The sequence below is a fragment of the Pteronotus mesoamericanus genome, unplaced genomic scaffold (assembly GCF_021234165.1).
Source record: "Pteronotus mesoamericanus isolate MK-2021 breed Mesoamerican mustached bat unplaced genomic scaffold, CSHL_Meso_final contig_69, whole genome shotgun sequence".
NCBI lineage: Eukaryota > Metazoa > Chordata > Mammalia > Chiroptera > Mormoopidae > Pteronotus > Pteronotus mesoamericanus.
The window spans coordinates 3,570,503-3,631,450 of NW_026555237.1; the positions used below are offsets into that span (position 1 = coordinate 3,570,503).

The following is a 60,948-nucleotide window of genomic DNA, read 5'->3' on the forward strand; positions in this document are numbered from 1 at the left end:
CGTGTATCAGTTCAGAGACTATTAACTTTCTTAAAAATAATTATAGTTAATATAGCTAAGGCTAAGCATTTGTCCACTGGCTCTTGATTACACTGTCAAATTGTGGTGATGTAACACCAGCTAACATATACCAGTATTTAAATATAAACGTCAGTAAGAGCGAGGGAGACACAGATGAATAACTAGAAAACATCACCTGTAACTGTCAGCAATATAGACATGATTGCACTGCCCCTTTGCCCAAGACAAATGGCTCCAAATTTCTTTCTTGCCTAGCAAATTTCAAAAATTTGTACTTCTATAAATTTGTCACAGCACATGCTTTTAATTAGGCATTTTTAACTCTAAGTATTTTTAATGTTAACTTTAATTTAGTAGAGCTTGGCACACAATGCATTCAATAAACTTTTTATAGTTGGGCTTATTTTTAAAGTATAGTTAGCACAGCAAACAACTCTTGAACCTGGCTCTTCATAATGTATTGGCAATAACTATCTTTTTCTTTGTATTATTGCAAAAGAGAAAATCACAAATAGGCATACTAATTTTATCAAATTATCCACATATTTTACATTATTAACTGATCAGAACACATAACACACTACCTTATCTACACTCTCCGACTCTTTAAACAGCACAAAGCCAAAACCCCTTGATCGCCCTGTGATAGGATCTAACTTCAGAGTGCAGTCTACAACTTCACCAAATTTGGAGAAGTAGTCCTTCAGATCTTTCTTTGTAGTGTCCCAGCTAAGGCCTCCTATAAACATTTTCCTGTAAAGACAAAAAGCAATATTAAAATGCTAAAAATATATATCAAACTTTGCCTTAAGTATCCACATCAATAATACCTTTTTCAGACTGCCCCCAATTTATTGGGTAGTATATGTCACTCTTCCTACATAACCATTTATCAAGAACACCTTATTCCAGTTTTGAAAAGTTTTGCTTTATCACTGCTGCACCTGCATAATTACAATATAGTGAGCAAGCAGCAGGTTAAGTCTTTTGACTTGACAAAGATAAATGTATCCCCAAAGTTAAAAAAACCCTGCACATTAACTTTCTCAGATTACAAGTTAAATATTGGTAACAGCAAAATACAGAGTATTAGCTTCAAATTTCTCTTCCAAATCTTCATTATACTTAAAAAAAGCTATGCAGTCCCCACTGATAACAGTGGCAGCATGTCTATGCTGAAGCTCCTTTGTATTTAACAGTTCCTCATTAACAAAACTCTTAGCACATAAAATGGAAAATTCTGAGTCTCACAATTAAGTTGTAAACCAAGTTTTTTGATGTGCTAAGAGTCCTTAATAAAGACAAAATAATCATGTAAACAATTCAGTGACCAAAAAGATTTATTGAAGCACAATCCACTAATTAACCTAGATGATTTCTTTACAGTAGAACCTCAGTTAACCAGCAATAAAGTATGTAAACCTTTAAAATGCTAAAAGTGACTGTTGGTATATGGCAACCACTAAAACATTTTAAGACCAAATATATTAAAAAAAAAAAATTAAGGTGAAATCTTTTGAAAAGCAAAAGGCCATAAAGCTCAGATTTGGGAACTCTGTGATCCTTTTTAGATGTGCACCCTATGCCCCCTCCAAAAAAAGAGCTAACATATACCTTCTACCCTTTAAAGAGACAGGACTGGAGATTTATATTTTAAGGGTAAACTGTCAGAATTTGTTATGAGGGCTAAAAATTTCATCATGGGATTAAAATCATCCTTGCTCAATAATTTCTCTTTGTAACTGGAGTGGGTAGGGGTAGGGATGGAGATGTGGTACTAACTTCCAGCTCTGGAAAGAAATGAAAGCAGAAAACAACATCTTGTGGGCCTTTAGGATATTGCCTCTAAAGCCCATTCTTGCAGCAAGAAGCCAATTTTATCCCTAGAATAAGAACTTACTTCTGCTTCTCCCTAAAGATGCCCGATTAACTGAGGTGTTACTGATCTTACTATTTTACCCACAGACTTGTTTTTACTTCTATAGACCAAGTTAACTTTTAATGCAAGAGAAGTCTTTCTTTAGGCATACATTGTGTTTCCCACTTCAGGTTAGATTTCAACTTGTACACATATTCTAGAGTTGGGCCATTTATAGGCTTAACTTTCAGGATCTTCTCTGATATAATTTCCATGCTTTAAGTAACCTTAACGAACCCTTTTTTGTATTTTTACAATCAAATGAACATAAAAACACCCATGTTATATAGATATTAACATTTATTGCTCATTTCATGGGAAAAAAGTTGAGGTATTTTACATTACATTTTCTTTCATTCAAATAATACACCTCCAATCCTAGTCACTTAAGTTACCTTAACCATCTTATTTTTTAACCTAAGGATCCAGAGTACTTCCTTCATACATGAAAGTTCATTACCAACATTTACTCTTTCAGGATAAGGAGAACATAACTGTATTTTAGAAAATGAGAAAGAAAGTTGTCTAGTAAAGCAATAACCTCTTGCTCAGTTGTCCACAGCAAGTTCCAGAAGAGCAACAACTTCAGGTAAGTTGAAATTTAAATACTAAATTACCACTTCTGTAATTACTACAGAAATTTTTCATCAATAATTTAGATTTTAAGTCATTTCAGCCTGAAGAGAATATCTGAGGAACAGACCAGACACAGAATTTTCTTGCCTTCCAATTTTAAGCTTTTTAAAATAAGGCTTTTGTATTTGAAACAGAGCTAGTTTTAATTTTATTTAACCAAGGCAATGGTTATATTGGGTTAAGTGTCCTTAAATTAAGAAACAAAACAATTATAAAGAAATAAGTAACACTAAGAATGAGGCATGTTCTATTATTATTCACAAGCCCCAAATGTTTTTATACAGTATAGGAAGTCAGTTTCCTTAAATATTAGATATGCATACTGCTTCATTAACTAGCCCGATAAAGTGCTCTCCAAAGATGTTACCCTAGCAGATGTGGCTCAGTGGGGCTCGTTTGATTTCCAGTCAGGGCACATGCCTGGGTTGCAGGCCAGGTCCCCTGTAGGGGGCACACGAGAGGCAACTACACACTGATGATCTCTCCCTCTCCCTCTCTAAAATTAAATAAAATCTTAAAAAAAAAAAAGAAAAGCTGTTTAGTGTGCCTACCGTATAACTGAAAAGATCACTAAAGATGCTATCCTTCTTAATTAATCAAGTCCCATTTATTCAGAATAAACTATTCTGGCCAACTATAAATTATATGTATTCCCTCAGATTAATTACTATTTCTCAAAAAATTACAGCAAAATGTAGTAAACTTCAGCCATCTAGCACCTTTAAAGAATGAAAGCCAAACATTCCACCTTCTTAAGGCACTGCCAAGCCTTCCCTAATCTCTCCAATTGTTTTTTAACCTTCAATCATTTGAAATAAAATTTTTACTTCTACAACATATCACCCCTCTGCCTTAAATATAGTAATTATAATTTGACACAGTTATGGGTCAGTCATCTCTAATGTATTATACTACAGGATTATTACACACAGTGCATCTCTTGTCTTAGCTCTCTTAACAAGTTACTTTTCATTTTTGCCAGGTTAACCATTAGTGGCTTTTCTAAAATGCCTTCCCTCCCATTTTGCAGGGTAGGGATGTAGTACTCAAACTTTCCCAAGTTTGTGTAAGTACACAGTGTCTTAGTAAGGGCCTTAGTGGCCCTTCTGAGGCAAATGTATTACCATTTGGTAAGCCAAAACCCACTTCTTTTTCTGCTCTAATTAAGGAAAATTGCTGCACAACAGGTTGCCAGACAGGTAAATACGCTACAATGAACAGAAGCTATACCAAGTCCATTCCATCTGCACTAAATCCATCCCGTCTTTTTCAGTAGGAACACCAAAATATCACAGTATAGTACAATAAAGTCTTTTATCTTAATTCTGGATAAATGGGAACTTATTTTTGCCTCTCTAGAACATCAGCGCTCTGACATGCTCTCAAAATTATGAGATGGTAATATGATGACACCAATTTAAATTTTCTATGGTTTATATTATTGTATCTTGCTTAAAGCACAATACCTATTGTCCATCCAGATTACCTCTGCTGCCTTGAACACAAAGACTGACTTCCAAGTTGCTGTCACTCCTGCAGAGATGTGCAAACACTTTACAATGAAGTCCAGATAGAAAGTCAGAAAAATCCTAAGAAGCCAAGTTAAAACTACATCACAAGACTTGTTCAAGTAGCAACAAAAATGGGCTCCTAATGCTGCAATGAAGTTTAAGATTTGATCCTTAGTTGTAAGTATATCAGTAATTCCAATTAAAAAGTAGGACTTTGTCTACAGTATTTTATTAAGAAAGTTTTAAAATCACCTATAAGCTGTTTAGCACCCAAAAGGCAATATATTCAATTTAAAAACACCTACTCAAAAACAGAAATCTCCTTGCTTTTACTAACACTGATTTTACACCATGTTATAATACTAAACGACAAGCATAAAGTTACATAACTGAGTGCAAGTGACTTATCTAAATGCCATGCAGTATCATTTAGAAATTTGGGATGCTTTGTGAGAAAATAACTCCAACATACTTTGGAGAAAATAAATTTAGAGGCGGTAAACCAAAACTGCCTGGGTTTAACTCCTACCTCCACCACTTACTAACTGTGACCCCAAGGGGGAAAAAATTCCATGGTTGTTTCCACATCTGTAAAAGAAAAAAAAAAAAAAAACCCAAAAAACTAAAAGTCTACTTCATATATCTGCTAGTGAGGATTAAATGAACACACTAAAACAGTGCAGAATGTAGTCTAATGCATACTAAGTGCTCAATAAAAATAAATTATTACTTAGTAGAGCACAGTCTAATTTAATAAAGCAACTTTTTCATTTACTCACTGCAATTTAAAACTGCATGAGCAATATGAAGTTTCCAACATTAAGGGGCAAAGTCCAGGATGAATTTTATATAAATGGATCCTAAGATTATTTTCAGACAAAACCCAGAAAGCTTTAAGTATCTCACGTAAAAAATACAGTCTGAAAATTAGGTTATCTAAGATTCTAAATGTGGTTCCAAAACCACCTGACAACTCATCTGGTTAACGCCCATTAATGTTAGTAAGAAATAATTTCAAAACGTAAAAGGCAATGCATATGGAGCAGAGCTGGCCAGTAGGTAGTGTTCTGATTTAATACTCTGCCCCCCCCCGCCCCCAATCCAAGGAACTTCATTCTCTGTACTTTTGAGGTCACAAGGTTTAACAGTCCAAAGCCAACAGTGTTTTATTTCAAGATACTTCCCCTAACAAGTCTTACTGTGAAACACCTCATTCAAGGTAAAATAATAAGCATCATTAGACTTCCAATTTTAGAATAGGGACCCTGCCACCCCCCAAAAATTCTGTAACTTTCAAATATTTCTGAACAAATCATGATCTTTGTACATGGTCTTATAACAAGTTCTGACAGTTTAAAAAATACAACAGGATGAAAATGTGATTTACATTTCAACTATGTAACATGACTAACCAATCACTGTCACCTTTTAGAGTAATGTTACTCAAGCACACCACTAACCTTTATTAAAATAAATTTACTGGTATTTTATCACTGTAACTATTCCTCTGAAGTTCTAATGACAGTAAGTATAATTATATACCAACAAATACCTTTTCCTCAGAAATTATATATTTATTATTTTAAAGCCACCATATACCTATAATGGAAGGCAATGGGTTTACTTTTTGCAACTACATAGTATCCCCATGTTAGGGTAATCATTTTAAATTGTGTAAAAAATGCCTCTGAAAACTGCATGACAAACTTTTAACATGTCATAAAAAAATTAATTCCTCTGGCCTACTGTATTAAATCTCATTATTTTATACTTTAGAATGAACCCAAGTGACTAAAAAAGTTGAAAATGTAATAGCTAATAAATTAAATACAACAGGTTTTGAATAAACTTTTAAATGTTCAACCCCAAATCTCCCCTTTCTTTTTCATTCCAAGGCAGGAATGACATCTTGTATTTTTACGTTTAAAATAAACTCTCAGCTTTATAAGATGAATTCCCATCTACGTAGAGGTTAAGGAATAGGGTTTCCTTAACCTAGAGGTTAAGGTTCTGGTTAACTGAGATTACTACACACTCATAATTCTATAAAGATTTATATTGGAAATCAATTTAGATATCAACACTAAATTCAGAAAATGATTTTTAGCTTTACTGATTAAATTTCAGAATCTTACAGTGCTTAAACTTTTTATTATTATAAGGGAAAAATTATAAAAGATTCATCCATGACATCTGTTGGTTACTTTTTGAGTATATTTGCTGATAATTTTTCATCTCTCTCACAAAACTTAAAGGGAGGGATTTTCCTAGTTGTTTTGGCTTTGTGATAGTTTCAAGTCTAGGTAAGCACGAGTTTACACATGACCCAATACTTAAAACTATCACCTTGATTATTGGCCGAACGCTGCCAGTAGTAAGAATCTCCCCCCTCACCCTCCCACAATGGTCTTAAATGTCTATCTAAAATGTACAATATAATATTCCAGAAACTAAAACATGCTTACCTTTACTCCACAGAGTAAACCACTGGCAGTATCAACTATTAAGACACAGGACAAATACACACAAGCTATGAAAGCAAGCTACGTAGTCAATCTTCCTGTGGTGAGCGTTGTTTCCAACACACAGAGATCAGCAAACCAAGTAACAAACACGTTATGTTACCTGAGACCACACTGTTGGAAGTGAAGTAACAGAAACAGATCCCACGCTTCCAGCATCCAGTTCAGTGAGTGCCCTATCTACTAAAACGTTGAAGCAGAACTAAAGTGAAATAAAACTTTGAACTAAGTTATGTTTCACTCCATTTGTAAACCTGCACACATTTGAGGTGCACAGCTTTAAGTGGAATAGGAGAAAAGTTATTCCTTTTTAAATGCTTTTTCAAGCATGGCATGTATCACCTGAAGGCTAAAATTAACCATCCTACATGTTTGGACATAAATCACAATAGCAGACTCAATACTTTGTTGTATTAGGGCAGCCTTACAAATGAAAGAATACTCAGGGAATATTAAAACGACACAGTAAATACACACTTACATGGTTAGTCCCATTTCTTAAAATTAACAGGAGACAACCTATAGCAGAATTCACAAATTCCCAAACAGGTCAATCACACTTCAGTAACTAAATGAGGCTATTTTGCTTCCTGCCCAACCCAATGCAGACCAGTCAACTTACCTATCTTGTAAAATTGTCTGAAAGCTAATACAGTGTTACAGTTTTCTACTGATTATGAAACTTCAAAAATTGCCTCCAAGTAGCTTGCTACAATGGCATGTGTATTTTGCCAGGCACTAACTTTCAAATATCTAGCCTAAAAGAACTGCAGCCCTATAGAGAACATGAGTCCATATCAAAATGGGAAATTCCAGTGCAAATGCTTCTAAGTAAAAACTAAAGATGTTTAAGTTGGAAAGATTAAAATGAGGAGAACTCAGAAAGGCATTTTACTATGGAAATAATTATTCTAAAAGCCCATAGTAAACTGTGGAAACATCCACTAGGGTATTTAACAGGCATTTCCTCCTCATAACAGCTGTCTATTATTCTTATATTCAAATTTTCAAAAAAGTTTTAAGTCCACAACAAATTGATTTAAAAAATATTTTTAGGATGACACTGTCATCACTTCATTCTCAAGTTAGAATTGTAAAAAGAAATACCCACAGAAATGTGTTTAAGAAATTAAACTTAGATGAGTTTAAATCCAGTAAGCAGTCTTTCCCTTGCTATTGAGACTATTATGAAACTGCTGCCCAATATCCCTCAAACTGGGACACAGATTAGAAAAAAACAGGGTGGCAAGTGCACAGACACCAAAATAAGTTTAAATAGTCTTAAGATTTCTTTTTGTTCAAGAAGTAAAAAACAGTATTATTAACAGGTGAGGCTGGGTGATTGGGCACTATTTTAAAAAGTCAAATACTAGACTTTAAAAATGATAAGATTGCCCTGGCTGGCATGGCTCAGTTGGTTGAGCGTTGGCCCAAAACTGAAAGGTCACTGGTTTATTCCAGGTCAGGGCACAGGCCTGGGTTGCTGGTTGCAGGTTCAGTCCCCCACCGGGGCACGTGGGAGAGGATATCGATTGATGTGTCTCTCCCTTCTATAGCTCCCACCCTTCCCCCTCTCTAAACAAATAAAACATTAATAAAAATGAGATCATTTGTTAAATGTACTTGCTTAACTTAAAATTAACCTCAGTAAAATACTATTTTCAGCAGGTAATCATCAGTCAGAATCTAAAATATTCACTGAGCTATAAACATTTAATTGTCCATTTTTCTTGAGAGGTCACTCAAAAAATGTGTGAAGTTCTACATTAGGTAGGAGAGCAAGTATTTATAAGAGTAAAAGCAGTGACCTTCAAACCTAAGTTCACAGTCCTTTCAAATTACTGAAAAGAATTGCTTATATAACATTTGAAATATATAATGGAGGAGAAAAGTGCAGTTACAGTTTAATCTTAGTTTGCCACTGGTATCAGGAAAAATGAGAGATAACTTTCATTATTCTATATGTCAAACTCTGACCCCAGTTTCTTCTGCTTTTCCCTTTAGACTACTGCTGCCACGTCTGCTTTATCTCCAATATAAAACTGGACAGATTTCAGTGGATGAGAATACAGTAATAATAAAAGCTTGTGAAAACTTAAATGTTATCCAAACTGGGCTCTATCTACAAATTACTGGCCCTCTATACTCCAGTGGTGGTGTATAAAAAACTCCTGGAAACGTGAATATAATCCTAAAGAAAGAATAACATTTAGGGAAAAGGAAAAATGCAAAGAACGATTCTCAATCTACCAGCCTTCCAAAGAGAACTCATGCAGTTGTGAACAGGTCAACCAACCAAACAACCGTATTTAACATTCCAGCCAAATCACACACACAAAAAATCTGATAAAAGAGCTGTAGTGTAAAGCCACATCAGCCCACCTCTGACTAATACATATCCAATTCTTAAAATTATATTTATAAATATGGTTGGTGATAAAAGACATACATTTTTGCATAACACATATACACAAAGCTACTTTAAAACTTGTTTTACTTTTGCACCTGAAACCTGTTAACCAGTGTCATCCCAATAAACTCAATAAAAAAAAAGTAAAAGGAAATAAGGAAAATTAATTTTCATGTGTTTTATTAAACTCAATATATCCAAAATATTGTCATTTCAACACTTAATAAAAATTTATAAACAAAAAATAATAGAAAGTAAAAATTGTTTTACTTTTGACATCTCCAGAATATTTCAGTATAACATGCAAGACATTTTAAACACACAAGATTCAGGTAACCTTCACATTTAGCACTAAACTTAGAATTCCAAAAATATGTCTTAAAAACAAATAAAATTTGAAATTACAGTAGTATTGCCCAGATTTAAAAATATCATTACTAACTATATTAAGCTTTAATTGGCCAAACCACAATTACATGCATTACCACAGACCAAAAACCATGTAATGGCATCAGTTTTGCCCAAATATCACTCATGATGCCTAAAAAGGTTTTATATCCCAGGTACAAGATATCTTAGTGCAGTAATGTCTAGAATTTCCTGGGGAGTCATTGGGCAACTAACCAAAACACAGCCTCTGCAAGTTATGACTATCGAAACCTTTATAATACAGAAATAAAATTTAAAAGTTTTACCATTCTTCCCGCTGTGCCGTCGCTGCTTCAGAGTGTCGTGGGGAGGAGTTTGAATGGCTAGGGAATTAACAACCGGTACAGCAACCAATCAAAATTCTAGTTTTAGTTTTTGACATTGTTAGGGTTAAAAACTTTAATTCATTAACACTTCAGTTCAACAGTAGATAACTACAAAGGCAGCTGCTTCGTGATTTGAAAAATCAGAGCTAACAGAAAGCCTGCCCCAAACAGCAAGTTATACAGTTACTCATTTTGGTGCCTCTGCCCAAAGAACAGAATTCAGAAAACAAAAACCAAAATATTAAAGGCTTAAGTTCCCAAATACTTAACATATTCCTTTCTGAGATTAAGTTATATATTATTCAAGATTAAGAAAAGCTAGTGTCCTGTCCCACTTCCAACTCTCCCAAAGTCAGCACAATCAGCATAACAGCTGGACAAGTCTGTCTGGGCTGATAGTAAATCCTATACTTCAAAGGGCTTCTCTCTCCCCCCCTCCAAATCTTGTGCTTTTTCCCAACTGCGTTTACCTTTTCAACACCTTTCTCCTTGTTATAGTGAAATAAATTCACACACACACTACAAAAAGGATTGGACGCGTTAACCCAAGGTCAGTTAGTCAGTGAAGGGAGGAGGAAAACCCAAAGAACCCCGATTTAGTCCGTTCTGCTAAATCCTGTATTGTGCTCCCGCTCCCAAATGCTGCATTTTTATACGTAAGTGCAGCTTCAGGTAATGTGTACAACCAACTACAATTAGAGAAGAAAGTTACTACTTAAAAACTTGGGGTGGAGGGGAGTCATGCCATAGCATAATACAGGATTTGTTCATTTTTTGAAAGGCTGGTGGGCCCTCTTTAACAGTGGGTAAGAGAGGGAAGGAGAAATCAACAGACACCAAAAAAAACACAGTGGGCCCCAGGTGGCGAAAAAAGGGTTTTGTAGAAAAATGGAAATTGTATAGAAAAAACAAAGTAGGTAAGAGGACAATCTGTACGAACAATTAGGGAACCCAATACCTGAAAGTAAAAAAAGGGTGCGCGGTCAGTATAACTCGGCGGGGTGGGGGAAGGGCACCCAGCAAGCCAGAGGTAGAACAGCTCCAGTCAAGTGCAGGCCCCGCGAACAAGGAACTTTAAGCCCGGGGAGCAAAAACCAATGTACCAACAGGCGATTTGGGGAATTTCACCTAATCCAATTTCTTCCCTAGGCTGAAAAGTAGGAACTCTGTCAGCAAACCGTTGTTCGATAGTGTAAAGTGGAAAAACGATGAGGTCTAAAGTGAAAAAACGATGAGGTCAAGGCGAAACTTAATTCAAAATACTGAAAAAAATTCGGCCTGAAGCCAAAACGTAAGGAGCACTGGTGGAAGCCTACCCGTTCCCCAAAGCATGTGCGTATAAAATAATCGCAACGTCTCGGGATGCTGGAGACGCACAAAATAAACCTTAGTTGGGGTCCAGGAATAAAGGCTTTGTGTGTTTGCGTTTTTATGCCCGAGGACGTTAGAAAACGGGGAACCACGGAGACAGAAATAAGAAAAAGAAAGAAAAAAAAAAAGCACCCTACACAGGCGGGAAAAAATCCTGGCGGCTAAGTCGGTGGGAGGAGACCCATGGCAAGGGAGGGAAGGAGGGCGGGCCGGGGAGCAGCATGGTGATGGCTAAAGGTGGAAACGTGTGTGATGGGGGAGGGAACAATAAGCAGGCAGGGGTAGAAAGAAATGAAAGCCCCAGGGGTACCAATGTAGAAAAGGGGTAACAGTGCAAGAACGATGCATGAGGACCTGGAGGGCTGGCGGAGAGCGGGAACGAGGCCTAATGGCGGGGAATAGGGAGGGGGAGGGGTAACTTAGTAGGGCCTGGCTATCCCGGGCCGCCCCTTACTCACCCTTCATCCTCCTCGTTCTTACTGGCATCGATCTTCGCCCCTTCCGACTCGGCGCTGCCCCCTTCAGTGCCTCCGGCCGCGGTTCCGCCCCCGGTCCCGGCTCCACTTCCCGCCGCCGCCGATGCCCCCTGCGCCGCCGCCACCATGGCTCCCTCCTGCTCGCCTGCCGAGCCGCCTACCGCCGCCGTTGCAGCCGCCGCCGCCCCATCTCCGCCGAACTGCTCCTCCGACATAGTGCTACTGCCTCCGCTGTCGAAGAGACTACACCCGCCGCTGCCGCGAACCGAAACTAGCAGCAAAGTAATCCCCGCTGCTGCCGCGCGCCCGCTGTACCGCGCGAAGCACACAAGAAGACAGAGAAGGCGCGCGTGGCTGCAAAGGCTCCTGCGCCTGTCCCTGGCCTGCCCACCTCGCCTCCCACTCTCGCGCAGCGCGCACTCCCGCTCTCTTCGACTGTACTGAAAAAGAATAAGCAGCGGCGGCCGCTCTTGCCTCCTAACCTCGCTTTAATGGCGCCGCCGCGGACCACCTAAAATGGCCGACGGAAGAACGGCGCGTCCCGGTCACGTGACGCCCGAGCGCGCCCTTTGCACCTCCCCCGCCTCCTCTACCGCTATTTTTTCCCCCCCCTCCCTTCCTCCTCGATCCAGCCCTCTCGCTCCCTTTTATATTTTCCTCCCTCGTGCTGCGCCGCACAGCGTGGGGCCTTTAAAAAGGACCGGAAGTGGCGTTCTATGAGACGGCCGCGCGGGGACCATCGAGAACAAGGAGCACATTCGAAGGCCCGGCTAGAGGTGCCCCTTCCTCTGTCCCCGCCCTTCCGAGGTTCCTGGATCCGGCTCATCAACCCACCCCACCCACTCCCACTCTCTAGCGGCTGACGGGGGTGTGGTAGCACCTCCCAGAAGGCTACCGTTCCTGTGCGCCTGCGGCTTTGAGGTGGGGTAGAAGAGGCGCGCACCCGTTGCTCCTTTTGTCCTGGAAGTTCTCAGCCCGAGAAGGGCCTCCCTGAGATGTACTCCCTGTGCCTCCGGCTTCTTGCCGATTGACGTTCGGGGACCTCAGACTCACCGTTTGCGGAGAGAAGCTCCAAGGCGGGCTGCGCACGTGCACAGACCGCCGCAGCTCCTCCGCCCACCGTTATCGCCCGCGACCGGGTGACTTTGAGGTTTTCCCTTGCTGCTGCCGCCGCCCTTTCCACCCCGGGGCGGAGAGGCCCAGACCGCCGACAATTAGGACGTCTTTTTATCTTTTAAGATTTGTTTTCCAAGTGTGATTTTTTCCTTGCCTGCTTTTCTCCTGAAAGTTTTCATCTAAAACGAAGGTAACTTTTATATTTTAAGGAACAGAAATTGTTTTCCTTTGCTTGTTTTATTTGAAGATCCTAAACTCTATCTCTATTCTTTGAAAATACTAAGAGTTGAGAAGTGTGTTAGGTCAACCAAGGGTTCATTTATTTTAATGATTGTTAGTCCTAGTACTAAATAGAATATATAAATGCTGTGGATCATCTTTACAAGGTTTCTGAGTTTGTTGTGAGTGGGATTTGGGGATGTGTGTGTGTGGTTTTTTAAAACACCGCTAGGCGTTTCATGCAAGGTAACAGTAAAATTGTTTAATAGGCGTATTAGAAATCCCAAATGCCTTGGCTGAAAACTGGATTATTCCGGCTTTGGGATTTGCGGCTTCTTGCAGAAAACCCAGAAGAAAATACAGTTTTTAGGTACTTCATTAGTCAACAAATAATTATTTGCCTATTTAGCATGTGCCCAGACACTGGGGAAACAAAAGACTAATGCAAAATACAGCAAAAAAATTCTAAAGAGTTTAAGTATGTGTTTTCCACTATATAAATTAATTTGTCTTAATTGAACACTATCCAAAAATCTCAAAGGATGAGTAAAAATATTTAATTCTTATTATTAATCAAGTTTGCAAAATTTGCACTACATAACAATTAAAAGGCAAGAATACAGATCAGAATGCGAAAACATCCTAAAAATAGTCTCTCACCAGTACAGCACAGGGAATATAGTCAATAATATTGTAATAACTACATAATGGTGTCAGGTGGGTACTGGATTTTTTAGGGAGGATTACTCCGTAAGTTATGTAAATGTCTAACCGCTATTCCGTGCACCTGAAAGCAATATAAAATTGAATATCAACTGTAATTAAAAAATAAAAAGTAAACATATATATGGCCAGATGGATCAGTTGGTCAGCATTTTCCCCTACACCAAAAGATTGCAGGTTGGATTCCCAGTCAAGACACATACTGGTGCCTAGGTTGCAGGTTCGATTGGTGGTCAGGGTGCCTATGGGAGGCAACCAGTGAAGTTTTCTCTGTTACATTGACATGTCTTTGTCTTCCTGTTCCTCTATAAAATTAAATATAACATTAAATAAACATATAAAAATCCTCACCCGAGAATTAAAATGTATAAATAAAGTATATGTTTAAAAAAAAATGCCCTGGCTGGCATACTCAGTTGGAGCATCACCCATACACAAGGTTTCAGGTTCAATTCTGGTCGGGACACATGCTTAGGTTTCACGTTCTATCCCCAGCGGGACTGGACAGGTGCCGATGGATGTTTCTCTCTCACATTGATGTCTGTCTCTTTCTCTCAAATCAATTACAAAAAATACATCCTGGGGTGAGGATTTTTTTAAACAAGTATATGTGTATATAATATTACTGAATTCACACACGTGCAGTATCTTAGATCAAGTGTTAGAGACTTTAGGTATGTCTCCACCTGTTAAAATAGTAACTAAGGAGAAAGTGAGCATTGTGCTCAAACCAAATCCAATTTAGAGACAAGTGACATCACCCTAAGGGAGGTATCTTGAATCTTTTCTGTCTTCACAAGCATATTCTTTTGCTCTTAAGACAGCCTTAGACATGCTCACGAAAGTAATGGGCTTTCTCAAAGGACTTATATTAATTCATACGTAGCCCAGTCATTTCTGGACTTTTGGAATTTATATAAAAATCTAAAAATATGAATAATTTTAAAGCTAACACCTTTATGTTATCTATTTATGCCATATTACTGATATTTCTATATATTATCCAAATCTCTGCACACTATGCTCCTACATCCACACATTTCTTTTAGAACTCACTTCAGTCCTAGTTCTTTTCACATTTCCTTATCTGCCTAGTAAACTCCCATTGATATTTAAAAGCCCCAATCAAATGTACTCTTGTGAAGCTTTTCCAGGCTCCCTGAGGCAGAATTAATCATTCTTACAGCCCTTTATCCTTCCCTCTGTTATTCTAAATATGCAATTGCACTAGATTATGAGTTACTGAAGAGCAAAAGACAATGTGTGGTATGTGTTCTGGGATACTCAAAAATATACACATAATTGTTTGAGTTATAGAATGACAAAAAACTGGATATTTCCAAAATTCTATGTTTGGGGCCTTTGAGGCAAACTAGGTATGCTTCCAAGCAATTAAAAGATTCCTCTCCAAACCATTCCATTTCATCTCTGGCATAAAAACAGTTCCTCAAACCACTTGATGATATGTGAAATTCCTTAAGACGGAGAAAAACCAAATTTTTATTCCATGATTATAGGTAAGAATTTAATGTTTAAATGGCTGAAAATTATATATTGGCACTGTATTAGACTGGCTCAAACCACTGCAAGGACCCAATATCCCCTCTCAAAGTCCATGACATGTTTCAGATAACGCACCGCAGTACTGGATCTTCATTGAATTCAGCCTTTGTGGAGCAATAACTACAGAAAAAACTAAGGTACTAATAAGCCAAAGAATTCATTTGAGACTGAAACAAAACACTTTCACCCAGGACAAGATGTACACATCAAAATCAAGCAGTCACAGTTTTAACCTGCTAAATACAATCTACAAAGAGAGCAAGCATATCCTATTCTCAAATTTTTAAAGTGGCAACCTAGAATAAACAGTGTCCAATAGAAACAACAAGAAGGACCCATTTCCTATACAAGGTACACGTTCTCAAGCCTCTTCTGCAACTGTGCTAAATAGCCATTTGCTCACCTGCAGAACACCCTCAATAGGACATAAGCATTTTGTTGAAGAATTAGCTTGTGGTTTTAGGTGAAGTGACCAATCACCCAGTGAACAATCTAACGTCATACCTGGTTGTCAAGAAGCTCTCACTTCACTAGAGAAAAGAGAGGCCCCATCATGAACTGTTAGATTTTACTTCAGCAAATCCATTAGTCTTGAGTTCTGCTTAACCACAGAGATGTCAACCTTTAAATTCAGTTAAAACCTAGCTCAAAAAGCACTCAGATAATAAGGAAATGTAGTCATCTTACTTTTGATGCCCACAGGCATCTCAAACTTTAAATGTCCAAAACTGAACACCTTCCCAACAAGTCAGCTTCTTACCTTCCTCTGCAGTAAATGAAACCTCCACCCACCCATGTGCTCCGGGCAAAAGTCAGGGAATCCTTGATATCACTCCATGCATCCAATCAATCAACTACCTGCAAAATGTATCTTTATTCACCTAAATGCTTCTTAGAACATAAATAGGTTTTTTTTAATTAGATTTATTCACATTTAACCATGCAACACAGCACAGGTACATTTCTGATGATAGGAATATAAGCGTCTAAAACAAAGTCTTTGATGTCAGCTGGCATTCCAGTGGGAGAAGCAAACAACAGACAGAATAAATAGAAGTGTTATATAATTTTAAGTAGTAATAGGAAAAAAATAAGGTGCTAGAAACAGATTATGTACTATTTTACATAGCATAATCAGAGAATACTGCAAGAGATAACTTTTTCAGTAAAGCCCTGAAGGAAGTGACAGAAATCCGTACACATAGCTTAGTGAAGACTACAAGGTAAAGGCTAGAGGGTACTTGGCACTTTGAAAGAACAGTAGAGTCCAGTGTGGTTGAATACAGTGAATGGGAGAAAACAGATAAATCATATCTGAGAGGTATCCAAGAATGAGGTCAGCCAAGGCCTTGTAAGGTGTAGGTAGCACTTTGCTTTTATTATAAATGTGATGAGATACTATGTAAGGGTTTTGAGGAAGGGAAGGGCATGACTTGATAAACTTTTAAGTGTCCAGAATAATCCAGATCATTATAATTTGAATTCTAATAACCCAGATTGTTCTGGACGTTATATAGACAGCGGACTGGAGTGTATAAGGAAGGCCTCTGTTATGAGGCCTCTCATGGTTGATTTCTTCTGACGAAACAAATCTACAAGTAGTGTCTTATTTAAATGTAGTCATAAGACTTTTCCTAGAATCACACTTTCTACAAAGAAAAATGTACTCTTATAACAAGATCATTAAAAATAAAAATATTGCTGATATTTCCAATAAAGAATAAGACTTTTTATTAAATTCAGATTTCTTTTTTCTTTTTTCCCCCATCTTTGAAACTCTGGGATGAAATTTGTTTAACTGCTGCAGCTAGAGTTTGCCCAGAGCCTTTTCATAATCCTGCCTCGGGCATTGCAATAAGTACAATATTTGACTTGAACTGAGTTCTGGCATGTTGGATACTCCAGATTTCTTTCTTTTTCCAGGAACCAAGGCTGAAGCTAAATAGTATCACATTCTGTGTCATAATGTACTTATAAGTTTCTTTTAGCTGTAATTCTATAATTGTCTTAGTTCATAGTACAAAAAACTTGGAGTTCCCAGATTAAGGTTGAACCAACAAATACTGAAAACCTCAAAAAAAAAAAAGTTAAGAATGTGTCTCTTGTCCTGGGGCTATTTGGAGCCTTGTCTTTTGTTGCAGTGCCTCTGAGCTATTCGATATTCCTTATCCCATGCAGACTGCATGAGAATAGCCACTTCTTTACACAAGAACTGATTCTTAGTTGCTCAAGTCACACTTTTAGAAAGTGAAACACAATCAAATAGTCCCTCTGGCCATAATAGGAGGGGTTTATTCTGTTTGAACTGGTTTGCTGTTTGGGGTCCCCCAATATCAAGTTTCCACTCTCTTAGGGATAACACAGGAGAAGCCTACCAGCAGGGGATAGGGAACAGTAAGTCAACTAATCAAAATAAACTCATCACCCCAGGTTACATCTTTTGTTTTGGGAAGGGCACTGGGTCTAAGTCAGCCAATCACATTGAAGAACTTCTCTTCGACATTTGAGTGACTAAATATTCTCTTACAGGCTGGTCATTCACAAACTGAGAAGTGTGTAGAGGAGGGAACCACCCATAGTGGCTGTTTTGCAACAGGAAGATGCCTGTGAAGTTAGGAACCAAACAGCAATGAGGAGTTACCAAGACATGAAGGACAGGATACCAGGCCCTGGTCACAGTCTCTGAACTACCAGATCACTTTCTGCCCAGAGCTATCCCTACCTTTAGACTTAGTTGACTCAATAAATTCCCTTTATTAATTAAACCAGTTTGACTTTACAATTTATCTCTCACTAATTACACTGAATTGCTAGTTGTCAGCGTTGCGTTACAACCACCCACTTGTACCCTCTCTTCACAGAGGAGAAAGCAGGAATATTTCCCAGAATTCCCTTCCTTTACTGTTTTGAGGTAGAGTTTGCCAATGCGAGATACTCACAGTAGATTGAGAATGCAGAGAAAGAAAACTTTTATTCTCAGGAAGTTGTGGCAACATCACAGGCTTCTCTTCTCCCAGGAGACTGTGGCAGTTTCTAGCTTCTCAGATCTCACCACAAGCTCTCCCATTGCAATTGTGGCAGCCAAACACAATGGCTTCTCAGACTTCTGTGCAAACTCCTGCTTTGTGGCCAAGGTGACCATAAATGGTAGCTTCTCTGACATCTCCACAAGTTCTAGCTTCTTACATTTCTCTGTGAGTTCTGGCTTCTTCAATCTACTCCAATGCTTCAAACCAGTCATCAGTGAATGTTCTCTAATCCTTCTGTTTTGGCTCCCAGGCCATTACTCCTACAGCTTCTCCTACGTTCACCTAATCCTCAGTCCCTGCATTAAATCTCTATTCCAAAATACTTGGAGTGGCTTTGTTTTCCTTATTACACCTAGTTATTGTTAAATGTGGTTGTTTCCAGGAGGCACAGAACTTTAAGAATGGGAATTTAACAGGAATTGGCCCTGGCTGGTGTGGTTCAGTGGGCTGAGCATTGGCCTGTGGAGGGAAAGGTTGCCAGTTCAATTCCTGGTCAGAGCACATGCCTGGGTTATGGGATGTGGTATGCAACCAACTGATGTTTCTCTGCCTTCTTTCTCCCTCCCTTCCCTGTTCTCTAAAAAAATAAGTAAAGTTTTTTTTAAAAAAGTAAAAAAGAATGGGAATTGGCTCTCTGACCCCATTGCCAGAGATGATGGTATTAGTAGTACATGGCATATAGTGCCAAATGGTTAATTATCACTTTGGATTACCATGAAATTGCTGAAATATGATAACATAGTGGAAATAAAGGGTACAAAGACTGTGGAGAGGGGCCCTCAAAGATACCCACATCCTAATCCCCCAAACCTGTGAATATATTACCTTACATTCCAAAAAGGATTGTGCAGCTGTGATTAAAGCATTTAAAATGGGAAGATTATCCTGGATTACCTGGGTGAGCTCAATGTCACCACAAGTGCCCTTCTTTGAGGAAGGAAGGAGGTCAGAATCAGATTTGAAGGCAATAAACCACTGGTTTTGAGGATGTAGGAAGGGGTCCACATGCCAAGGAATGTATGTGGCCTCTAGAGACTGGAAAAAACAAAGAAATTCTCCCTTAAAACCTTCAGAAGACCACAGACCTGCTTACACCTTAAGTTAGCCCAGTGAGATCTCAGGAACTATAAGATAATAAATTTGTGTTGTTTTAAGCCTCTAAATTTGTAGTAATTTGTAATAGCAGCAATAGGGATCTGGTCCATCTACCATCTGGAGAGTAACCTGCCCTTGCCTGAAGAACTTGTAATGACATCCTGAAATAGTTTCTTTGCAGAGGATAGGGAAGATTCATGCCTGTCACTTCTCATTTCATTGTTTCTAGATTCATAACTACACTAAAATCCTGGAAGGCCCTGTAGTTTAACAAATTTGGAAAGCTATTTGTATAGATTGCTAAAACATTTCTCAAAGGTGAAACAGTATTTCTACAAGAGGGCTGGAACATAAACGTTTTTCCTTTTTTTGTCTTCTGATAGTTTGCATGGCTAACTGACAGTATGGATGCCATATAGTTCAATATGTGGGGGCTGATTTTTTTCTTCAGTATTATTACATCATGATTGTATGATGATGTTAATGATCCAGTAGAAAGACAAAAACTGGTGATGTAGATGGAAATTGAATAATTGCAGAAGCCAAGTTCTTAAGTAGGTGAGAGGAGATCGGATCTAGTGCACAAGATGGAGTAGAGATGGTTTTTCCATTATATACGAGGGAAGGAAGATTATATGAGTACAGATGTAGGTCCATGGATAGGTTTAGTAATAAATAATTCTGATTATTATTTTTTTCAGCTAGTTAAGAAGTGTGTCATTAGCTAGAATTTGGACAAGGGTAGAGATAGAGAAGATTTCAGTATGTAAGGGAACATGTAGGCACAAATTCACTAGGTCCAGGAAATCTGAAACTGTAAAATGTTGACCAGGATGGAGCCCACAAAGAACCTTTTGGATGCTATTGGAGATCTACTTGTGAGATCTGAAAGGCACTCCCTCCAGAAACCTTTAACAGTATGTCACTGATGATGGTGTATGGTCATTTAATCAGTTACAATTTATCATCTTGTCTATTCACCCATCTCCCATTTCTGGACCTTAACCCTGAGGACTCATAAGAAACCCAGGTAGTAAATACCTTTTGAGTTGTCTGCCAAGCCATAACTCCCTTTTCTAAACTCTACCCCACCAAGAGTGACCCCTTTAGAGCCAAATTTATAATTGATGACCCCATCCCCACCTCCATTGCTAAAGCAAAATCCAGGGTGGACATCTGACCCAAGCAATCAACTAGATATTTTCTCCTGAGAATTGAAATTGGTATACTGGGTCTTTAAGCAGTTGGACAAACACAGGATCTAGGGGAAATTTGATTATAGGACTGAGCAGCCGTTTTGCACCACATGTATCAGAGAAGCTGAGGACACAGATGTGAGTGTGAAGCAAAGAGAGAATGAAGCTGATGTGTAGAAAGAACCAGGGACCAGAGGCCATTTGGTCCTGACAAGATGCAGATGGTATCTGCCTTGGTTCTTAATGACATACCAGTCACTGACTTCTGTCCTCAGCTGAACTTACTCCTTGGGTTATATGCAATGCCCCTGGATGTGGAATTTACATGAGAAAGTATAAGTAGGTTTCTGTTATTGTAAGCCAAAGAACCTTGATCAAGAGCAAAGATATATCATGGGTGAGGGGGAGCTTGTAGGGGAAGGATCAAGCGAAAAAAAAACCTCATGGACATGGAAAATGGTGCGGTGACTGGGAAGGGAGGAGGTGGGTGAAGGTAGAAGAGGGTATAAGGGGGATAAATTGTAATGGAAAAATACAATAAAAATATTAACTATTAAACTTAAAAAATGTAATATTAACTATTAAAAATATTAAAAAAGTGGGTGAAGGATTTGAGCAGACATTTCTTCAAAGATATACAGATGGCCAATAAACACATGAAAAGATTTTTTAAAAAGCAAAGCTTTATCAAATGCTATGCTAAAATCAAGATATACTGGATATACTGTGTGTATAGTGGTTTGTTAATCTAGTATAATAACCAGTCTATCAGAAAAAAAATAAAAAAGGAAGTGACATGAGATTGGATGATTATTTAGTGACTCTATGCAGACTCAGTAGACTTGGAAAGAAAAAAAACAGTGATATGACCCACTGTAATTTTTTTAATCATTTAAAAATCAATTTGAAAAACAATGGAAATAAAGACAAATCACTCATAAAACTACCTTCCTCATATAACCACTTTGAACATTTTGATCTAGCTCTTATGTGTTTGCTTTTAAACCTTGAAATTACAATATAAAATATAATTGCTAAGTTTACTTTTTCATTAGATATTGTCATACATGTTTCTATATTGCTGCATAATTTTCATAGCTAAGATTGTAATGGCTGTCTAATATTTTATTGAATTGATATACTATAAAAATAACACTACAGTGATTATCTAGTGCTCTCCATTTAAAATTCCAAAAAGAAATTCCTAACTTCGTGAATATGGCTATTTCTATTTTTAAAGATTTTTTTTTTGTAAGGTTGGAAATAATCAGACTACTATTTCCTGTTTCCCTCAAGATTAATGTTCACCTTTTTTGGATCTATTCTGTGTCAATTACCTTCTAATTAGTAATTCAGCCTTATAGTTACCCTCGTATGAGGAAGGTGTTATTCTTTATTTTTAAGATTGTATTTATTTTTAGAGAGAGGGGAAGGGAAGGAGAAAGAGAGGGAGAGGGCGAGAAACATCCATGTGAGAAACATCCATGTGAGAAACACCCATGTGGGGCCTCTCGCATGCCCCCAACCGGGGACCTGGCTTGCAACCCAGGCATGTGACCTTACTGGGAATCAAACCAGCGATCTTTCACTTTGCCGGACAATGCCTAACCCATTGAGCCATATTGGAGACGGCCCTTTTTTTTTTTTTTTTTTAATTTATTGATATTAGGCAGAGGAAAGGAGAGACAGAGAAACAGAGAGACACTGATTTATCATTCCACTTATTTATGCATTCATTGGTTGCTTCATGTATATGCCCTGACCAGAGATCAAACTGGCAGCATTGACATACTGGGACGATGCTCTAAAAAACTGAGCTACCTGGCCCAGGCTGATGGTGTCCTTTTGAAGCACAACAGTCTTTAATTTTGATGAAATCCAATGTATCTATTTTTTACTTTTGCACTTGTGCTTTTGGAAAGTGTTGCTTAATTCAAGGTCACAAATATTTACTCCTATGCTTTTATGTTCTCTTCTAAGGATATTAGAGCTTGAGCTATTACATTTAGTTCTTTCATTCATTTATAGATAACTTCTGTATATGTTATGAGGTAAGTGTCCAACTTTATTTTTTTGCATGTGGATATCAAATTATCCCAGCACTGTTGGAAATACTATTCTTCTATTAAATTGTGTTGGCAACCTCGGTAAAACTCAGTTGATCATAGTTTAATGATTTATTTGACCTATCTGTCTACCTATATGCCAGTACAACACTGTCTTGATTACTGTAGCTTTGTAGGAAATTTTGAAATTAGAAAGCATTAGTTCCTCCAACTTTGTTCTTTTTCTTCCCAAGGTTGGCTATTCTGGATCCCTTATATTTCCATAAGAATTTTTTAAATATGTATACTTCAATTACTCTTTATAGTCAATATTATTCTGTATTATCAGATATACAGCATAGTAGTTAGAAAATTATGTACTTTACAGAGTGGTCCCCAGATGTTTCAAGTACCCACCCGTCCCTGAACATAGTTATTACCACATTATTGACTATTTTGCCTATTCTGTAATTTACATATTTCCATAAGAATTTTAAGGTCAGCTTGTGAGTATCAGCAAAGTGCCCAGGTGAGGGTTTGATAGTGATTGCACTGAATCTGCACATCAAGTTAGGGAGTATTGCCATTTTAACAATAATTCGCCTAACCCATGAACATGAATGAGCTGTATTTCTACTTATTCAGGTATTCTTTCATTTTTTAATATATATTTTATTGATTATGCTATTACAGTTCCATTTATTTTCTTCCCCTTTATTCCCCTCCGCCCTGCACCTACTGTCCCACCAACATTCCTACCCCCCTTAGTTCATGTCCATGGGTCATACATAATAAGTTCTTTGGCTTCTCCATTTCCTATGCTATCCTTAACCTCCCCCTGTCTGTTTCGTACCTGCCAATTATGTTTCTTATTCCCTGTACTTTTTCCCCGATTCTCTCTCCTCTCCCCTGTGCTGCTGATAACCCTCCATATGATCTCCATTTCTGTGGTTATGTTCCTGTTCTGGTTGTTTGCTTAGTTTTTGTTTTGTTTTTGTTTTGAGCTCAGTTGTTGATAGTTGTGTTTGTTGTCCTTTTACTGTTCATAGTTTTGATCTTTTTCTTACATCAGTCCTTTTAATATTTCATATAATAAGGGCTTGGTGATGATGAACTCCTTGAACTTCACCTTATCTGGGAAGCACTTTATCTGCCCTTCCATCCTAAATGATAGCTTTGCTGGATAGAGTAATCTTGGATGTAGCTCCTTGCCTTTCATGACTTTGAATACTTCTTGCCAGCCCCTTCTTGCCTGTGAAGTGTCTTTTGAGAAATCAGCTCATAGTCCTATGGGAACTGCTTTATAAGTAACTGTCTCCTTTTCTCTTGCTGCTTTTAAGATTCTCTCCTTATCTTTAATTTTGGGTAATGTAATTATGATGTGCCTTGGTGTGTGCTTTCTTGGGTCCAACTTCTTTGGGACTCTCGGAGCTTCCTGGATCTCCTGGAAAAGTTTGTTTCCTTGGCCAGATTGGGGAAGTTCTCTATCATTATATGTTCAAGTAAGTTTTCAATTTCTTGCTCTTCTTCTTCTCTTTCTGGCACTCATATGATGTAGATATTGAAATGTTTAAAGTTGTCCCAGAGGTTCCTCGGCCTGTCATTTTTTTTGAATTTTTGTTTCTTCATTCTGTTCTGGTTGAATGTTTATCTTTTCTTTCTGCTCCAAATCATTGATTTGAGTCCTGGTTTCCTTCCCTTCCCTGTTGGTTCCCTGTAAATTTTTCTTTACTTCACTTTGGATAGTCTTCACTTTTCCCTCTATTATGCGACCGAGCTCAACAGTATCTGTATGCAACCTCATTACCAGTGTTTTGAACTGTGCATCTGATAGGTTATCTACCTCCTTGTTGCTTAGTTGTTTCTCTGGAGTTTTCATTTGTTCTTTCATTTGGGCCATATTTCTTTGTCTCAGTGTACCTGTTAGGTTGTAAGGCGTGGAGCCTTAGGTATTCACCAGGGTGGGGCAACCCAAGTCACTGTGTTTTGGTACCGTATGTGGGGGGGGGTCAGAGAGGGGACAATGCCTCTTGCTTGGCTCTCTCTGGCTTTAGTGACTTCCTGGTGGGTGGGTTTGTGTATGTTCTACAACCCTGTGAACCCCTCCAACAAACTCTCCCATGAAACTGGGAGTTTCTCCTGCCATCTCAGCTCCCACATATTTTTACAACCAGAGGCTTTGAGGCTTTCTTCTCCAGCACTGGGACCCTGGGTTTGCGGACTGTCTCACTTCCCAGTTGTTCCTTCCAGTTTATCCGCATGCAAATGTGGGACCACCTGGTCTGCCAGCCGCTGCCCTGTCCACCCAATCCTCCAGCTGCCACTTTGCTATGCGTCCTCTCCTCCCTTCCTACCAGTTTGAATGAAGGTTTCTTCTTTAACCCCTTGGTTGTTGGACTTCCATACAGTTTGAGTTTCTGGCAGTTCTGGTTATTTTTTGTTTTAAATTTGTTTTCATTTTACCATTGTGTGAGGAGGCAAAGTATATCTATCTACACCTCCTTCTTGGCTGGAAGTCCATTTTTACCCAGGGTTGGATTCTGATGAGGCCTCTTTTCCTGGCTTACTGATGGACTCCTTTGTGCTATGTCCTGACATGACTTTTACTTTGTGTATGTGTGTAAGTAGAGAATAATCTCTGATGTCTCTTCCTTTTCTTATAAGGACATAAGTCCTATCAGATTAGGGCCCATGACTTAATTTAACCTTAAATTTCCTCCTTAAAAGCCCTAGTTCCAAATAAGTCACATTTGGGGTTAGGGCTTTAATGTATGAATTGGGGAGGGCACAGTTTAGTCCATAATACTTTCTAATCCTAGTTTATTGAATGCTTTGTTTCTTTTAAACCATGAAAGGGTGTTGGATTTTGTCAAGTAGTTTTGTTTTTTAGAAAGAGGGGAAGGGAGGGAAGAAAAGAGGGTGAGAAACATTAATGTGAGAAAGAAACATCAATTGGTTGCCTCTCATTTGTGCCCCATCTGGGGATCGAACCTGCAACCTAGGCATGTGCCCTGACCATGAATCGAACTGGCGACCTTTCGATTTGTGGGATGATGCCCAACCAACTAAGCCACACCAGTCAGGGCTATAAAGTGGTTTTTCTGCATCTATTAAGGTTATGTGGTTTTTGTTTTTTATTATATTAACATGGTATGTATGTTGGGATTGATTTTTAGTTACTAAAATCAACCTTGCATTCCTGGGATGAATCCCAGTTAAGTCACAGTGTATAATCCTTTTTTTTGACATATGTTGCTGGATTCTGTTTCCTAAGTTTTTTGTTTGTGTTTTAAGTATATGTGTGTATAGTCTTGGCTGGTGTGGTTCAGTGGATTGAATGCTGGCCTGCAAGCTGAAGGGTCATCAGTTTGATTCCCAGCAAAGGCACATGCCTCGGTTGTGGGCTGGGTCTCCAGTCGGGGGCATGTGAGGCAACCAGTTGATGTATCTCTCACACATTGATGTTTCTCTCCCTCTCTTTCTCACTCCCTTCCCTTCTCTATAAAAGTAAATAAAGTTTTTAAAAATGTATTATATAAAAAGTATGCATGTGTGTATATATATTCATAAGAAATATTTGTCTGTAGTTTCCTTGTTATATTTTTGTTGGGTTTTGATATCACAGTAATAAGGGCCTCACAGAGTGAATTGAGAAGTGTTCTCTTCTCTTTTGTTTTTTGGAAGAATTTGTGAAAGATTGGTGTTAATTCCTTAAACATTTTTGTGGAATTCACCAGTGAAGCATCTGGTCCTGGGTTCTCCTTTATGGAGTTTTTTTAAAAAATAAATAAATAATTCAATCTCTATACTGATTCAGTTTTTCTATTTCTGGTTGAGATAGTTTCAGTAATTTTTATCTTTCTAGGACTTTGCCTATTTCACCTAGGTTACCTAATTTGTTGGTATACAATTGTTTATTGTATTCCCTGAGAGGGAAGTGACAGTGTCACAAAGCTCACTGCCTAGAGTTAGGCGTTTTAAAGAAATTCTCCTTGCATTGTTGCAAGACTTTAATTCCAGAGTTCTGAAAAAATTGATTTTGAGAAAATTTATCACTGTGTTTATTGCTTTTATGGAGAAGTAAAAGTTTGGATGTGCTTCTGATTAAAATATCTGTTATCTATCCATTCCATGCTCTTGTTTTTTTGGGGAGGGGGTTAAAAATTAATTTAATAATGATGATTTTAGTACCTCAGACTCTCCAGGAGAGTTGGGCAGCCACACTTGGGAACTCTCATCCAGGAACTATTTCCAAAATCACAGAACTGGCTCCATAACGCACCGTTTCTACTGCTGCTTCTGCTCTACACAAATACTGCTGCTTTCAACATTGACGTCACCAATATGAGATACTGGATGTTGCTGCTACCACCACTGCTCCTTTGGAAAGGTACCTGTTACCATGGCTGCCATCTGTTCTGGCATTGATTACACTAAGTCAGTTTGATTCACTAGGTCCTGTCTCAAAATATAATGTGGGAGAACTCCAACTGATAGAGCTGAAATCATATATTTATGCTCTGGCTTTAAGGGAGCCTTGGACAGTGATTTTACATTTCCATATGTTAGAAAACAATCTTTGTAGAAACAATCAAAAATCAAGGGTGAAGAAATGATCTTCATTTCTTTTTTCCAGGCACTTGAGGCCCCTAACCTTTGTAGAACTATCTTAAGTTCTGAGACTGAGGTTCCCTTAACTACCCAGGTGAGGAACCTGGGTTATCTCTTGTCTTGAAAATGTAGCCCTTTGGAAGGGCTTTGATGGAGTAATTGGGTTATCAGTCTCTACATGGGGTTGGGCCTACACTTTGACTTCGATGTCCTTTGTCCACAAGGCCATCAAAACCCAGCTTTGAGTTGCTAGGCTCACTTTTCTAGGTTTTGACCTTCTCTTAGATTTTAGCCAGGTGAATTTCTCTCTCTCTCGCTCTTTCTCTCACTTGCTCTTTCAGGGTTTTTGTTTTTCAAGAGAACTTTTTTTCAATTACAGTTTAAATTCAATATTATTTTGTATTTGTTTAGGGCTCTTTCCATTTTTTTAAGAAAAGATTTATAAAAACTTTTTTTATCCTGCTTGTCTCCATAAGGATTGGTTTGAATTATTCAGGCCATCCATATTTGCTCAAAGTACTGTACTACAAGGAGCCCGCCCTCCAGAAGATAATTCTGTTAGGGGGTCCCCCCTAGTATATGTACACCTGTGTGAACACTATATGTAGGATTGTGCTAATACATGGAAATGTGAATACATAATGCAAATAAAGAGAGAACAGGATATGATATTAGCAATTTATGGCATGATGAATCAAGAGAATCTTTGACATCTTCACAGAATGCTTTTTTCCCCCCTTTCTCATGGCAACAAGTGGAGTTAATAAACTGACCATTCTTCTAAAGTTATACTAAGAGTTTGCGTAACTCTTAGTAAGAGTTTCTTTTCTAAGAAAACTGTCAAAAGAGCAGCAATTAATGCCTGTATATTTCGTGGTTAAGAGTGCTAGATTGGCTCTGGCTGAGTAGCACAGTTGGTTAGAGTGTCATCCTGATATGTCAAGGTTGCAGGTTTGATTTCCAGTCAGGGAACATACATGAAGCAACAAATGAATGCATAAATAAGTGAAACAACAAATTGATGTTTTTCTCTCTAAAATCAACCAACCAACAAATAATAGTGCTTGATTGAGTCTATTAAAGGCAGAGAGAGAAATTTGTCTCTTGGCATCCTTAATGAAGAAAAGAATGATTTAATTTCATCAAGGAACACATTTTACACCCAAAATTAAAAAAAAAATTCAGGTTAATAAACAAGTACTAGCTTGGTAATACTGTGGTTCTTGAGTTTAAGTCAGTGGCAAATCTCTGTACCTGCAACCAATGCCAAGATGGCCCTCTTTTCTTGGGATCCAAGATGTTAAAAAAAAAAAAAGCAAAAAACTGTCAGCAGAGAATCATAAATGGAATGGTATGTTTGAATTTGTCATTGTCTTAGATGGGGAATACAGAGAAATTAACACTTTTGTTAGTGCCTACATCTTGGTGTCTAAAACATCATGCCGATAGCAACTAAAATAACCTAAAAAGAATAAGCGAAGACCTAGTCCAGAATGGAGTTATTCTTAGTTTTGACAGGCTCTAGCCATATGTTACAAGGATTATAATTAAAAAATATATAAAAAATGTTTTAAATGAGATCAACAGTGCAATTTGGGGGTCTTTTTATTCAAAGACAATATTTAAAAAGTTATTTATTGATTTGAGAGAGAAATATCAATTTGTTTTTCCACTTATTTATGGACCTGGTCAGGGCCTCAAGTGCAAAACTTTTAAAAATTGTAATTGGACCCATATCACAAATATTTTGAAATATCTTTTTTTCCAGGTTATGAAAGTAATGCATATTCAAAAATGCCTTTTTGTTACCTTCAACATGATAAATATAGTTCTAACATCCTAGAAGTTTTCCTTTATCTGAGGGGTATAGTTCTAAGACCCCAGTGGAGTCTGAAACTGATATTTGCTATGTTTTTCTATACATACCTACCTATGATAAAGTTTAATGTGTAAATGGTAAGAGATTAACAATAACATGATAAAATAGGACAATTGTAACAACCTACTGTAACAAAAGTTGTGTGAATGTAATGTCCAGCAAACTGGCAAGAATTTTCTTTCCTTCTTGTTTCACAGATTGGTTCTTACTATAGATTTTAGCAAACTCAGCAATTTTTTTCTGCCCTTAAGTCTAGAACGTTCACTTTTTCACTTGAAGGAACAACTGTATGCCAAAGGCTTCTCTTTAGCTTATCTGAATTCTCAACATCACTACTCTTGACCTTTGGAGTCATTATAACTAAAATAAGTTACTTGAACTCAAGCACTGTGATACTATGACAGTTGACCCAGTAATTGAGACAGCTACAAAGTGACTAAGGGGTGGGGAGCATATACAGTAAGGACATGCTGGACAAAGTGGTGATTCACATCCAGGGTGGGAGAGCAGGACAACAGATTTTATTACGCTATTCAAAATGGCACACAATTTAAAATTTATGAATTATAATTTTTTTTATCTTTTAACTTAGAGAGAGGGAAACATCAATGTAAGAAACATTGCTTGCCTCCCGCATGCACCCTGACAGGGGATTGAACATGCAACCTTTGGTGTATGGGACAATGCTTCAATCAATTGTGTTACCCAGCCAGGGCTGGTATTTTCAATTAGCTAACTGCTCCAATTTGAAAAATCAGGGGATTTATCAAGGTCCTGCACAGGGCCTTTTGTGAGATTGGCCATTTTTGTCCCTGATCAATAGAACAATCATCATATGAGTATTAACCCGCTAATACACATACCCAAGTACCATCTGAAGGAACTCCTTTTGTGTAACTCTTCAATTACAGCAAATTCAATAAATTTTATTGTTTGCCACTAAAGCAAAGTTTTGGAATCAAGGTGGCTTCCAAAGCCTGTAATTTCCCTGAAGCTTTACAGGTTGGCTAAATATTTATGTATAGACCTGTTGAGTTTGTCTGAAGAGGTCTGCTTCTTAAGGATAGTGTTTCTCAGGTATTTCTAACTTGTGCAGATCTTTGATAAACCACAATCTTATGTACTATCTTTTCAAATTCATAGACTTCAAGTAACAAATCAGATTATGTTGACTGTTTTCAAACTATACCTCAGTCCCACCATCCCGAGATTATGATAGACCTCCCAGTGATACACCTCTTAGATGAATACTAGTTAAGAGTAAAACCAGATTAAACGGCCACTTAAAGTAACACAATTTGTCTTCAGAATGTTCAGCATTACCCTGTAATCCCCAGGACACCACTGTACTCTTTCCTACAGTTTATAAAAAGTGGTTAAGTCAAATGTGAATTGTTATTCAACAAAAACTTGCTGAAATTCCACACTAAATTTGACTATTTCAAGAGAACAGCCCCTATTTTTATGGCCAATACTCTTCTGAATGACAATATGAAAGAATAACAAAGTTGCATTGCTTCTGCTCAAAAAGTTGAGACCACAGTAAATGACAATTTTATTAGGCTGTAAAGTCTGAAGGGTTTTTTTATAGTGATATTTTCTGATTTTAATGCTAGTAATCAATTCAGATGATACACACACTCATCTCCCACATCTAAATACTCGTTTATGTATCTGCAGTGTCCCAAATTACTTTTCCAACTAGTGTCTTGTAGTTGATATCCTATGAACTCTTGGTAGTGATTTTTCAGATATCTATTTTAATTAATAAAGATTAGTGAAGGGTTCAGTTCCCGTCACCATTATGAAAAAGATAACATGGAAGAGAATGAAATAATACCTGTGCTTATCCATGTTTGGTAGTCCAGTAGACAGCTTAATTCTTAATATTCCTATTATAAACATAGCTGTGAGACTATGGGATAGTAATGTTATCCAAAATTGCTAATGTTTCTGTTAACACACAACTTGATCTAAACAATTCGGGAAGCATATTTAACATGATATACAGGTTGGCTAGTTATGTTTATCATAGGTACTTCAAAATTTCTACCCCCACCCAATAGTTAAATCACTTTTCTTAGTTCTGACTTCACAATGAAACCTGAATACTACTGTTCATTGTAACAGAAGCATCTATAGTAATAGCCTTGGCATATTTATTTCAAATTTACATATTGGTGTTCATAGAGCCCAAAAATCAGACTTCAGTCTAAAGCACCTTAGATAAGTGAAAACACAAAAGCATACTCATTCCCCCTCCAATTCTTTGCAAAAGATGTCAGTCATCTCTAGATGTAGTGTATTTCTTAAGTGATATGTATTAAGACTTGATTGAAGAGTTTGGATTTTGTTTAAAAAGCCTTTATTCATTTTTGATCAGGGAAAGGACAAACTCAGTGTCAACTTGTCACCTAATCATAAACTTCAACTTACAGGATTCACTACCCTAAAGACACTGCACTTACTTTGACAACGTAACTTAAAATGAAATGTCCCTTTTGTTTCCTAGGGTTGTTATGTTTAAAGAATAAACAGAATCCCTTGCAATGGCCAACACTAGTACTTGGCCTAGACTTAAGGTCAAAATAGGAAAACAGGAACAAAACAGGCCAAGAGCATTGCAACTTGATAGCCCAGCAAGTACAAACATCATTGGAACAAAGTTGCAGGCGCCAAATAAAAACTGCATAAAAAGTTTACACTTTAAGGTCAACTATTCCACATGTGAACACGTATGCCAATCCTAGTAGCAAACATGAAACCAATAGACAAATTTAGAAAACCAGTAACTACATTTAATGTAAAATTCAAAGCTTGGATTTAGCCAAGAAATCCTCCAAAATCTAGAGCAAAAACTGCTTCGAATGCACCAGGAAGATGTTTTAATGACATGGTCACACTTAGGCTTTTCATTAATATGGGACTAAAAGCATACCATTTCCCATTATTCCTGCCTATGTCTGAATATGGATATGCTTAGCTACTCAGCTCATGCACTAACTGCATTAGAAAACAAAATCTACTACCATGGCTTTTCCTAAGACTTCACACCACATTAACAGTTAACACCTGATATAGTTTCTTAAGAATATTCTAATGGAGAACTGTTCGGTTTGGTGCTTGCTGTGATATAACAGAATGCAACTAATTTACATAGCCATTACTTCAAATACCTTAACCTAATTTTTGCTCTAATTTTAATAACTTCAAACTTATTTGCCAAAATCCATGTGTGATAATGTAACTATTTTTGTAACTCTCAAAACTGTAGCTCCTATCAGTGTAACAGTGCTTCCCCCAGGTATATCTGGCCTTACCAAGAGAACAATTAAAGTCATGGTATTATGATTAAAGGTGTAACAGACCAGATTAAGACTATTTAGCAAATCATAACAAACAGCTTTCCAGAGACAGGAACAAAGCAAAATTATTAGTATTCATAAAAGGAGCTATCAACATGCTTTGTGTCATTAAAGGGGTACTTTTCTTCAGAATATAATCCTTAGAAGACTCACGGTCTACTAGAAAGCTTCCACTAATCACAAGTGATTATGACATGGAGACATCCATGACACCTCAGTTAACAGGGAAAAGAACACTGGGAGAAGATAATACATCTAACAAAGATGGGCAACAGGGTGACACTGTAGCTGGCTATTCATAAGGACCACAGTTCCTCCTTATGGACCAATACTCCTTACAAAATATACCATGCCTTAATTATTGCTTATTTAAAACCACTTTTACAGAGCTATTTAGTACCTGACACAGAAAAACAATCACATAAGGAAGCATTTATTTGAGGTTTAACATGAAATCATACAAATAAAATTTGTATAAACACAAATCCACATTGAATCATAACACAGATAGCAAAAGACAAAGTAAAAACAAAGAAAACTAATTGGCAGCTATATACAGTTGGACACTTGTGTCTTGTACACTAGAAAGTCTTTTACAAAATAATCATCTTAGAGCAACAGAAGACCAATCTTCAATGTTGTCCTGCAAGATGGGTTACTTTAGCAATCTCCTCCTAAAAATAAAAACAAAATAGCAATTAGATTTGTGCAACGCTGACAAGCTTTCAAAGGTCCATTTTCATGAATTGTCTTAAGTCCTCACTTTATTCTTTTCTTCAATAATTAAAGATCACATGCATATTAATTGGCAAAATGCTTTTTGGGGAATTAATAAATTTGCCCTGGAGGTCCCAAATGATACCACATTTAAATTTATTTAGAAGAGAATCTGGGAATGCAACCTTCCCACATCCACAGATTAAACTGTGCTAGATTAGTCTACTAGAAGCATCTCTAGTAAACCAAGTAAAATGCTATTATAAATATAAATTTTTAAGATTATTTCAAGAAAAATTGCTGTGTGCATATGATCTTTAATTCACATCCCAGATTTTAAAGTTCTTGTTTTGGTTTGTAGATTTCACTATTAGCTATAAAAAGAAAAAGCAAGCATTAAATCTTAAAGAATGAACACTTAAAATGAGGCTCCACAATTGAAATACAACACTAAACAGAAGACCAAAATGATTAAGCTGTAAAAAGGCATTTATGTACTTTAACTCCTGTAAAAAACCATTTAAGTTAAGTTTAGACACTTAATCTCCAAAAAGATTAAAAAAGAAGCCAAAGTCTGAAGTTTTCCACTTTAATCTTTACGCTGGTACATGAAGTTGGAAGAGACCATACCACAGGACAGCGTTTTCTGGTGTATGCCTTGCGCTCTGCCCGCAACGTGCGACCCCCAGAGATAGACGTGGTCAGGGTGACACACGGCCTGCAATGAAGTTCCCGCTGGCGGGTACAAACAAGGTATAATGTCAGAGTTAGAAGACAACATTCGTGTTTTCCTTAAGTTGTACCCATTTCAGTACTTTACCTGTTAATAGTTCTAAAAAAGTTTAATTATTCCTCTAGACCACCTGGTACACAAAGCAAACAGAAAAACTTTAAAGTTTTTCTGTAATACTAAAGAAAGTGAGGTAAAACTTTAAAGTTAAAGATCTATAGACACTTTAGGCAAAACAGGCTAATAAAGCAATTAAAAATTAACAACTTAGTAAAAACAGGCTACGTAATAGTGTTTTTACTTATTTTTCATTTGTCTATTGATCTTTAAATTAAATTAGACATTTCCACTGGTGTCTTGTACTCTTATACACACCTGTTTTCTCCAATGCCCTCCTTTAATATGGCTGATAATTGTTTTGGTGATTGCCACCCCCTCGAGATGCCTTGCCGTAAGTGCTCTGTTGGCCTATTTTGACAAGAAAGAAATTATGTTAAGAGTTTTTAATGAAATGGTTTCATTATATGTATTATTATTAAATGTATAACACTGTGCATGCCAAATATGAGAATAATCAGGTTATTTTAAAAGCGATTATAAACTAGTCATACATCACACACTCTCAAACATTTATAACCAGAGTTTCTACATTAGTATAATTACCCTATGACTATCAAATGCCTTAAACATTTAACTACAAATACTTCAATAAATTGAAAAGCAACAAATTTCAGAATAGGATTTTTAATATGACTGGTTATGAAATTAAGTTAAATATTCTTACCACTGTAGTCTGCATATCCCTGTCCATATCCATAGTTCCCATAGTTATACCCGGTATAATCATAGCCGCCATAACCACTATAGTTTTGATCACCACCATAAGCACTATTGTAATTTCCATATCCTTGATCATAATAGTTATTAAATCCTTGGTTCCAGTTTTGGCCCTGACCTGAAACAATGCACAAGATCGTCAGGAAACAACTTCTGACCGCCCCCCGCCCCCCAATTCTAACATCAAATGATGCAAATCTTAAAAAAAACACAAATGGGTATCTATATTGCCAAAAGTATTCCAGTTATAAAAATGGGCAGAAAGTTGCACTGTGCTAGCATCAGGCTTCTTAAATGTAATGGAAAACCAGAAGAAAGGTAGACAGGTGAGACTGTCTAACTTTGAAGCAAAAACTCCTGCTCAAAAAAAGCTATCATACCGTTTACTATATTTAATGGCATTTTCACATCAGCGATGACATTGTCATAGTGCCCATTCTTTGATAAGGTGACACCACTAACTCAGTAAAACCAAAAACCCACCCACCCAATTAGGCATCCTCCATGTTAAAGACAATTTAAGTCTTGCTTTACTTTCCTATTGGCTTCTCCATATTTTGCAGTTTACAGCTTAAACCATTAAGTCATTTCCTAAGAATTAACTCTCACCTCGGCCACGACCTCTAGCACCACCTCGTCCACCAGCTGCAGCACCTCTGCCTCCTTTTTGTTGTTGCTGTTGCTGCCTATATACCTCTTTGGGTTGGGCAACTTTGATTTCACACTATAGACAAATTTTAAAAAACATTGTTATTGATGTTCTAATGTTAAGTCATTATAGCCTCAAAACAGATGGAGAAATTATTTGCTAATAAAAAGAAATTCAAAATTCCCTTTGAACATAATTAAAATGGCTTTACCTTCCCAGAACCAATTTGATGGTATCTGCTTTCCAACAATTTCTTTACAGGCTCCTCGTCTGTGTATGTGATAAAACAAAAACCTCTTCTTTCATTTGTTTTTGTATCCATGGGAAGTTCGATATTTTCAATCTGAAATCAAGAAACACACTCAAGATCATCCTGCAATGGTAAAAAGCTACCCCATGGGTACTTTGCAAAGTTCAACATGTTATTCCAATCAGATGGCTTTTGTATAGAGACTATGGCTACTTAATATCAACATCAAACTATATGTTTTGTTTTATCTGTTAAACATTTGTAAGTGAGAGCAAAACTTCCTTTGTTTAGTGTCATTTAGAACCCTACAAATGCCACTAGTTAACAAGTCCAAACACTGGCCACACTAAAACACCTATGTTTTTGCCAAAATAAATTAGAATTTGGTTTCCATTACAGCACAGAAGGCAGTGACAAGAGCACGGTGACTATAAAGAACTCGAGGATTAATTTAATCCCACCCTCCCCTGACATGAAGTTCTGTAAGAAGTGGGCCAGGGATGAATGCTACATCAACACATCAAATATAAAACACACAAACAACCACACAGCGCACCTCACCAAAGGCTCCAAAATATTCTTTAATTTGTTCTTCGGAAGTATCTGGACTCAAGCCACCAACAAAAACCTTTTTGGGAGGTTCCTTTCCTTTTAAAGCTTTGGCCCTTTTAGGGTCTATCAATTTGCCATCCAGCTTGTGTTCCTTCAGTTCCAAAACCTAGAAAGCATATTTATTTAATTTGACAGCAATATACAACCAACTCTCCCAACAGTTTGCAAAAATCACACAAAAGCAGCACCATGCAAAACACATTCCTACCTTATCAACACTAGCAGCATCTTTGAAAAGCACAAATCCAAATCCTCTTGATCTTCCGGTGACTGGATCTGTTTTAATTGTGCAGTCTACAACTTCCCCAAATCGAGACAAATATTCAGTCAGATCTTTCTTGCTTGTATCCCAGCTCAAGCCTCCAATAAACATTTTACTAGAAATAAAAGTTTTTTAAAGGTTAGCAGCAGCTCGAAAGATTACTTCAATTCTGGGATTCTTTTAACTATGAAATTAGTAGGTAAGTTCAACTATGTGTAAATAATTTAATCCACGTTTTCAGATACATATTATCAACAGACCACAAAAATTCCAAATTCCCAACGAGACGACTTACTCAAAAAACAGCTTGCTCTCCACACTGCGTAACGAAAAGTTTAAATGAGGCCGAAGCCAACAAAATGTTAAACACTGTTCTACTTTAGAAAACCCAACTTCCTAAACTAATCCCTCACAAGTCCACCTTCTTCCTCAGTTGTCAAGCCGATGTTCCTCTTAGGGAACTCATTATAACGCGCTCTGGAGACGTGTACCACTGCACCATGGTTCTCAAACCAAGAGTTTTCTAAACTCTTCTCACGAAAACTGTGCCGATCCCTAACAGAGAGACAATGAAGAGGCGGCGGCAGCTGCAGCATGTGGCGCAGCGAGGCGGCCCCTCCCCCTCCGGCCCCACGCGGCGCCTGCGCAATCGGGACACAGACGCCACCGCCCTCCGCCTCCAACCCCTCCGCCCTTCCCCCACCTTCCACGGGCCTCTCGAGTCATCCCCTCCGTCTCCTACTTTCCTCTTCCCTTCAAGCTAGTGGGGCCCAGCGGGCACGCGGGGAATCGACTCCGGGCAAGAATGTGGGCAGCGCGCGGATCTCGAGGGACGAAGGGCGCGTGCGACGCGCTGAGGGAGAGGGGAGCTGCGTGCGGTACCCGTCATCCTGCTGATTCTTGCTCGCGTTGATTTTGGATCCCTCTGCAAATTCCTCTATGTTGCTATACTCGTTCACGTCCTCCATGGTGGCGGAGCTGTCGGCCGGGAGGTGCTGGCGCGCAGTTCGAGTCCCGGCAGCAGCAGCGGCAGAGCGTTGTATGGAGCTGGATTTAAAATGGCGGCGGAAGAGATCCGGGCGCCGCCTGCGCCCTCCCTTTATAGCCGCCCCGCCCGCCAATCGGGAGGGCTGCTGGGCGGTGACGTGGCGCTGGGCTCGGCGCGCCCCCTGTCGGGCGGAGCTGGGAGCGAGCGAAGGGAGGAGCGGAGCGAGCTGCCGCGGCGCTCGTGGCCGCCAGTGGGAGAGGCTGCGGGAGGCTAAAGTAGCGGGAGCGGAGGGGAACAATGGCGGCGGCACATGGGAAAGCCGGGGCGGGACCTCCATCGTGGCCCTCCGGTGAGGAGCGACTTCGCGGGTGAGGGGACGCGGGCTTGGGATGAGAGAAGCGTCAGAAGAGAAAAACGAAGGGGCGAAGAGTCCTGGGTTCAAAAATCCCGAGCAGCGCAGTCGCAGGGCCAATTCCCTCCTTGAGAGCTTCTGTCTCTGGCGTCAGGTCCAGCTCACTCCTAGCAACAGCCGACAACCCAGCCTTCCTCTGCCCTCGTCCCCAAGTGCGGAACTGCTGCGGTGGCTGCTATCGATTAGCACCGCAGCCCGCCTGCTCCAGGAAAAAGCGGACTGCGCCCGGCACCGACGGAGGAGGCGACGAGCGCGCCTGCCCGTCTGCTGCGCGCAAGCGTGTTTTGTCTTCGAGCTGGCTGGAACGAACCGAACAGGAAGCTGGCGCGCGACGGACCTTGCGGGCAGCGGCGCGGCGCCGGCGCCTTTTCCGCTACCGCTATAGGCGCGCGAGCCAAAAGGGGCGACAGGCCTCCCTAGCCGATGGGTCGAAACCGGGCAACTGCAGTAAGGCCAACCAGGGTGCCGTACGTCCCCTTTTGCTCGCTGAGGACGGGAGAAAGCCCGGTCGGATTACTGAAGATATGCAAAAGCTGAGGCACTGGGCGGGGTGGGGGTTAGGTGCCGTATAGGGCAGGAGCACTCACATCCCCGGCGCACCACTCTCGGGGCTCCCGTCTGCACGTGCCCCGGGCCTCTCCCGCTCGCTCAAGTCTGCGGAGAGCGCGGGCCCGCGCACTCTCCTTCGGCGTTTGCTTTGTTCCCGCCCGTGCGAGGCCCGTTTTGACTGATAGGGTTTAGGCCCTCTGGCGGCCAATCGGCATCTACGCCTTTACTGCTCTCCGCCCCCACGGAGCCCCGCCAGGTCCGCCTCTTTCCCTGTCCATGTGGTCTCTGCCTCAAGCCCTGGGCAGCTTGCGATTTCAGGTGTCTTATGCGGCCTCTCTTTCCACTCTCTGGGTTGTGGAAGTGGCCTTTTTTCCTCTTGCTTCGGACCGCACGCGGTTGACCGCTCCGAAATTCTTGCGAAGCTGTCGGATTCCCAGGACGGTGCTGGGGACGCAGTCGGCGCCGCCCTCTGTACCAGTAGGCCTATTCCTGTGGTAGCATCTGGTTGGGAAATGGTCGTGCTTTCTGTGCCCGCCGAAGTGTCTGTGATCCTGTTAGATATCGAAGGTACCACAACTCCGATTGCTTTCGTGAAGGTGAGGGGCGAAAGGGAGCGGAGAGGTTACTTGTGCTTTGAAACAATTAAAGAATTTTAAGTATTGCAGAGCTAGTGCACTGGAGACGGGAGAGGTAGGATAGGCGGTGTGGCTTTGCACCATTTGTGGCATACTGCGGGGATGCTTTATCTCATGGTATCATCTCACCCTCCCCCGCACGTCATTGGTAGATGCGGATGGGTAGGAAGCGATAGAGGTGGTGGTGAAAAAGGGTGAAGGAGGCAATGGTCCACCGCAGCAGGGTGAGACGAAGTGTGCGGCGCCCGCGGGACAGGTTGAGCCTGCTTTCTGCTTGGTTCGACCTGGCGAGGCGGTGGCCGCAATCCAGTGATCCTTAAGGCTTTTAGTTTCGCAAAATGGAAAGACTGAAGTGTGAGGATCCCTGGTTTCTTGTGCCATATCCTATAATCTATTGACTATTTTTATGAATGTTAACTATTAATGTAATATAATATTAATTTGTTATACATTAACTTATCAAAACCAATGTTTCTGAAAAGTATGTTTATCTAGCCCGGGCTGGTATGGCTCCGTGGATTAAATGTCGACCTCCGAATCAAAGGGTATCGGTTTGATTCCCAGTCTAGAGCACTTGCCTGGGTTGCAGGCCCGGTCCCCAGTAGGGGGCGCGCGAGAAGCGGCCACACATTGATGTTTTCTTCTCCGTCCCTTCCCCTCTCTAAAAATAAATAAAATCTTATAATAAAATAAGTTTTAAGAAAGGTATATTCATCTAAAAGTATGTTCAGAAGAACATTAGGTCTGTGTGGACGATTATAGTAATTATGCAAAAGTATTCCATTATTAAATGCACTTTTGGGAAATGTTCTGTACATGTTGAACCAGCTTTATTTAAAAAGTTATAGAGCTTTTATATCATACACACTTGCACACACATACATGTTTTGTGAGTCTTCAAGAAAGTATCATTTTACAAATTTAGTTGAACCAAAACCTTTAGCAAAGCAGTTCTAGCTTTTGAACACCTTTTAAAGAGATGCTAAGTTACATTCTTCTTGAACCTCTGAGCACGGAGTTGGGAATTGGGATTAATCACATTGATGTGATTATATATCACATCATATATCCTGTGGAATGATGAAAGGAAACATATACATGCGACTTGTATACTTGACTCATCCTCAAAATCTGAGTGAGATATGTGCAAGTGTTTGCATTTTACTGTTAGGAAACCAGGGCTCTGAAAAATTGGAGAATAGCCAGAGATTTGAACTGGAATTGTCTAGCTCAAAAACTCTTTCCGTTATTGCACTTGATCTCTGAAATGGGAACCACAGCTCTTTGTTTTTGCTTGGCTGCTGTGTATGTTAAATGGCACAGTTGATATGAGAGCATTTTAACAATATAAAGTAACATAAAAACATTGCAGCAAATTTCAGTTTATATTACCTCTTAGGTATAGGTTTAGGAGTGAACTGTTGGACCAGAAAAGCTATAATGATTCTTACAATATTTGGTCATTTGGTTTTGCAGTCGGTGTATACTGTGAAGATTGAGTATTGTCAAAAATTGTCCTTGAACTACCCTTCAGAAGTCTTTTTCAAGGTTGATTTCCATATTTCAGTAAGTCATATGCAGCGACTTTTTCCTTTAGGGTGGAAACAATCCCTGCTTCTTCCCTTGAGCACCAGAGAAAGTAGTTCATGATTAGATGATATAAAGGAAAAATATGTTGTGTCAAACATTAGCCTCACACTGTAAGAGAAACCGGGGAACTGAGACTGTCCCAGGGAACAGAACACCCTCATTTAGTGGCATGGTAGACAGGTGGCCAGTACTGGTTATGGTTATGTTTTTCCCTTTCTTTTTCTTCTTCTTTTTTTTTTTTTTTTTTTTTGTTGAGCATTTACAGTTGATTAGCTTAAGTATGCAAGATAGCACTAATAGTCTATGATCTCTTAACAGATTCTGTAAAATCCTCCCACCTGGGAAGAGGTGTTCTGTGGACAGCCTGTTGCTCTATCTGGTCAGGGGTCAGCTCTTAGACTCCAGGCAACAACACACAGTGGTTTTACTTACCAACCATTGTATCTTTTTTTCTGAATCAGAATGTCAGATTTCTAGAGCAGGAAGGGCTCCTAGCTCAGATTGTTTGGTGAGTTTTGCAACAAGCTAATAAATTTCTTCCATGAATCAATTGATGCCTGTGTGGCAATCATCACAACTTGGGGGCAGAGCAGCAGTAGAACCCATGTTTCTTTAGATGTTCCCAGTGCATCTGAGTCCTCAAAGCAACAAGCCCTGTCCCTCACTACAGGACACATACACCTGGAGTTTGTTTTCAGATACTGATTCTTATCCTCCACAGTGGTGATCTCCTGACTTTTTTTGGCCTTGTTCACTGTGAGCAGAATTGGAACAGGCACTACAAATAGGATTTATAAATTGTGTACACATACTGTATTATTATTGTCACAAAATAAATTGGAATTTAAAGGTGAGATTGTAAGTATAGATAAATGTTATATTCCCTTCCCTTACCCCATTGTTTCATTTGCATGCCTCTGGGGTGTATTCTTTCTTGCTCTTTGAACATGGCTATGTAATGTTCATTTTCTGAATATGTGCCTTGCATTATTCTAATTTTTTTTTAATTGATTTTAGAGATAGAGGAAAGAAGAGAGAGATAAACATCATGTGTTGTTCCACTTATGAATTCATTGGTTGCTTCTTGTATGTGCCCTGAATGGGAATCAAACCTGTAACCTTGGTTTATCAGGACAATGCTCTAACCAACTGAGCAACCCAGCCACGGTATCATCATTCTAATGGTTCTAGTCTGTATGCTATGAAATAACACCATCATCAGTCCCTGTGGTTATCCTGTCAGGAAACTTCAACTAATGTTTAAGTTTGAGGAAAATGATATCTTATTCCTGAAAATGCTCTATGATTTGGTGGCTTTCCTGTTGTTACATGTTGAGTTGGTACCTGTAAAAACAGTTGCACATTGTACTGCAAAGTCACTGAGAACATGTTAGCAAATACTGAATTATTCCTTGTAGAGAAAATACAGGGTTAGGTTCCTGTGAGCCTCTGGACACAACATTTTCATCAACTGATCATTATATAACGTCTTATGTGTTTCTGTTTACATTGTTTAACATATATTCTTTTTTAAAAAAGACTATATTTATTTACTTTTTTAGAGAGAGAGGAAGGGAGGGAGAAAGAGAGGCAGAGAAACATCAATGTGCAAAATATGCATTGATCAGCTACCCCTCACCGGCCCCGAAGACCTGGCCTGCAACCCAGGCATGTGCCCCAATTGGGGATTGAACCAGCAGCCTTTCAGTTCGCAGGCTGGCACTCAATCCACTGAGCCACACCAGCAGGGCTAATACATATTTTTGAGTCATTAATATTGAACTCATGGCCAATGACACTGTAACTCGTGATTTATCAAAGCTTATCTAACGTTTATTTTCTACACAAGGCACATCAAAGCTTTCTTGCACTTAGGAATACTAGACAGTGCTTGGCCGATTTTAAACTGCAAAATCACCAATAAAAAGCACAAGAGATGAAAAATGTGCCACTAATTAGACTCTGAAAAGGACACTTATTTAAAACATGAGTGGTGAAATAAGGTAAGGTATCACCATGTATTGGGAATGTGTACATCTGGTGCTTCAGTGTTGTGTTTTGTTTTTAATATTTATTATTTATTTTTAAATTAAATTTATTGGGATGACATTGGTTAATAAAATTATATAGGTTTCAGGGTCACAGTTTTATAATACATCATCTGTATACTGTATTGTGTGTTTATTATCCCAAGTCAAATCTTTCATCACCATTTATCCCCTCATACCCTTTTGTACTTCCCCTACTCCTCTTTCCATCTGGTAATCACCGGACTATTGTCTGTGTCCGTGAGGTTTTTTTTTCCTTTGCTTAATCCCTTCACTTTTTTCACCTAGCCCCCCAACACCCCTCTTCTCTGACAGCTGCCAGTCTGTTGCCTGTTTCTATTTTGTTTGTTTATTTTGTTCATTAGATTCCACATGTAAGTGAAATCATATGGTACTTACCTTTCTCTGACTGGCTTATTTCACTTACAAAACACTCCAGATCCATCCATGCCGTTGTAAAAGGTACGATTTCTTTCTTTTATACGGCCAAGTAGTATTCCATTGTGTAAGTGTATTGCAGCTTTTTATCCACTCATCTACTCATGGGCACTTGAGCTGCTTCCAAATCTTAGCTGTTGTAAATAATGCTTTAATGAACACAGGGCTGTATTCCCTTTTTATATACACATTTCCTTCAGAGGAGACTTGAGTAAAGATTATAACAACAATTTTATTTTGATTGATTCTATGACCTTTACACTAAAACAGCCACTTAACCATAAAGCAGATCCATATTTGGACTTCTAAACATTTATTAGGCAACTTCTTTGATTTTGTGGCCCTTAATAGAGCTCTTTCAGAAAGCTGCCATTGAGCTGTATAGAGTAGAATAGATTGCTGCTTGTGTAGTATCTCTTCCACCATTTGGCAGAATTTAATCAAAGTCCCCTGGAAAACAAATAATTCTCTTTTTTTTTTTTTTCTATAGCCTTTTGCTATATGTGCTGCTAAACCATAACAACCCCTTAGGTACCTGATAGATTAAAATAGTCACACATTGGTAGAACGCTGGGTTTATTGCTGCATTTTTTTTTGTGTTATAATATTCTGAAATTATCTATAAATGGATCAGAACTGAAGTTAAAACATTTATCATCACAGTTATTTGTGGAATTATTTTTAAAGCCTGAGTATTTTCAGTGGGCAGGATTGGGCAATAAACACTAGCTTTAAGAAGTCTTATTTTTGGAGTTTTTTTAATATGGTATTATAGCACATGTCAGACTAAGATATAATTACTGGCTTTTTAAAACAACCAACCTGAAAGAATTTTATTTATTTTACGTAATAGATGCTGAGTGTGTTGAGAGGATAGATAAGATCCTTACAATTTAGTTACTGTACTTTTATGTTATGCAATTATACTTTTACACTAAAATAGAATAGTCTGCTACCATGTCACCCCCAAGTAATACTGATATTCCAGATGTTCTACTGAGTTCTAGCCTCATTGTCTAGTTTGGTGTTCACTCAGTGCAGAGGAGAATTTTATGTGTAGAGGTAAGGGGCAAATTGGATGATCAGGAATTTCAAAGTAATCTATGACTGCTAAAGCTTTTCCTAAAAGTTTAGAATTGTTCCCTAGCTGGTGTGCCTTAGTGGATTGAGCGCCAGCCTGTGAACCAAAGGGTTGCCAGTTTGATTCCCAGTCAGGGCATGTGCCTGGGTTGCGGGTGAGGTCCCGTGTAGGGGGCATGTGGGAAGCAACTACACATTGATGTTTCTCTACCCCTTTCTCCCTCCCTTCGCCTCTGTCTAAAAATAAATAAATATTTTAAAAAATAAAATAGAAGTTTAGAATTGTTAGGAAACTTGCCCCTTTTATTTTTGTGAGTTCTCTGAGGAGAGGGGCTGTAGTTTGTAATTCCATTATCACAAGAACCTGGCTTTCAGGAGATCCTCAGTAAACATTGAATAAAGGATTACCTGTGCTTATTATGATTCTCTGGAAACTTTTCTGCTCCTTATCACTAAATTTGGGTGAAAGGTGATCCTTGCCTAGTTTAAATATTTATCTGTGTTGGAGAATATAATATTAATCTCTAGTTATTCCCATATAGCAGATGAGAAAACAGGCTTAGAGAGGATAAATTACTTGAACGCAGCTAGTAAAAGACAGAGGTAGGACCTGGCCTGGCAGGCCACCTGGAGTCTGTATCTCCTCTCCCACAGAGTTCAAGGAACTGGGCTCTCAGCATTTACAATTCATTTTATGAATTGTTCTTTGTACCAATAAAACTGGATATAGGAAATTGGACTTTGTGAAGCACAAAGTAGTAAAGAGCTGTATGCATTTCAAAACTCTGGTACCTCAGCTCTTCAGTTACTAGGAGATCCTTAATCTAACCAACAGTTTTCCCCCTGAAATTTTTCTACTGTCTTGGGAGCTGGGGAATAATAGAGGCAGGACACCAGAGGAGGATGACCAAGAGAGAAAGAAGCAGGTGTAGGTAGGGTAAGGGATGAAAGGTGGCTTGCTTGTTTTTTAATTATGAAACAAAATAATCAGAAAGATGAATGTAATGACCATGTACCTACCACAAAGCAAATTTTTAATATTATGTTTGTTTCAGATCTTAAAGAAATAAAACATTACAGATATAACTGAGGCCCTGAGTACATCCCATTTTGTATTATGTTTTTATTCTTATGTTAGAATTTACACTCATATTGATAAAATATAATTGAGTGCATTCATGTTCAACTGCTTTATAATGTTTTAGAGTATGAGTATACCCCAGTTTATCTATTCTTAGCTGATAGAGATAGAGGTTGTTTCTAGATGCTTTGCTATTATACCCAGTACTGCAACAAACATTTTTTCACTTTCCTCTTTGTGCACATATGTTAGTTTTTTTATGGTATATGCCTAGGAAAGGACTGGCTGGTATATCTTTAGTTTTTACTACATCTTCTCAACAATCTAAAGTGGGGGCCAGTTTGCAGCCTTACCACAGTGCGTGACTCAGGGAGAGACGTTAAATAAGAAAAGGAAAGAATAAGAGGCATCAGGTAGGGCATGATGGGAAAATAAGTAATTTAAAGAAAATCTGAAGTATATCAGTAGGGTAAGAGGAATCTCTTGCAGAAAAAGCAAGCTGTCAGTCTTAGGTCTATATTTTTCTTTTAAATCAAGAATGAGTTTTTATTGAGCTTAAACAAGGCTTTTCTGTCAAGTATTCTGAAAAATTTGCCTGATCATACTGTTTTTGTGCTTCGAAATCTGCTGAATGATCCATTACTTACTGGAATGCCACATGAGAACAAGCAAAATTGAATGACTTCTTTATTTTTTCTAGGGCAGGTGAAATTTGAATAATGTATTATGAAGAGAGAAAACACTTCAGTCCTACCATTTAAAAAAAGTCATAATAGCTTTATTGTGTCGTATATTTTCATTTGGGAGTACAGTTTAAGTTGAACTTAGACTTGGGTCTTCTGAAATATTAAAAAATTCTAATTATGTAGCCAAACCTTTGTTTGTACCAGTTGGGGAAACACTATGACACTAAAAAAAAACCACATAGTTTTTATTCATATGGATCTATTAACTATGTCCTAACCATATCATACCTCAATTTTCTGCCACCTTCTTTCACCTTTTTGCCTTTGTTCACTTGTAATAATATTTAGGAAGCACTAATGGTCCAGAAGCTTGTAACAAGGAGGTCGAAAGGGAAGAGAGGGAGAAAGCACAAGATAATTCAACTTGATTATGGAATTTCTCTTAAAATGTAATGCCGTTTCTGAATTGTGTACTTAGGGTCTACACTCACAGCATGTTTGTTTACTCTGGTTATTCCTAAGACTATCAAAGATGCCCTGGAATCACACAGCGTTCTGCTCATACTCTGTTTATCTTATCCATTGTGTACCATTATAATTCTTTGTTTACCTTCCATCCCTACCCCAAAATTCCTGATGCATGGATTACTGACAGGTTTTTATGAATTGTTTTGTACATCACTTTCTTATAGGGTAGTCTAATAAGTAGTCTGATTACCAAGAGTCATGGCGATCAGAGTTTGTTTTAAAAACATTTGTCACGCATGGACACTGTTCTTTCAGCAGATATTTGAGTTACGTATATGTTCCGAATACTGTGGTGTGCCTTGGGGTTGCAACTGTGAGCAACATATGCTTGATCCCTCCCTTAAGCACCTATGGTCTAGCAATCTAGTTCCAGAGTCAACAGACTTCTGTAAAGGGCTGAATAGTAAGTGGTCAGACTTTGAGGGCCATACGGCCTTAGTTACACTCTATTCTGCCACTGTGGTCCCAAAGTAGCCATAGACGCTATGTAAACATGGATGTGGCTGTGTTCCAATAAACTTCATTCACAAAAACAAGACGTAGAACAGATTTGGCCCAGGGGCCATGGTTTACTGATTGTCTATCTAGTTCATTTGTTTCTTGGTCTCTGTCTCTGTCTCAGTCATATATCTCACAGCTACTATTTCTGTATTTTCACTGATTTATTTGTTACAGTTAGCTAAGGTGAGATTGTTGAAGAGCTTGATCTCATGCAAATGAATAAAATTATCCTTGTTTTTTCTTTTACTTTTTTACCAGGACATTTTATTTCGTTACATCAAAGAAAATGTTAAAGAGTATTTGCAGACACATTGGGAAGAAGAGGAGTGTCAGCAGGATGTCAGTCTTTTGAGGAAACAGGTTGGGACATTTCTAGTCTATTGTGTCCACATTCACAAGTGTCTTAGAAATAGGATGCTTAGAGACTTATTCTTAAGCCATTTCTGGGTGGAATGCAAAAGGTTTTGTGCTGTCTTTTCAGATTTTTCATTAATGTCTCAGAGTGACAGCACCTCATCACCTCATCCACTCTTCTGGCCTCTGGTATGAGCCCCTGAGGAACCCTGCACAGTGCTCCTAGGTCCTCACATCAACACACCACCTCTAGACTTCTTATCCTAGCTCACACTAGTCCCTGCCCTCATATCTACCTGTCTCAAGCTCTGTTCTGCTCTGTTCTCTGCCCAGTTTTCAGTCTCTTTTCCCTTCCACACTGTGTGCTGTGGATCTTCTGTTTTGTTGTTTTTCTTATTAAAATTGCTTCAGTGGCAAAGATCTTAACATGCTGTGCAGAGCTAACTCTGTGACAGTTATTTTCTAGTTAATTTTCTATACTGGACAATGTGAAATGCTCCCTGAATTTTTTAATGTTAGGAGTTAGGATTGGAAATACAGGCATATCCTTTGAGGTGCTGGGGTATTTCTGTTTGTTGGATTTTCTAGATAATTCATGTTTAGTCTGAAATACTCCCCTCCTTTACCTTTTTTGGTGTCTTAATTCTTGTTGCAACATGCATACATATTTCCGCATTGTAGGATATGACTCATTGAGTCTTTAGATGTTGGACATAAACGTTGTCACATTGTCAGTGTTCCAAATAGCCGTTAGAGTTTTTGCAGGGCGTGGGAGATGGCAGGAGGCTGAATGTGAACCAACCTCAGACATTACTTCACTAGCTTCTTTTAATTGAACTCTAGGCTTGAACTAATTTTAAAGGTTTTCTGTTTTTTTTTTTCTTTCAGTTATATTGCAGAGAAAATGATCAGATTTAGTTGAAGTCATGGTTTATCGATCCTAGTAAGTGAATTAACAAGCCAGGTCTTACTATATCATTTTATCATATGCTGCTTTTCTTCTCACATACATGCCTCTTGGTTTAAATTTCAGCTTTAACAATATAGGAAAGGTAATGTAAATTATTGATTATAATCCAGTTTCTTTTAGGAATCATTCAGATCAGCCCCAAAGTATAGGATACTTTAAATTTGTAACAGTGCTTGGTGCTAATGATAGTTGGAGAAAGTTGGTCAGCTTGGTTGTCAGGTATCATTTTAAGTGCTCTTTTTTCAAATAAGAAACAAACTTCATGTTGTTTATGACTTGAAGGCTGAAGAGGACTCCCACCTGGTTGGGGCTGTTCCGATCCCTGCTGCATCTGAGAATGGGGCAGATGACCTGCAACAGACGATCCAGGCTGTGGTAGATAATGTGTGCTGGCAGATGTCTCTGGACCGAAAGACCACGGCGCTGAAACAGCTGCAGGGCCACATGTGGAGGGCAGCATTCACAGCGGGGCGCATGAAAGCAGAGTATGTAGCTGCTCATGTGACTCTGAACATTTCACCGGCCTCAAAACCAAATACATTTCCACTAGCCCTCTCTCTCCAGTGTTGCTTGATTAGTAAAATAGATAAAATCAACATTCTTTTTATTCTAACAAGTGAGTGTTTTGTTTTCAAAACTGGGATAAAACATTTCACCCAGTTAAATTCCCCAAACCTGCTCTTTGGCTTTGTGGGATGGTTGAAGGACTTTTAATCCCAATTTAAAAATGGCTTCCTAGAAAATGGTCACTTTTTAAACCAAATTATATTTGATCCTTTGCATAAGAGTAACAGCACTATGGGGCTGCTTCCCAGGACCATTAGACTACCTGTTTTCTGTTCTGTTAGAGAAGTGAGAACTGTAATTATGCACCCCGTCATTTTGGCAGCACTCAGAGTATCAGCAGTGCCCCTCTGTTCTGTGTGCTCCTTTGAGCACCTTCCACAGGCCTTTTGTCTTGATTATGGAGTTCCTGAGCACTCCTGCTGAAGGAGACTCAAGAGTCCTTTGTTGCTAACATATTCTTAATAAGACACTGCCACTAAGGGGTTTAGGCCATTGCCTGATGTAAACCCTAAGATTCAAGACTGTTTCCAGCTGCCTGTTTCTCTTCTTTTTTGCAAATGAGAAGCCATTTCTTTATATACTTTACCAGGGGCTTCCACTTTTTAAAGGATGCATTGGAATGTCAGGATAGTCCAGTGATCTGGGAATATCAGCTAGATTGCTTTGTAAAACACTCAAAAGAGTAGAGCCAGGAGACTATGCTTAAATTACTTAGTCTTTCCTTCTCTTGGTCTTGGTTCCTCAATTATAAGGCCAGGGACTTGAAATAAGTTATCTTAGACTTCTAAACCCTGCTTTGGAGCAATAACAATCTGCATATTCAACATGGAAAAATTCTGTCTTTGTAAGTACAAAGTAACACACAAAGTAACTCACAATTATGTGAGCTGGTTTTGAACTAGTGAATCTCTTTTCTTCAATTAGTGCAACATATTAAGCTGTTTTATCCGGTAGATTTCTCTGACACATTTCACTCTTTTAAGGACGACTGGCTCCATATCCCAAATTCCTTGTGCTTGTCTTTTCATCCATCTTCAATGATATTTCCACCACTGAATGTGCCACAGAATTGGTAAATAAGACCAGGTCAGAAGTTAGAAAAACAGATACTGTTTGCTGAGTAGCAAATATGAGTTCTGTGTAGTAAAACTTTAGGTTTTCTTAGTTCTCAGGAAATGTAGTTCCATTTTCTAGCTAATCAAAAATTAATAGCTTTGAGCCCCCAAACCTTTTTTTCTTTTGTTTGGGTGCAGCTCTTTCTAAAAGCATTCCCATGCTTGCTTAAGGCACACCAGACATAATTTAACCTTTTCTTGTCATGCATTACATCAAAGATTACATAATAGCACAATATTATTGTTTACTTTTTTGAGTTTTTTTTTTTATTTTAAAAAGTTGCTTTCTGTCCTGGTCAGTGTAGCTCAGTTCATTGGAATGTCATCCTTTAAACCGAAAGGTCACAGGTCTGATTCCTGGTAAGGGCACATGCCTAGGTTGTGGATTCGGTCTCCAATTGGGGCACATGTGTGAGACAGCCCATGAGTGTTTCTCACATCTATGTTTCTCTCCCTCTCTCCCCTCCTACCTTTCCCCATCTTTAAAACCAATAAGCATGTCCTCGAGTGAGGATTTAAAAAGTTACTTATTTCATCCTGTTATCTGTAATAACTTTTGACCATCATTAGTGGGACTGTCAAGAACTATTCTCCTTTCCACCTAAATTGTTGCTTCTGATCTGCTGTGATCCTAGAACTCCGCTGACACTCTTATTAGATCTGCAGATGAAGTCTTGTGGAGTTGTTTCTCATGTCAGCCATTTGGGCACAAATACAGAAACTTGTGACAACTATTTTAACTGTTTTTCATCTGGCTAGATAACATGTTCCTGCATTTTAACTTTTTTTTCCTCCAGGTTCTTTGAAGATGTAGTTCCAGCAGTCAGGAAATGGAGAGAGGCTGGAATGAAGGTGTATGTTTATTCTTCAGGGAGTGTGGAGGCACAGAAACTTTTATTTGGGTATTCAACAGAGGGAGATATTCTTGAGGTAGGTTACCTGATTACTTTGTTCTTTGACACGATCAAAGCATGATATAATGAATGTTAAAGGAATATGCCACAGTTATAAGCTAAATCAGCATTCAGATAATTGCATTTATATATGCTAAGCACTTTGTACAGGGAAGTGGAAAAATAGGAATACATTATAGGCAAGGGTGAAGTGTTCTATGTTACCAATCTTTGTATCAATGATTGTTACACTTTCTTGTGCAAAAGGATCACCTCGGGAGTTTGTTTAAAATGTAGATCCCTGGGCCTGCTTCCCAGCAAATTGAAATTGTCAGGGCTGGGGTAGGGAGTCAGGAATCTTCATATTTAAACATCCACTCTAAGTGATTTTCATGATGGTAGTACTTGAACCATATATAAAATACAGCTAACGACATGAGCTAACTTGTAGTAAATCAGCTATCTTGACAATATCAGGAAATTGTCAGCCCAATGGAAACTAATTGCATGGTTTCTTTTGGTTGTTTAAACTATCAGGTAAATGCCCTGGCTGGTGTGTCTCAGGGGATTGAGCGCCAGCCTGCAAACCAAAGGGTCACAGGTTTGATTCCCAATCAAGGCACATGTCTGGGTTGCGGGCCAGGTCCCCAGTAGGGGGCACGTGAGAGGCAATCACACATTAATGTTTCTCTCCCTCTCTCTCTCCCTCCCTTCCCCTATTCTATAAATGAATGAATGAATGAATGAATGAATGAATAAATAAAGCAGGTAAAGTGTAAAATAGTGATACATGTCACCATCCAAAAACAACAACAAACCTCCCAAAGTTCTCGAAAGCAGTAAAGGTAGATTGATTGTTTCTAGTACTTTGGAGAGCTACAGGTTTTATTTGGGCAGTCCCAGCATTCTTTTTTAAATTTAATATAGTTTTATTTTTAATCCTCACCCGAAGATATGTTTATTGATTTGAGAGGGAGACATCGATGTGAGAGAGAAACATAGATTGGTTGCCTCCTGTATGTGCCCTGACTGGGGATCAAACCTGCAACTTAGGTATGACTGTGTGCCCTGACCAGGGATAGAACCTGCAACCTTTTGGTTTAAAGGATGACACTTCAACCAACTGAACCATATAGCCAGGGAGAAGCAGCATTCTTATGTAAGAGAACTGGGTATATTATTAAACAATGAAGGCCACCTGCTAAATTTCCCGTTCATGAAAAAGTTATGTTATTTTATTTTTTTATTGTTCAAATACATTTGTCTCCACCTTCCCGCTACCACTTTCCGTTGCCCCCTGCCCCCAGAAAAAATTCTTATTAGCCCTTTGTCCCACCATTCATACCTATGCACCCTGGAGGACAGACTGGTCTTTGGAAGAAACGAATACATTTAGGGCTTCAAGAAGACATGCTAACTCAATGCACACTGAATTTATTGATCTACAGTAGGTCACCTGGCCAACTATTTTTTTAAAATAAATATCTATTGCGCTTCTACTGTATACCGAGAACACTTTGGTTTTGGGGATTGTCATATTCTCATTTTATTACTTTCTTGCTTTTCATATTCTAAATAAAAAATTAAGTCAGTAAAAAAAATTTCTAATGGTAACTATTGTCCTCTGAATACAGATGTAATCCTCTTTTCTGCTCACTCTGGTATAACAGACAATAAGGTGAAGACAGGACATGATAATATTATCTACTGAGTTCAATAGTGAAAACCTTATTCTCCAGTTACTAAATGAGGCAGAACTTGAGACAAAAAATATGCGAACCAACCTTAACTTTTTATAAGTTAAAAAATAATCATAATATTACCTTAATTTGTCTTTGAGTGATTGTTAGGCTTGTTTTTATCTTGTGAAAAGTTCTGAAAATATTCAAAAGCTTACATTATAAAAACTGATCCTTAATATGGACTTATTTTAATTACTGTTGGTTAAATTAGCAAGTGACACATTTTGTCCCAATTATTTTTCTTTCTTTTTTTAGAAGATTTTATTGATTGATTTTTACAGAGAGGAAGGGAGAGAGAGAGAAGGAAAGAAACATCAGTGTGTGGGTGCCTCTCGCGCACCCCCTACTCGGGACCTGGCCCGCTACCCAGACATCTGCCCTGACTAGGAATCGAACCTACAACCCTTTGGTTTGCAGGCCAGCACTCAGCCCACTGAGCTACACGGACCAGGGCTGGCCCCAAATATTTCTAAGATGGCAAGGGTATATACTAGCTTTTGGGTAGAATTTCAAAATGTTTTAATCAGAAAATGAAAGCTTGTTGAAAGTAAAGTAACAGCTTATTAATGAGGCAGTTTAGAGAAATCTGTTCATCCTGGGGTCAAAAGGACAATCAGTGTTCAGAATTTTTCTTCAGGAGTGAAACCTAAGAAGTAGTTTGAGTACAAATAGTATTTTAAGGTTAGAAAGTAGGGCATGTGTATTTTTAAAGATTTTGGATAAAAAAATTAATGCTGATGAAAGAAAAACAAGTAGATTATAAAATGATCTTATATGTGTTGAACTGGTAGTTTTCTCCTTTCAAATGTTTATTGCTGTAAGATCTTTGTATGTACTTTCTGTAGCCCTCACAAAGTTCTTTAGTAAGTATATTTTCAGTTATATACTGAGTGAGTGAAGTTACTATGATTGTCATACATTTCAGAGAAAAGGGATGAGAAACAAAGGGATCCAGGTTACAAGTGTATTTATAGTGTCAGTCTTTTCCCTTTTCTGTCTTCAGCTTATTGATGGTCACTTTGACACCAAGATTGGACACAAAGTGGAGAGCGAGAGTTATCGAAAGATTGCAGACAGCATTGGGTGCTCAACCAACAACATCTTGTTTCTGACAGATGTTACTCCAGGTTAGTAATCTGATTTCCTGCTCCAGGACAGGAACTGAGGCTAGCACTGCAAACACATTGCCTCTTTAAAGAAAGTTTATGCGTAGACCCTTGGAAAGTGAAAGTTTTATGAAAAGAAACAATGAACCAGCCAACTCTTCCCTCTCCGTTTACCTATCCATGGGGGTTGTATGTAGGGAAGTGACATTGGAAAGACCAGTTCTTCTCATTTTAACTCTTTATCCATGGTTTCCTTCCCATCCCTCTGTACATGTGCGCACGCACACACAGATGAAATGGAAAAATAAGAAAGGATGGCGTAGGGGCATCATTGTGGGAGTAAGCATGCATATAAGAATATGATGGTAGGTGCATAGCTAGTTAAGGAAAATAAAGTCACAGTGGACCTGCAGCAAATATATTTAACAGCAGTGAGATCACATATACACAGCCAAAGAAAGAACTCTAGGTTGAGTGATTTTGCCTCATTGTCATTCCAATGGATGAATACTGCCCCGTGGTGACTAGGAGCCTCACCCCTGCCTTCCCAAGGACTATCTCAGTCCCCCAGGCACCCCTCATGATTCACCTATTTAAAGACAGTATCTTTTTCATCCAGCATGGCCCTCTTTATTTTATATAGTGTATAACCAGATGCACAAAATATATATACACTATTCTTTATTGGCAATTTAAGTGATTTCAAGAATGGTTTAAAACATGTATTCAAGTGTCTGTGTAAGACTGTAAGTCATCCAAAGAATTGTAGAGGGAAACAGTAGCAAATAAAGAAATAGAACAGCAGGTGAAGAGGTGGAGGGTGTTGGGGGCAATGGTCTCTGTGGTTCTTACCCCGGTTGGTGAAGCTTTCCCATACTCCCCCACCTGGCCCCAGCTTTTGATTTCCTGCTCATTCTTAGAGTTGTGCATTTTCCAGGGGGCCTAGTCTTGGAGTGTTTACAATTGCCCTTGTATTTGAGGGTAGTTCTGTATGTTTACATTTCTTCCATTTGCCTTGGATTGTAAGTTTCACCCCCAGAACAGGGCTTTGTGTACTCTGCAGCTGCTTTGAGCCATTGCCTGTGCTGAAGGCTGGGCAAGGGTATTGGAGAAAAGAGGCAGAGGTCAGGAAGTGCTCTATTGCTTAGTTAGCTCCACATGGCTCCTGGGCCCCTTGGAAGCAGCTTCAGCATCTATAGGCAGTATTATTCCCTTCACCCCTCTGTCTCTTGTTACAGAACTAACGCCACTCTCATTTATTAGAACTTTCAGAAATAGGGTCCAAAGGCAAATCCAGGCTGCTGGCAAAGTCATCTCACCTGTGGTAGTGTGTATGAATATATTTTTTCTACTTCTGACCCTTGACCTTTTGGTTTGTTGTGTTAGGGAAGAGTTGTAGGTATATAATAAGCAAGTACTAATTTGCTGAGTAGTTTTGAAAAATATCTTAACCAGCATGGATAATTTAATGCCTTCAGTGGGTTATGTTTTTCCGAGAAGGAGGGGTAAAACAGACTTAATTTCATCTGACATACAGTACACATTCAGTAATCGTTAATACCTTGGTTAAATATCAGACCTTGATGAATCTAGATTGGAATTTTTGACATAGGTAGACAGCATTTAGTGGGGTCAGCCCCTGTCCTCATTTCCTGGCTTGGGTCTGCTTCAGGGTCTAAGGGTTTCTACAAACTGGTGTCTTGTTTTTCAACATCTTGGAAAGCTTTACATTTGCATGTCTGACTACACTGAAGGTGAGAGACAGATCCATGGACACATTGCTTCAGGTTCATTGTGTAGCTAGTTAGCCAGGCCACTTAAATGTAGCATCAGCAAGCATTAGCTGTAACAGCAAGCATTTCACCTGGTCTCTACTTTGAACTGCAAATGTTTGCCTGTCATATTTCTGTATAGAAACTTTTTACTGATTCAAAGCTATAATATACCCTCTTTCTTGAAAGGTTTTGGGGGGCTTAGAGTGGTGGGGTGGGGAGGTGGCTTTTCTGTCTACATATTTAGGGATGCACCTGCAGTTTCTGTGAAGTATGATAATTTTGCTCCTTATGGGAAAGGAGACAGGCCTTGTTTTGGTGAATTTTGCTTGGTTTAATCTGTGAATTGCTATTCTTTAATCATTCATATAAAAGAGGCTGTGGGAGATGAAAATCTGTGGTTTGTCCTATATTTAATTTTCTTAGCATCTTTGAATGGTAAGTTTCTGCAGGCTTGGAATTAGTAATCTATTTTGTGGCTGGAGCTGCCCACAAAGTCAGCCTGTCCTGAGCATTATATGATCCCCAGCACCTCATCCTATCCCCCACCTTTAGGTTATTATTAATAATTACAATCCCTGCCCTAAGACCACTTACAGTTTCTTCATAGCCTTGTTTTTAGCCACAGTTTTTGTCTAGTTGCCATCATAGAACATCTATAATTTCAGGTCTTTTTCCCTTAAGCCATTTCCTTATGTTACAGTCACATTTTTACAGATAAGAGATGCTCCCCAAATTGGCCTCACAGTGGAATTAGCTCCTTGCAAGTCGTCCGCAAAGAGATTTTATTCCTGCCCCTACACTTCTGCCAGCGCCGTGCCCTGTGGTAGGGCCAGAACTGGGCCCATCTGCAGCTGGGATGGGGCGAGGCAGCTGGCTGCCTGCCTCGCTCTTGTCTATCATCTCTGAACCTGTGTTTTAACCATGTGCTCAGACTTCCATTGCCAAAGCAAAGTGGAAGACCAAGTGATACCTCAAATATTGGGTTAGCCAAAAAGCCTGTTTAGTTTTTTCAGTGAAATAGACATATTTTTCACTTTCAACAATGACTTTATTGATTTTGAGTGTGCTGGCTATCGCCCACAAAGTCTAATGCTGATTGTTCTCAATGTCTCCATTTGATCACTATCAACTTCAGCTGGTCTACCCAGTTGTGGTGCATCATCCAGCGGAGAAATCTCCAGCATGAAACATCACAAGCCACTTTTGACACAGTCAATCACAGTACCTTCTCCATAAACTGCACAAATCTTTTTTAGCATTCCAGTTGCATTTTTACCTTTCTTGAAATAATAAAGCGTAATATGTCAAAAATGTTGCATATTTTCTTCCATCTACAATATTAAAATAGCTACAGAAAAATTCACCAATTTTGATAAGTTTTTAATTTAAATGTACACTGATATGACAGCTGTCACAATGCAATCTAAGAATTTGTAATGAAGTTAAAGACAACTGTTACTAGAGCCATCTTAGGGGGGAAAAAAACAAATGAACTTTTTTGGCCAGCTCATTAATACCTAAGCATAAATGAGAACCGAAAGACTTTCTTTTGGAGGAAAGGAAAGAGGTCCAAGGTTTTAAGTCAAGTATTAGTTAAGTGTGTCAATATTATATGAATAGAGCAAATATATGCTTAGGAAAAAACTTACTTCGTGGTAAATCTAGGTAAGATGCTCAATGTCATTGGTAGTGTCAAGTCCATGTGGGTCATGGATCATGGATCATGATGGCTTAGGTTAGTGGAGATTCCAGATTGCTCTTCAGGAGGAGAGCTTTGCTTGAGGCATTTGGCTGGAAACTAGGAGTGGGAAGCAGCTGCCTCTTCTGCTGGAATGAATGGTGTCTGCAGAATTTGCCTGCAGAGGGAATTGTTTAGCATTTTCATTGCCCTAGGAAGACGACAGCTTTTTCATAGGAAGAGCACAAGATAAGACACTTGAGAGGTGGGTGGGAGGAAGAGATAGCTCTGTCCCACTTTTCTGTGCAGGAACTGGAATTTACCTCTCTCAACACCACTGCCCTTAATCCATTCAGATACTGCTACTGTTCCTCAAAGATAGAGAAACTACTGAGGGTTGTTTTTTTTTTTTAATACCAAATCTACATTCCATAGAATGTGTTTTAGATTCTTCCCCAGTTTTGTTCTATCTATCCAAGTATGTCCCAACTCTCCGACCTGTGTTCCGTCTCCCATTCTTCTTTTGCAGAGGTATTTTTTGTCTGCTTAGAATGCCTCCTTTCTTGCTGATTTCTTTGAAATTTCTGATCAAAACTCATCCTCTGCAGATCCTAATTCTGCAGTTCCACATTAAGGACCTGAGATTCTGCTTTTTTAACAAGCTTCCAGGTGATTTCCTCACTGCCGGTCCATGGACCACACTTGGAGTAATAGTACTCTAGAGAGTAGGAGATGGCAAACTTACTCCATAAAGGGCCAGGTAGTACATACTTTAGGCTTTGCAGGTCATACAGCCCCTGTCACAGCAATCCAGCTCTGTCCTTGTAGTGTGAAAGTAGCCATAGATAGTACACAAATAAATGGGCGTGGCTGCGTTTCAGTAAAATTATGTTTACAAACACAAGTGGCAGGCTGAAATTTGCTGACCCCCCATTCTAGAGCAGACCACAGAGGCAAATTAACAATTTCAAGCTCTCAGTTTCCATATCTGTAGATTGGGGATAGTAATACTAACTACTTCACAGTTGTTGTAAAGATTTAGATAAGAGTGGGAGCTCCATGAAGGCAGGAGCTTTGTTTTGTTCTTTGTTCCTAGAATGGTGCCTGGTATGTAGTAGGTGCTAAATTAATATATTAGCTGTTGCCTTTCAGATGGAAACAAAATGGAGAGAAATGTAACCCAAGGCATTTTAGAGGTATTTCCTGCAATATCTAGCTTACCTTAGTTTTATTTTACTAGTCCTATTTTTATTTTTTAAATTTTTTATTTTTAGAGAGAGGAGAAGGGAAGAAGAAAGAGGGAGAGGAGCATCAACGTGTGGTTTCCTCTCAGATGCCCCTTCTGGGGACCTGGCCCGCAACCCAGGCATATGCCCCAACTGGAAATTGAACCAATGACCTTTTGCTTTGCAGTCCGGCACACAATCCACTGAGCTACACCAGTCAGGGCTACTAGTCCTATTTTTATTTCTACCCACCATGCAGTCACTGATCACATTATATTGAGGGAAGAGAGAGAGACAATGGATAATAACTGCCAAGTCTGGTTGTTGTGATGGAACTAAATACAGGGTGTTAAAGGAGCACATAGGACGTGGTAATTGTGCTTCTGGAAGATGAGATATTTGAGTTGAATTTCAAAGAGTGGGAATTTGTGAGGCAAAAGGAGATGGGCAGTCTAGTTAGGGGTTATGACACATTTGTGCTCCAGATGTGAAAGCAGGTATTTGGCCTGATTAGGTCCTAGGATTCCATTTGTCCTATATCTACTTAATTGGTATTTTTCCTAACAGGCTGCCCTGTGGAAAATAGCTCAGTTCTTGTAGGGCTAATGGGAGGAAATAGAGGAAAGTTGTGGATAGAACATGATCCTGTCTTACTGCATTCATATGTACTTAATAAAACTCAGAAGTTTGGATATATTGCCATTCTAATCTGTCAAGTACAATTATATATTCAATTTTTTTATTATGGAAAAATTAAAAATTATTTAAAAGAGAAAATAATATAGTCAACACCCATGCACCTATCTTCTAGTTTCAGCAATGATCTGATTAGTGCCAAACTTGTTTCTTACATTCCCACATCCCCTGATTATTTTGAAGCAAATCTCAGAGATCATATTTTGACATTTCTGACATATATTTTGATTTTTCAGAGGCCAGTGCTGCTGAGAAAGCAGACGTACATGTAGCTGTGGTGGTAAGACCTGGCAATGCAGGACTAACAGATGATGAAAAGACTTACTACAGCCTCATCACATCCTTCAGTGAACTGCACCTGCCTTCCTCAACCTAGAGGAGGACTTCTAAGGAAGTCCAGACTATCTTCACAGAGTTGTCCGTGAAGTCTAGTTTTATTCTAATGGTAAAAGTAACTTTTATGTATGCAAGTATATTATGCGTATGTTCAGATTACCTCTCACAAGCACAGAAGTGGAGGGAAAATCTCAGTTCAGTGAAAAGGAAACTAAAGATGCTTTATATGTAAAAATTGTTTGAAACTACAACTCTTACACTTACTGAGGGCAAAATGTAGTTGAGAGAAGAAGTTACTATAATACATCCAGTGTGTTATATTTATCAAGTTATGTATTAAAGTGGAAAGACAGGTTTGAGAAGTTATTCAAAAGCCTTGGTATTTTAAAAAATGGAAGTATTTCAAAGACTTATTCCTAATAATAATTCAGCCCTCTTTCAATTATGAATTAGAAGATTACAGCAGCTGAATTTCAAAATATTAGCTGCCTACATACAAAAGACAAATTTATTTGTCTCTTGTTTATGCTCCAAAAGAGACAAAATTGGGAAAGGAAGCTTATCTGCGTCCTGATCAAACATCTGTTACTTAAAAAACTTGCAAATCATTGTGGCATCCTCAGTTGCCTTATCAGTGAAAAAGGTGCACTGATGTAACAGGTACAATGGAAATGTGGTTCCTAACATCTTAACATTCTTAAGAAAGCAGTTCTAATCCTACCAGTTGTTAGTGCTATAGATTTCATAGTTGCCTTTCTAACTCCTCCTTAGCACAGTTTGAGAATATATGTTAATGCTGTTTACTATTTAAAAAAAAAACTTGACTGAAATCAGTTTTATATAAGACCTAGAAGAATTCTACTATGTACTATTTTCCTTGAAATGGATGTGAGAAATAAAATTTTATAGCAGCATCATTTTTCCTGGTTCAATTCTAATGGGATGTCATGTTAATTTCATGTTTTGATTAATAAAAACGTTTTCTTCACTCAGTTTTATGTAGGTCCCTGAACTACACCTCCTACTGCTATAATCAAAAGAAGCCGTAGAGATTGAGAAAAATGAAAAATTTAGTTTTTGTCTTAATCGTGTGTGTGTGTTAATGGAGTGTCATTAGAAAATCATTAATGATTATTTGATTTATGTATAAATATATGGCTAACCTCATTGGTTGTATTTCATTTGGATATCAGCATTTAGGTTATGAATACAATTTCTTCGATTCTTGAGATTCATATTTGAGGTCTTGAGACTCATATTTGAGGTTATATGCTTGAAGAACGCAAGAGGCCATTATTCTCCTAATTAAGAAAAACTAATGAATCCTGGAGAAATAATTTTGGGAACACTTTGAATAAGGAAAAGGAAGTAGCTCTGCAAATATGAAGGAAAGGGAATATAAAAGATTTTTATGTTAATAATTTTCAACTTCTGGT

The 60,948-nt window shown here is 38.7% G+C and overlaps 3 protein-coding genes across 8 annotated transcripts in view; 1 reads left to right on the forward strand and 2 right to left on the reverse strand.

Moving 5' to 3' along the window:
* HNRNPD (heterogeneous nuclear ribonucleoprotein D) overlaps window positions 1–12,163 on the reverse strand; it is a 17,043-nt gene extending 4,880 nt beyond the window's left edge. For 3 of the 5 annotated variants that reach the window (XM_054582326.1, XM_054582323.1, XM_054582324.1), the window contains exons 1-3: window positions 11,603–12,162; window positions 9,714–9,770; window positions 606–774 (exon numbers count right to left, since the gene is read on the reverse strand). In XM_054582326.1, the coding sequence (XP_054438301.1) occupies window positions 606–774; window positions 9,714–9,770; window positions 11,603–11,835 (459 nt within the window). In that variant the 5' untranslated portion in view covers window positions 11,836–12,162. Of the gene's footprint in view, window positions 1–605; window positions 775–9,713; window positions 9,771–11,602 lie in introns of all 5 variants that reach the window. The other 2 variants (XM_054582325.1, XM_054582327.1) reach the window with 2 other exon arrangements.
* A 19,187-nt stretch (window positions 12,164–31,350) lies between these two features.
* Window positions 31,351–37,858, reverse strand: HNRNPDL (heterogeneous nuclear ribonucleoprotein D like). 2 transcript variants are annotated; one of them, XR_008529907.1, is made up of 9 exons: window positions 37,401–37,858; window positions 36,465–36,633; window positions 36,201–36,362; window positions 35,606–35,737; window positions 35,355–35,469; window positions 34,693–34,863; window positions 34,284–34,376; window positions 33,809–33,913; window positions 31,351–33,135 (listed from the first exon to the last, which is right to left on the reverse strand). XR_008529907.1 is itself a non-coding variant. In XM_054582328.1 (8 exons), exons 1-7 carry the CDS (start codon window positions 37,841–37,843, stop codon window positions 34,306–34,308), a joined length of 1,263 nt encoding a protein of 420 aa, XP_054438303.1. In that variant the 5' UTR covers window positions 37,844–37,858; the 3' UTR covers window positions 31,352–33,135; window positions 34,284–34,305. The 2 variants fall into 2 exon arrangements, 1 of the variants encoding a protein (XP_054438303.1); XM_054582328.1 differs by lacking the exon at window positions 33,809–33,913 and having other exon boundaries at window positions 31,352–33,135.
* Window positions 37,859–38,733: 875 nt separating this feature from the next.
* On the forward strand, window positions 38,734–60,482 carry ENOPH1 (enolase-phosphatase 1). Its single transcript, XM_054582331.1, has 5 exons — window positions 38,734–39,063; window positions 48,661–48,863; window positions 50,858–50,990; window positions 53,699–53,822; window positions 59,413–60,482. The coding sequence occupies exons 1-5, from the start codon at window positions 38,980–38,982 to the stop codon at window positions 59,550–59,552; spliced, it is 684 nt and encodes a 227-aa protein (XP_054438306.1). The 5' UTR covers window positions 38,734–38,979; the 3' UTR covers window positions 59,553–60,482.
* Window positions 60,483–60,948: the final 466 nt, after the last annotated feature.

Excerpts from the sequence above, each read along its gene's own strand:
- HNRNPDL (XM_054582328.1), bottom strand. The coding sequence starts at position 37,843 with ATGGAGGTCCCGCCCCGGCTTTCCCATGTGCCGCCGCCATTGTTCCCC. Across the intron at positions 35,470-35,605 it reads ATCAAATTGGTTCTGGGAAG|TGTGAAATCAAAGTTGCCCA; the intron begins GTAAAGCCATTT and ends ATTTGTCTATAG. Across the intron at positions 34,864-35,354 it reads TGCTAGAGGTCGTGGCCGAG|GTCAGGGCCAAAACTGGAAC; the intron begins GTGAGAGTTAAT and ends GCATTGTTTCAG.
- ENOPH1 (XM_054582331.1), top strand. The coding sequence starts at position 38,980 with ATGGTCGTGCTTTCTGTGCCCGCCGAAGTGTCTGTGATCCTGTTAGAT. Across the intron at positions 39,064-48,660 it reads CTCCGATTGCTTTCGTGAAG|GCTGAAGAGGACTCCCACCT; the intron begins GTGAGGGGCGAA and ends TATGACTTGAAG. Across the intron at positions 50,991-53,698 it reads CAGAGGGAGATATTCTTGAG|CTTATTGATGGTCACTTTGA; the intron begins GTAGGTTACCTG and ends TTCTGTCTTCAG.